At 43.4% G+C, this 72,089-nt stretch overlaps 1 protein-coding gene and 1 pseudogene across 3 annotated transcripts; one reads left to right on the forward strand and one right to left on the reverse strand.

Moving 5' to 3' along the window:
• Positions 1-31,301: 31,301 nt before the first annotated feature.
• AZIN1 (antizyme inhibitor 1) lies at positions 31,302-43,245 on the forward strand (the record flags this gene model as incomplete). Of its 2 annotated transcripts, none has more annotated exons than XM_080694564.1 (10): positions 31,302-31,403; positions 32,461-32,634; positions 33,424-33,596; positions 35,624-35,758; positions 37,781-37,862; positions 38,434-38,508; positions 39,200-39,362; positions 41,957-42,072; positions 42,748-42,962; positions 43,137-43,245. In XM_080694564.1, the coding sequence occupies 10 exons, from the start codon at positions 31,302-31,304 to the stop codon at positions 43,243-43,245; spliced, it is 1,344 nt and encodes a 447-aa protein (XP_080550690.1). The 2 variants fall into 2 exon arrangements, with proteins under 2 accessions (XP_080550690.1, XP_080550691.1); XM_080694565.1 differs by having other exon boundaries at positions 41,960-42,072.
• An 8,598-nt stretch (positions 43,246-51,843) lies between these two features.
• On the reverse strand, positions 51,844-52,261 carry LOC308261869 (mitochondrial intermembrane space import and assembly protein 40-like; annotated as a pseudogene). The gene has a single exon. The product of its transcript is annotated as a mitochondrial intermembrane space import and assembly protein 40-like (transcript).
• Positions 52,262-72,089: the final 19,828 nt, after the last annotated feature.

Here is a 72,089-nt window from a genome sequence, read left to right on the forward strand (position 1 = left end):
ATCTTTTGACTCGGCTAGATCCGCCCCTTCTCCAGGGTAAGTTTTTTGATGTGGGGATTCACTGTCTTACATCCTGTCTAACCAAAGGTCTTCTTCCTATAGGTGTAAGCTGAAATCTTTAAGACCCCAAAAGGTTTTATTTAATTATCAGAGTCAGGGCTTGTGGCATCCTCCCACATCCTTGGGGGATTTTTGCTTGTCTGCTAGAAGTTCCTTGCTTTTAAAATGCAAAGGCCCAAGCTGGGTGTGGTTGCCCACACTTGTAATACCAGCAGCCAGCCTCAGCTACTGAGTGAGGCTCTCAGCAACTTGTGAGACCCTGTTTCCAAATAAAATATAAAATAGGTCTGGGATTATAGCCAGGAGGTAGAAAAGCCCCTGGTTTCCACTCCCAGTACCACACACACACACACACCAAAGGCCCCTGGGCTCCCTCTATTTTCTTGGTAATCACCGTTGGTGCTGGGAACTCTGCAGGGTCCCTTCCCTGTCTGAGGGCCTGCCCCCACTCAAGCTCTGTTTTCCAATACCAAAGCTATTTTCAAATACATTTTGAAACCACTCCCCAATCCTGGCACATTAATACCAAAGCTATTTTTAAATACATTTTGAAGCCCTTTCCCAATACCGGCACATTACTATGCAAACATATTTAAATTTAAAATAATGCTAAATTCTTTTAAAATAAATACATTATGAATGGCAATGAATAAGCTTCACCTCTATGTCATGGCTAAGGAAGGAACTAAGGGTCCCTCTGGTCTGACATGCTCCCAACGCAAGTCTTCCCTCTGGATCTCTGAACAAATCCAGTGCCAAGACAAGACTTCTGCAGCAGGAGCCATCCTGCGGCACTGCCAGTAACCCCACTGGTAGGAGGTCATCAGAGGTCCTGCCCAAGGCACTGTACTGAGTGTCCTGTGAGATTTAAAAAGTCCTTGCCTTAAAGAAGCTTAATATCCTGTTCGCAAAGTTCAGACAATGATTATTACATCAGACAAGAAACTCAGAGTGAGGAATGGGATCCTGTCTGTCTGGCTGAGGAAACCCACTGATTTTACCTCTGACTGTAATCTCTCTCATTCACCTGCTAGTTTGACATCCTCTGTGTGTGTGGTGGTGGTGGGGTCCTGAAGCTTGTCTTGCGCGATTGAGATATTTGAGTATGAATCTGGACGCTCTGTTTACCCTGGTGGCTGACCTTTAGCAAGTTACATAATCTCCCGGACTTCTGTTTCCTCATTTGCTTAAATGGGAATATAATAAGACCTACCTGACAAGCTTATTGAAAGGTTAATTAACGACATACCCACTTTAGCATAGTGCCTGGTACTGGGTGTTTAGAGATGGTATCTTTTGTTTTTCCAGTTTGCCCTCTGTGTTTTTCCTCCACTCACTATCAGTTTTATCATTCCTAATAAGACATTGTTTTCTAGATTTCCTCATCTTTATGGCTAATCCTCAAACTATTTAGTTTCCATTCTTCTGTACCATGTGTTATCTAGAACTTTACAACAAAATTTCCTCCCAAACAGAAAAGCTACAGTTGGGGTCTGATCAAATGTAGAAAACCAGAGCTGGACATGGTAGCGCACAGCTGTAATCACAGTACTTGGGAGGCTGAGACAGGAGGATCACAGGTTTGAGGCCAACCTCAGCTACTTAGGAAGGGCAACGGCGAGTTAATAAGACTCTGTTTCAGAATAAAAGAATAAAGCTGGGAGTGATAGTGCACGCTTGGACTTGGAAGGCTGAGACAAAGAGAATCTGGGTTCCCTAATAGTCTCAGCAACTTAGTGCGGTTCTCTGCAACTTAGTGAGACCCTGCTTCAAAATAAGGAATAAAAAAATTCAGGCTGGGGGGTGTATCTCAGAGGTAGAATGCCCCTGGGGTCAACCTCAGCATAAATAAATAAAGTAAATAAATAAGTAAATAAATAAATAAAATAGGGCTGGAGGTGTTAAGCTTAAAGGTAGAATTCTCCTGGGCTCCATCCCCAGTACCACAAACAACAGTAACAAAAATGGCAAACCAATATGCTATCTTCTTTTAAAGCAATCCAGATTGTATTCAAGTTCTGTCCTTCTTTCCCTCCTTTTTCTTCTTTCCTTCCTTCCTGGTACTGGGAATTGAATCCAGGGGTATTCTACCTCTGATCTATACCCTCATCCCTATTTTATTTTTTACTTGGAAACAGGGTCTCACTAAATTGCTGAGATCTTTGCTAAATTGTTGAGGCTGGCTCTGAACCCTCGATTCTCCCATCTGAGCCTCCCAAGTGAAACGGGGTTTCTTGGGAGAAAACCCCGGCGAGTTCTTGTCTACGGTGAGTGAAGAATGACACCCGCAGACCTCAGGAAGGGGAGTAAAAGGTTTATTGGAAGCAGCAGGGAATGGGTCAAGGGTGGCTGAACACCCCCAAAGGGGCTGGAACTCTGGGTCCAGCAGCTGCCTTCAGGACAATACTTGAGAGTAGCCCAAGCCGAATTGCCTTCAGGTGCAGGCTGCTTTCTTCCAGAGTCCCTGCGATCTGCCAGAAGGGAATAGAGAAAAGTGGCCGAACACCCCATAGGGGCTGTCGGAACTCCGGGGTCCAGTAGCTGCCTTCAGGTCACTACTCGAGAGTCGCCCGAGCCATGTGCCCTCAGATGCACTCTGCCTTCTCTCAGAGCCAACACGACCTGACCTGCAAGAGAGAGAACAGCTCCCCAAAGGGAAGGGGGTCCCGAGCGGGAAAGTGCCCCCTCTTTTGCCATCTGACTGGCCGATGCCTGACCGCTTGCAAGTCCGTTTGTGGTTAGGGTGACTTTGAGATTCCAAGGAGAATTTGCATAGGATATTTGCAAGTTCTTTGAAGGGTCTCCTTTCAGGAATGCCAGACTTGCTTGGTGGGTTTGTTGATTAGGAAACTCAGGATGGCTTTGTGAAGCTCTGGCCTTCTTATCTCCTGAGCCTTTGGAATTTCAGGCATTTGTCGCCCCTCAGGAAACTCAGGAAATTAGCTTTTTTCTACCAAGGCCTTTTCCCTATCTGCCTATTTCCTTTCTATCTCCTCACAAGTACTGGGGCTAAAGATGTGCACCACCACTCCTGGAAAGTTCACTCTCCTTTCCTCCCCCACTCTACTCCTCCCCCCCCACCCCCAGCACTTCTATGCTTTTATTAGTTCATGGCAAGCTTGTGGCCAACTGAGATCTGTAAGCAGCAGTTATTTATTTACTTTCTGTGGTACTTGGGGAATCCACAGAGGGCATTCTACCTCTGAGCTGCACTCCTATTCCTAACTTTTTTTTTTTTTTTTTGCGGGTCTGGAGATGGAACCCAGGGACATTCAACCTCCAAGCCACAGCCCCTGCCCTATTTTTTATTCTTTATTTTGATATAGAGTCTTATTAACTTGCAGTTGGCCTCCATAAGTAGCTGAGGCTAGCTGTGACCTGAGATCCTCCTGTCTCTGCCTCCCAAGTACTGAGATTACAAACCAGCACACCATCCCTGGCTACCCTACCCCCTCTATTTTATTTTGAAACAAAGTCTCACTAAATTGCAGAAGGCTTTACTAAACCTGCAATCCTATCTCAGCCTTCCAAGTACTAGGATGACAAACATGTGCCACCACACCCCAGCTTCTAGGAAATACTTAAATAGTAAACAATCGGGCCTCTCTTGTACTGTACAACTTTCTTGAGCCTAAATGAATTCATTCTCTCTCTCTCTCTCTCTCTCTCTCTCTCTCTCTCTCTCTCTCCTCCCTCCCTCCCTCCCTCCCTCCCTCCCTCCCTCTCTCATAGAGGTAAACTCTTGGTTACAAGTGACAGAAAGCTAGCTGGAATTACCTTTGATGAGTTTCTTTGCTGGTCTAACTGAAGAGCGAGAAGAGTGGGACAGCTGGAATGGTGACTCACTCCACACCATGATAAACATTGTCTCATTCAGGTTTCTTCTAGGATCCTGGCTACTGGTAGTGTCTGGCTTAGATTGTCTTAACTTGAGACATAGATGGAATAATTCCCTTTGCAAAGCTTTTTTTCCTACAATCTTTTTTATTTTCCCCTAGTACTAATGATTGAACTCAAAGTCTTGCACATGCTCGGCAAGAGCTTTACCACTGAGCTACATCTCCGGTTCTTTTTATTTTGTGGGTCTCATTAATTTGCACAGGCTGGACTTGAACGTGGGGTCCTCCTGCCTCAGCCTCCTGAGGAGCTGAGATTCTAGGTGTATACCATCATTTCTCTTTTTCTTTTTTTGGTATTGAAGATTGAACCCAGGGACACTCTACCACCAATACCTGTGGCTGTGAAAGCTGCAGCTAAGAAGATGGTAGCTCTCAACAGACCTCAGGGTATAGCTGGGGGAAAAGTTCCTCCAAAAAAAAAATAAAGAATATGCTCTCTGAAAGAAAAGAAGGTAGTTAAGAGTGAAGTTACTTAGCCAAGTAGAGTCAGGACTATTTGCAGTACTGGGAATTAAAACCAGGTCCTGCCAGGCGTGGTGGCGCACGCTTGTAATCCCCGCGCTTGGGAGGCGGAGACAGGAGGATCGCGCAGGTTCGAAGCCAGCCGTGCTGGCGTAAGAGACCCTGTTTCAAAAATATAAAATAGGTCTGGGAGTGTAGCCCGGAGGAAGAAGGGCTTCCAGGAACCCCAGTACCACACACACACAAAAAATAAAATAAAAAAAAATAAAATAAAACCAGGTCCTTGTACATGATAGGGAAGTGTTCTTCCACTGAACTATCTTCCAGCTCTGACTGAAGGTCTTTTTAAACCAATATACTGACCAGGCATGGTACATGCTTGTAATCCCAGTACTTGGAAGGCTGAGACAGCAGGATTGTAAGTTTTAGGACAGCCTCAGTAAGTAGTGAGACTCTCAACAATCTAGTAAGACCCTGTTTCAAAAATAAAAATAATATAGGGCTAGGTTGGAGCCCTTCAAACTAGACAAAAATAGATTTCAGAGCTCCGGTTTCCTAAGCCCTTACTCCCAAATTTATTTTGGGTTACCCTCCATGCAGCTGTTTTGAGATAGAGAGATACAAACCTATCTTGCTATATATTGTATTACCCAATAGATGATAAACTTGTTATCAGATAATGCTGGGCAGGAAAGTACAAATAAAATTAATTTCCTAACTTCCAAGGAATATAGAAAGATATGAGGACAAATTTATAGGTTATGCTCACTGGTGATTTCAGATTCTAACATAGGTTTTTAAATTAGTTCTTGTACGTTAATAATGAGCAATCTTGAAATAATGACAGACACATCAGTGTTTTGCTTTTTTTTTTTTTTGGTGGTACTGGGGTGGAAGGCAGGGGCTTTCTACCTCCGGTCTATACTCCCAGACCTATTTTCTATTTTATTTGGAAACAGGGTCTCACTAAGTTGCTGAGAGGCTCACTCAGTAGCTGAGGCTGGCTTCGAACCCGTGCGATCCTTCTGTCTCAGCCTCCCAAGTGCAGGGATTACAAGCGTGCGCCACCACGCCCGGCCAGTGCATTGCTTTTAACTGATCACAGAAACATCCAAGTCATCAGGAAAGTTAAAATGCTGACCCATATCTAATGACATACGCAGCCACTTAAATAAATAGGACAGCTTTTTCCCCTTATATTTGGATTTGAACCTGGTATCTAACCTCCTTCACTTGCTATGCATACTGTTCTATAGATTAAATTATCCTATGAACAAGTATATGCTTGCAGTACCAGTACTTGGGAGGCTAGGACAGGATTGCATTTGAGGCCAGTTTGCACTAACTTAGCAAAACCCTGTTTCAAAATCAAAACAGGCTGGGGGTATAGCTCAGAGGAAGAGGGCCCTGGGATCAAACCCCAGTAAACACACAAACACACACACACACACACACACACACACACAGCCGACTGATACAGGCCAGTGCTAGGATAAAGGGCACCTTTCAACTAGAATACCAGACCTCACCCTATATTTTATGGGGGAAAAATTAAACATGACAATAAAATTAAGTGATTTCTTACCTGAGGTGAAAACCAACACAGGTAAAGAAATTATGACTGTAAATGTGTGTGTGTGTGTGTGTGTGTGTGTGTGTGTGTGTGTGTGTGTGTGACGTGTGCTGGGGAGTGAATCCAGGGCACTCTACCTCTGAGCTATACCCCAGCCCATTTTATTATTTTTCCCCCATTTTATTTAATTAGGAGGAAGCAGGGTCTATCTAAATTGCCGAGGCTGGCTTCAAACCTGCAATTTTCTTGTCTCCGCCTCCCAAGTACTGGGATTACAAGCATGTGCCACCATGCCCCAGCTTTCCAAATGATTTTTTTTTTAACAAAATACACTCAGAAAATAAAGGACTATTTATTATAGTCTTTACATCTATTCAGTTCAGACACAATAGTAATCTAAAGTTTGTACTGGGCAAAATAACTTAGAAACATTTTACCTACTTTTATAGGCCACAAATACCATAGCATCAGATACTTTGTGTGTGTGTGTGTGTGTGTGTGTGTGTGTGTGTGTGTGTGTATGGTGTATGTGTTGGGGGGATACTGGGGGTTAAAAACAAGGGTATTCTGTCTCTGATCTACACTCCTATCTTTTTTTATTTTTTTATTTTGAAACAGGTCTCACCAAGTTGCTGAGGGTCTCACTAAATTGTTTAGTTTATCCTGCAATCTGCAATCCTCCTGTCTTACCCTCCCAAGTACTGGGATTACACATGTGTGCCACCAAGCCCCGCAGGCAACAGATTCTTAATAAGTGATTCATCTTTTTTTTCCATCCCTACTGGGGACTGAAACCAGGGCCTCACCCATGCTAGGCAAGTCCTCTCCCAGGGAGCTATATCACCATCCTTGTGAGTCATCTTTTTAGAAGGGTTATCAGAGCCAGGAGTGGTGGCACACACCTATAATTTCAGTATTTGGGAGGCTTGAGACAGGAGGATCATCTTTAAAGCCAGCCTCAGCAATTTAGCAGGACCCTGTTTCAATTAAAAAATAAAAATAAAAAAGGGTCAGGGGTATAGCTTGAAGGTAGGATGATTCTTAATTTAATCGATTTAATCCTTGATACAGGTACAGAAACAAAAAAGGAAAAAGAAAAAGAGGTTATCACTGCATAGAGCATATGATAGATATCTGGAAATAATGTTAAGTCTTTTTTTTTTTTTTTTTTTTGTATCATTTTACCACTGGGCTATACCTCCAGCCCTCTTAAAGTTTTTTTTTTTTTTTTTTTTTTTTTTTTTTTTCCAGTACTGGGGATTGAACCCAGGGGCATTCTACCTCCAACCTATACTCCCAGCCCATGTTTTTTAATTATTTATTTTGAAACAGGGTCTTGCTAAGTTGTGGAGGGCTTAACTAGCTAAGGCTGGTCTTGAACCTGTGATCTTCCTGTCTCAGCCTCCCGAGTACTGGGATTACAAGCATGCACCAACACACCTGGCTCCTACTAATGTTTTAAAATGTGAATGTTTTAAAAGGTGCTTTAACTATTTAAAACCTATACATTTTATTTTTTACATAATAAGGAATATTCTAAGAGTTTACCTTACCCCCCAAAAATTGTGTTAATATTGATTTTTGTGTGTGTGGTAGTAGGAATTGCTGAGCTATATCCCCAGCCTTTATTTATTTATTTTTGTGGTATTGGAGCTTAAACCCAGAGGCATTCTACCTCTGAGGTATACCCCCAGCACTATTTTATTTGGAAACAAGGTTTTATTCACTAAGTTGCAGAGGGCCTCTTGTGGCTTTGATCCTCCTGTGTCAGCCTCCCAAGCACTGGAATTAGAGACCTGTGCCACCATGCCTGGCTCACCTTCTTAATTTGAAACAGGGTCTCTCTCTCTCTTTTTTTTTTTTTTTTTGGTACTGGAGATTGAACCCAGGAGCATTCTACCTCTGAGCTATACTTTCAGCCCTACTTTTTTTTTTTTTTTGGGAAACAGGGTCTCCTAAGCCAGCGAGGCTGGCTCCGAACCAGCGCGATCCTCCTGTCTCCGCCTCCCAAGCGCGGGGATTACAAGCCTGCGCCACCACGCCTGCGTTCAGCCCTACTTTTTATTCTTTATTTTGAAACAAAGTCTCACTAAGTTGTAGAGGACTTAAGTAGCTAGGCTGACTGCCAACCCCCGGTCTCAGCCTCCCAAGTACTGGGATTACAAGCATGCGCTACCAGCTGTGAAATAGGGTCTCATTAAGTTTCTGAGGCTGGCCTCAGGCCTGAGATTCTCCAGTCTCAGCTTCCTAAGTACTGGGATTATAGGCATTAAACCCAGGTGCCACCAACACCTAGTTTGTATTAAGCTTCTTCAAACTTTCCCATTATCTTAGTCTATTCTGTGTTGCTATAACAGAATGCCACCAACTGAGAAGTATATAATGAACAGGAATTATTGTGTCACAGTTCTTGAGCCTAGAAAGTCCCAGATTGAAGGGCTGGTATCTGAGGACATTCTTGCTGTTATTCTTAGGTGGAAAGGCAAGTAGAGGGCTAGAAAACACAAGAAGGAGAGGGCAAGAGAAGGGGACTGAACTTCCCTGTCATTTAAGTCATTTGCTCCATCTGGACATGAATCCACCTCTCCTTGGGTACCACCTCCTAAACAATGACCCAGTGGGGACTGGCTTTTCAGGGGATACATTCAAACCACAGCACCCATTAAAACTGGGATTCTTCCTCTCAATTACCATTGGACTCTTCATTAGTCACCATTTATATGTTACTACATGAAATGTCTTTTATAGCTTAATAATTTTAGGTTTACCTATTAATTTTCAGTGACCTACCTTTATCAACAATAGTTCAGCAAATAGGTTTGAATTGATGGACTAAGATGGTTTAAGTGTCAATGTTATTACATTATTTTATCAGGACTCTCTATTTAATGTTAATATTTTTGTCGGCACTACCTGTGTATTTATGCATGAGTAACCTGACTTGGCAAAATAACAAAAACCTCAAACCCCAAATATAATTAAATATGCTGTTCTCATTAGGTAGCTATCAGTCTGTTAAAAGTTACATACTATGTTGTCTATTGCAATTTAGTAGTTTTCAAGGTTCTACTGTATCCATTATAAACTAGTATTGTTCTTTAAATTTGAATACACTGCTCATTATCTGAATAGTAGTTTTAACTATAAAGTTGTTGAGCTGCTTCGTGCTGTCAATTTTGGACCAGGGCTCAAATGAAGAACAGTCAACATTCGTGACTTCAGCTGCCCCTCACTTGGGCCTCTACAACCTTCTCTTCCTCCTACTCCACTCATTCTTCTCAGGCCCTTATCATTCTCCACGAATGACTAAAATTGTTTCTTGAAGGTTTTTGCTGCCAAAATCACAGTCCTTTTTCTTCCTACTTCTATATTCTTCCCTTTTCTAAAATGCAAATCACTAGTATGACTGCAACCTTTCCCAATGCCTTGAGCCGAAAATCCAAACTTAACATGAGATTGGACTTACCAATGATTTTCCATTTGCCAAAATTAGATCTTTTCATCCTGTCTGAGGGATTCGACAAGCCTTGAACATACATACATTCCATCTTAGAACAAACACTTGCTCCTGAACATCTTGACATTGTGCTGTTGTAATTCATTCTCCCCTTCTAGGGCATCCTACTTCCAAGCTACACTCCCACGCCATTTTATTTTTTAAACTTTGAAACAGGTTTCCACTAAAATGCTAAGGGTCTCAGTAAGTTAGCTGAAGTTGGCCTTGAATCTGCATTCCTCCTGAATCAGCCTCCCACACCTCTAATTCCTTCGGGATCTCACCCTAACCTACTTTTTCAATCTCCTTTGCAACTATGCCCCTATGATGGAGTCAGAAGGCCCACTCGAGTTCTCTAAACCCTCCCATTTCTGTGCTTTCTCCATGTTTCCCTTTCTGGAACATCTGCTCTCAAAATCACCTTTCCAGCCGGGCGTGGTGGCGCACGCTTATAATCCCCGCGTTTGGGAGGCTAAGACAGGAGGATCGCACAGGTTCGAAGCCAGCCTCAGCTACTTAGTGAGGCTCTCGGCAACTTAGTGACCGTTTCCAAATAAAATATAAAATAGGTCTGGGAGTCTAGCCCAGAGGTAGAAAGCCCCTGGGTTCCACCCCGAGTACCACCAAAAAAAAAAAAAAGAGTAAAAAAATTAAAATACTTGGGGGATTAAAGTCACATGCTTTTGTGAATAACATTAGTAAGCCCCCTCCCAGCTCCTGCATTAACAGGGCTGGATCTGACTGCACCAACCAATTTTAAAACGGAAACATAAAAGCCGCACTCCCTTTTTTCTTAATTCCTACTGTACCACACTGCAACATACGAGCTCTGAGGACACTCTCACGCGGTCACAGGACTCTATTACCACCTCAAACCCAGACCGATCCTTCTTGGCCACGAGGAACGCGCTTTCTCAAAGAAGCGCTGCCGCTGGCTAAGGGAGGACCTCTCCCTGGGAGGGAGTCCCGGGTCCTCACGGAGCCCAGCGACCCGCACTGGAGAAGCCCCTGTGAGGGCGCCCGGAGGGCCCCCTCACCTGCAAAACAGAGGTCCCCCAGCCCGAGACCCGGGACAGACCCCAGGGCTGCGGCTAGCGCGGAGCTCCGCCCAGCTTACAAAACGCCGGAGCCCGCCGGGGCGCCAGCGCAGGCGCTGGAAGGGCTGGGGCGGGGGCGGGGGCCGCGCCCAGGCCTAGCCGCCCGCCCTCTCCCCGCCCACCTCCGCGCCGGGGGCCCTCGGCGGGCGGGAAGCGGCCGGTGGGTCTGCACCTGCCCTGCCGGGCGCCCCTCCCTCGCTCGCACCCCGCCCGGCGCCGGCCTCCTTCCTCTTCCGCCCTCGGGTCTCCGGGGTCTCCAGCCGGCCCCGCCCCGCTCGCGCGGCGGCCGGCTGTGACGTCACCAGCCCCCGCCCCCTGACTATAAATAGTGGCGTCGCCGGCGCCGCCTTCCCACACTCTGGCTCGTCTCTTGGCCGTAGCGTTTCCTCTTTTATCCTGTCGTCGCCTTCTCTGCCTCTCCTCATCCTTTCTCGCTGTGCTGCTCCGCAGTGTGACGAGGCTGAATCCTCTTCCCCACTCAGCCCGCGCCTTTCTCTTTTTACTCGCGCTGCTCCATTTCTCCCCGGCCGCCGCCGCCACTGCTGCTCAGCTGGTGTCGGTGCCGCGCTTTTCTCCCCACGTCGTCCCTGCAGCCTATGGCCCAGGCCGCCTTGGGTATTTCTGCTCAAGGTAACCACATCCCTCTTTAAAAATTCCGCCGAAAAAGAGAAGACGCTTTACCCGACTCTTTGGGCCGTTATCTCACGTGAGTACCGGGCTGAGGGGCGCGGGAGGGCCGGGCGCGGGCCGGCCTCGGAGGCAGCCGGTGCCTCCGCTGGGCCGCGCCGCCCTCGGCGTCCCCGAAGCGCCCCGCGGCCGTCCGCCTCGAACATGGCGGACGGCGGCGTGTGTGGCGGCGGCCGGTGCCTCCGGCGGCGGCCGGGCCACGGAGCCAGCGGCCGGGCGCTGGGCGCCGCCGCGGTGGGGGCGAGGGGGCGTGTGCGTGCGGGGGCTCGCGGGGGTCTCGCCGCCGGGGGTCGCCGTCTGTTCCCGGCGGCGTGCGGCCCCCACCCCTCTCCCGTGGTGCATTGCTGTTTCCGGGGAGGGGGCCCGGCTGCTGCCCGGAGGGGCCGGGGTCCCGCAGCCTTGGGTTCAGGAGCCGGGTGGGCGGCGCGCTGGGCTGCAGCGGCCCGGGCGCTGGGTTATGAATGGAGCCGGGCGGGCCCGGCGCCCGCCTCTAGTGACAGCTGCGGAGGAGGCCGTATTCTTGGGGGTGCCGGAGCGCGGTCCCCCTCTGGCGGAGGAAAGTTGACCCCACACGGGGCCCGGCGGCGGGGAAGCCCGGTGTCAAGTAGCGAGCGGGAGGCCTTTGGCCCCTTCTGGAAGCCTCAGGGCTGCCGCTCCGCCCCTGCGGCGCTCCTGATTGGGCCAGTTTGCCTTCACTCACCTCCCAGAGCCTGAGGATTAGTCACCATGGCTTCGTTTTCTCCTCCGCGCGGCGATTCCTGGGCAGAAAGAGGGAGAAGGGTAGGCTGGGGTGGCTTATCAAGTAGTATCTTGACTGCCAGCAGGTAATTGTGGTGACGTGTTTAAAACCTTAGTGTATATGCCCTGAGTGCTTATTTCTTAGTTTAAATCTCCGGTTGGGAAATCTCAAAAGGTCGGGAACACAGCTCACAGCCCGATGATATTTCAGCAGATTTGACTGGATTTTCTGGTGGTAAAAACAAGTGTTGGATACGTTAAGTTCTGTGTTCTGTCGCGTTACTACCACTGAATCCCCAGTTTAGGTGAGAATTTGACTCTTAGGGAGTTCTCCCTTATTGTGTGATCAGGAAGAATGGTGTGGACTAACCTGGCCGAAATGGCTAATGGTTGTATAACGTGGCCCTAATAATCCTTTAATTTTTTTTTTTTTTTTTGTGTGGTACAGGGAATTGAACCCAGGGGCATTCAACCTTCCAGTCCTTTGCTTTTTTTTTTTTTTTTTTTAAACGGTCTCACTAAGTTGCTGAGGTTGGCCTGGAACCTATTCTCCTGTCTCAGACTCCCAAGTACTGGGATTACAGATGTGTCACTGCACCTGCTATAATCCTTTAATTTTTTTCAAACGTGCAAGATCCTACCAATGCATGTCTTGAAGACAAGCCTGAAGGAGTTTACATTGAGTAGGAAATGACCATAGGTACCCGGACATGGTGGCGCATGCTTGTAATCCCGATATTTGGGAGGCTGAGACAGGAGATTTGAGAGTTCCCTGCCAGCCTCAGCTACTTAGGTCCTCTACAACTTAGTGAGACCTTGTTTCAAAATGAAGAATAAAAAAATTGGGCTGGGGGTGTAGTTCAGAGGTAGAATGCCCCTGGGTTCAATCCCCAGTACTGCAAAAAAAAAAATATATATATATATATATATATATATATATATATATATATATATATATAATGATAAATGAAATAATCAGTATTTTTCTATCTCAATGTATAAGATTTCAAACATAGGTGAAATAGTGGTAACTTGCCTTATTGTCTTACCTAATTACCCCATGAATTTCACAGTAAGTTAGAGACACCAGAACATTTCACCCATCTCTTTTTAGTATGTACATAAAATTAGATAGCACTCCACATGGTTTGCAATGATGAGAAAATTACAGTAAAATCCACAGATGTGTTCAAAGAAAAATATACATACATATTTGGTGGCACTGGGGACTGAACCCAGGGGCATTCTACCTCCGAGCTACACCCCAATCCCTATTTTATTTTTATTTGGAAACAAGGTCTCACTAGGTTGAGAGTCCCAGTACTCACTGAAGCTGTCCCCACTGCCATTTTCCTGTCTTAGGCTGCCAAGTACTAGTATTAACTAGCATGGGCACTATGCCTTGGCCCAGAAAAAAAGTGATTTTGCTACTAAGTTTCAAGTACTGTCCAGTGGTGAGGATTTTTTTGTGTCTGACCAGTAGTCTACAGGCTGACTCAGTCTGATATTCCATGTGCTCTTCAAATGATTGCTAAAGAATTTTGTTGCAGTATTGTATCTGATCTAGGTGACTTCAAACAAACCGTTCTAAATGAAAATAAATTCTCTGTACTTTTTAAAAATCTTACTTTCCATTTTATTCTTAATATTGTCTAACTTTCTAGGTGAACATTCCATCTGTCCTATATATAAATGACCATCTTACCAATGTACTTTTGTAGTGTATCTATTAAAATGTGTCTTTCAAATTTGGGGGACTTTGATTCCCTACCCTCATACATTGTTGAGTGTTTTAAAGGTCTCACTGAAGAACATTCTTGAATGTCTGAACTTTGATGACCTTTATATTTTATATCATAGCTTTTGGGTTTCCTTAAGCAACAAAATAGCTATGGATGATATAGCAGGGAAAAGATAATAATGTCTTACTCAGGGTAATTATCCTGTTTTCTAAGATAATGAAAAATGAACTGTCCCTAGCATGAATAAGTTGTTTATTTTCAAAATTATCTAGATGTGGGAAGAATTAGAATGTTTATGGAGTAATACTTTATTTGGAATGTAATATAAAGGTTATAATTATTTTAAGTTGGCATGGGTTGTTATTCCTGTGGGGGGGGTACTGGGAATTGACCTCAGGAAGTCTACCTCTGAACTACACCCCTAGCCCTATTTTAGCCTAAGGTCTTACTAAGTTGATGAGAATCTCACTCACTGCTTGCTGAGGCTGTCCTCAAACCTGCAATCCTGTCTCAGTTTCCCAAGTACTGGGATTATAGGCATGCACCACCACCATACTCGGCTTGTTATTATTTCTTTACCAGCCATGAATAAGTGGCCAATTTCCCCGACTAAGCAGAACATTTTACCTCCTTCAATGATGCCTTGAATGCTGAGTGAGGTGAAAAAGGGTTTAGGTATTCTTACCGTGCTTCTGAAATTGTTCAAGTTTTTAGTTTCATATTTCTGGTTTCCTTTAAACCCCTTTTCTAGCAAATACTGTCAGGTTCTACTTAAAGCAGGTAACCACTGAATTAACAAATAGAAATGTAGGTATGACAGGGATTTTCAGGAATTTCAAATATACAAAGTCATAACCCTTTTTCTTTCTTGTATTTATAGTAGGAACTTTAAGATTTTTTTGGGGGGGTGGTACTGGGGATGGAATCCAGGGCCTTTCTACATCTGGGCTACATCTTCAGCCCTATTCTCTTTTTTATTTGGAAACAGAATCTCTAAGTTGAGGAGGGCCTCATAAGTTACCATCCTGCTCTCTCAGTCTCCCAAGTACTGAGATTACAGCATTTGCCACCAGGCACAGTTAAAAAAAAAAAAAAAAAGAATTTAAATTTGATAAGTAAAAGAGTGCTCTAGGCAGGACCAGAATACAAGATCATGTCAGATAATTATATATTAAGGGCTGGGGGTGTAGTTCAGTGGTAGAAGGCTTGCTTAGCATAGGCCAGGCTCTCTCTGGTCAAACCTTTGTACTGTCAAAGAAAAAAATGTTTATTTGAAATCTTGTATAAATATTGTTTTGGTAAGGGTACCTGGAAATTTAAGCTTTAGGGCAGCTTAGAAATTTGGATTTCAGCCAGGTGTAGTGGCGCACACTTGTAATTCCAGCATTCTGGAGGCTGAGACAGGAGGATCGCAGTTCCTGGCCAGGCTTAGCTACTTAGTGAGGGCCTCTGCAACTTAGACCTGTTTCAAAATAAAGAATAAAAAATAGGACTGGGGTATAGCTTGGAGGTAGAATGCCTTTTGGGTTCCATCCCTAGTACTGCAAAAATAAAAAATAAATTTGGATTTCAAAGGACACACACGAGGAAGAAATAAAGCCAGATATAGTGATGTGCACATGCCTATAGTCTCGGCTTCTTGGAGGAGACTGAAGCAAGAGGATCTAAGTTGAGGCCTGGGCAACTTTGGGAGACTTTCAAGTAAAGAGGGCTGAGCGTGTAGCTCTCGGAGGTAGAGCACTTATCTAGAATGTGCAGGTCTTGGGATCAACCCCAACTACTGTGCTAGTTTAGATGAAGGCTGGAAATTCATGAGTAGGTAGATAAAGCAACATGTCAAGATGACCATGATGTCAGGTTCTATGAATTTTGTAGTTCAGCAGCTTGGAAATGGCATAAAATAAAATAAAAACTTGGTACCAAGCAAATGCTTTGATGTGTAATGTGTAATGTGACTTTAATGGAACACACTATTAATAATAAACTATAATTTATTTTATAGTTTATCTTTTTTTTTGGCGAGTCTGGGGATGGAACCCAGGGGCATTCGACCTCTGAGCTACACCCCCTGCCCTATTTTTTATTCTTTATTTTGAAACCGGGTCTCACTGAGTTGCAAAGGGCCTCACTAAGTAGCTGAAGCTGTCTGTGAACCACGAACCACGATCCTCCAGTCTCAGACCCCCAAATTACAAGCGTGTACCACCACGCCTGGCTTATAGTTTATTCTTTTGAGTGAATCGGCTTGAAGTATGATCTAATTTTGTTAAACATAGGACTGTCTGCTATTTTCTATCCTTCAGGGCGAACTTTCTGACCAAGTATACAACTACCCAGAGGGCCTAGGAGAAGTGCTGTACAGAGAGCAGTTCGACTTCAACGCTGAGCCACCTTGGGAACCTAGCTGATGATAGGGGGGTTCCATCTCCTAACTCCTCCATGTAAGTATTTTCACATTGGAGGGGGTCCTGATAAAAGAAGGCAAGTGAGAGTGCTGTGTTGTTTAGTGTTCAAAACTTGAAGTTGTATTTACTTCTTTAAGTGCAGTGACCCTTTTAATTTCTAAAGTGAAAAGTTGATAGAAGATACAGATGTGACTTATTTATAGTTGTATGCATTGATTACCAATGACTAGATCACTTACTGTTTGCTTTATCTTGAATACCTAACATTTCTGTATTTAGTGTATTTTGCAGTTTTAGAGAATTGTACTAGTCTCTCTCTCTCTCTCTTTTTTTTTTTTTTTTTTTTTTTTTAATGTGGGACTGGGTGAATTAAACCCAGCAGCATTCTACCTCTAAGCTACACCCTCAGTCATATTTTATTTTTAGAAACGGTCTCACTAAGTCGCTGAGGCTTGTCTTTTTTTAATTTTTTATCTTTTCAGGTTTGGGGATGGAACCCGGGGCATTTGACCTCCGAGCTACACCTTCTGCCCTATTTTCTATTCTTTATGTTTGAGACAGGGTCTCACTAAATTGCAGAGGGCCTCACTAAGCAGCTGAGGCTGTCCATGAACTGTGATCCTCCGGCCTCAGCCTCCCGAATGCTGGGATTACAAGCATGCACTATACCACACCTGGCTATGAGGCTTGTCTTGAACCTGCAGCCCTCCCTTCTCAGCCTTCAAAGTACTGAGATTACAGGTGTACAACATTATGCCCAGCTACTAGTTGAGGTTTTAATATGTGTTGGGAAGTGTTTTTAAATTTGAGATGGAGATAATTATATCCAAACATTTAACTTAGTCTAAGTATTTGGGCTTCATCAGAAAAAGTCATTTTTATTTGTTTTGGGTGTTGTAGATTGAACCTAGGGCCTCTCACATGCTGAACACATGCAACCACTGGGCTACTCTCCCCAGCCTCAGACATTTTGAAATAAAGCAAAGCCAAATGTGGTTCCTGCCTGTTGGCCCAGTACTTTGAAGGCTGAGGCAGGGAGAATCATGGGATCTTGGCCAGACTCAGAATCAGTGAGGCTCTCTGCAACTTATTGACCCTGTTTCATAATAAAAAATAAAATAGGGCTGGGAGTGTAGCTAAGATGTAGACTGCTACTGGGTTCAATCCTCAGCACCCAAATGATAATTAGTAAATAAAGCGAAAGATTCTGCCATTTTACTCAGTGATAATATAAATCAGCATACAATGTGGAAGATGATCTTAGTCTGGAATGTGATATTTATAGAGGTTTTTATATTCTTTATCATGAAATGACTTTCTTAGTCAACTAGTGGGCACAATTGGTTGCTTTTTGAAAGATGTCAGTATGTCTCTCAGCATGCCACCTTCCAAACATTTTCAAGGATAGTGTATGACTATTCATTTTGAACTATGGTACTGGGGATTGAATCCCATGGTGCTCTACCGCTGAGCTATAACCCCAGCCCTTTCATTTTGAGACAGAGTCTCACTAAGTTGCTGAGGCTGGCCTAGAATTTGCAAGCCTCATGTCTCTGCCTCCCAAGTACTGGGATCACTAGAGTGTGCTTAACTTTGATTTTCAACTTATAGATTGGCTTTAAAATTGAGCCTTTGTGCAAAATGTCATTCTGTTGTAAATCATTGTTTGAATTTTAACTGCTAGATTTATGTGGCTGATTTATCTAAAATTTTTACTGTGTTGTGAACTTCTTGTTATTGAAACTTAGTTTTTCAGTTGACCAGAGACTTGGAAAGAATAGCATTAGAAGTTTTCAGAACAGCTGAAGATATAACAGTTTAGTGTTTTCTCACTAAATAGATTCTAGATAATAGAATCTAATAATAGATTCTAGAAAATAAATATTCTTATCCAAGTATTTTATTTTATTTTATTTATTTTTTGGTGGCACTGGGGTTTCTGGAAGCCCTTCTACATCCGGGCTACACTCCCAGACCTATTTTTTTTTTTTTTTTTTTTTTTTTGGTACTGGGGGTAGAACCCAAAGGCTTTCTACCTCCGGGCTATGCTCCCAGACCTATTTTATATTTTATTTGGAAACAGGGTCTCACTAAGTTGCTGAAAGCCTCACTAAGTAGCTGAGGCTGGCTTCAAACCTGCGTGATCCTCCTGTCTCAGCCTCCCAAGCGCAGGGATTACAAGCTCGCGCCACCACGCCCGGCTATCCAAGTATTTTAAAGCAAACATTTAAAATGTCTTTTAAATATATTTGTTGTTAACTCAAATAAGAACTTTAAACACAGGGTTTTTTTTTTTGTTGTTGTTTGTTTCTGTTTTCTCTGGTGGTACTGGGGTTCCTGGAAACCCTTCTACCTCCAGGCTATACTCCCAGACCTATTTTTATACTTTTTTATTTGGAAACAGGGTCTCTTAAGCCAGTGCGCGCACAGCTGGCTTCAAACCTGCGCGGTCCTCCTGTTTCTGCCTCCCAAGTGTGGGGATTACAAGCGTGCGCCACCACACCCGACTTTAGACACAGGTTTTTAAGGCTAAAAAGAAGAAAATGCAATTCAGGAGTTTGTGGAAGTTCTAAGTCTTAAAACCTGATTGAAAGTTGTTCCATTTTGGCTCCTTTCTACCTGTGTAAATTTGAGCAAATTATATATTATTTAAAACACAGCTATAACATTAAGTTGGACTAGAATAGTTCTTTAATCCTAAACAGGCACAATGATTTCTTTTTTCTGAGTTTACTGCTCTTCTTGGTTATGAGTATTGTTAGATGAATAGAAATAGTGTCATCCAGGACATGAATGCATTTTAACCAGGTAGTTTGTTTGCATATTAAATAGAAGCACAGTTGCTATCACCTCAGTACTGTGTTACTTACCTAATTTTTGCTGTCTTATCTATATATCTAATGTATCTTGGAGATTTAAAATATTTCTTGGGGGCCAGGCATGGTGACGCATACTTGTAACCCAGCATTTGGGAACCTGAGACAAGAGGATCACGGTTCTCAGACAGCCTTAGCTACTTAATGAGGCCCTTTGCACCTCAGTGAGACCCTGTTTCAAAATAAAGAATAAGAAATAAGGGCAGGCGGTGTAGTTCTGAAGTAGAATGCCCCTGGCTTCTATCACACGTACTGCAAAAAAAAAAAAAATATATATATATATATATATATATATATATATATATATATATAAATATATTCTTGGGGTGGGATTTGGTTGACATAGTCATGAATAGATATTAGGTAGAAACTTAACAAGCATCATTTCTTGTAAGGAAAATCATAATAAAGGATAAGCCTTCTTTTCCTTTATTTTAATTGGAAACTGAATCTTGCATTTTATTTAACATTTTTAGTGGTGTTTCCTCTTAAACATTTGAGAAACTGATATGTGAGCTGATAAAACTGAGTGTTTTTTGCCAGATAAGGAAAAAAGTTGTCTTCAGAATAATGAATTATATTGTAAACTTCAAAAAGTCTGTAGAGTCTTCTTTTCTTTTGGGGAAGGGGGTTGGGAACAGCTAGACCATGCTAAAGATATTTATTAATCTAATGCAGCTAGAGTGACTGACTTAGATTTTTAACCTTTAGTTACAACAAGTGAAAAGAAATTCTAGCCCCAGGCATATAGTGGTGCACACTTGTAATCTTAGTACTTGAGAGACTGAAACTAGGATCACTGATTCAAGACCAGCCTCAGCAATTTAGTGAGACTCTTTCAGGGTTTTTTTTTTTTTTTTTTGGCGGGTCTGGGGATGATTTGACCTCCGAGCTACACCCCCTGTCCTATTTTTTATTCTTTACTTTGAAACAGGGTTTCACTAAGTTGCAGAGGGCCTCACTAAGTAGCTGAGGCTGCCTGCGAACCACGATCCTCCGGTTTCAGCCTCCTGAATGCTGGGATTACAAGCGTGCGCCACCACGCCTGGCCTGTTTCAAAATTAAAAAAAAAAAAATTTTTTTTTAAGGGTTGGGGTATGTGTAGCTCATAGGTAAAATGCCTCTGGATTCAATCCCTAGTGCTACCAGAAAAAAAAAGCCAGGTGTGGTGGCGGCTGTAATCCCAGCATTCGGGAGGCTGAAACAAGAGGATACAGGTTTGCAGCCAGCCTCAGCTACTTAGGGAGGCCCTTTGCTACTCAGTGAGACCTGTTTCAAAATTAAGAATAAGAAATAGGGCTGGAGGTATAGCTCGGAGGTCGAATGCCCCTGGGTTCCATCCCCAGTACCCCCCCCCCCACACACACACACAAAAAGAGAAACTAGTACTTGATATTGATGCCTTGCTTTAAAAGCTGTAGGTTCAGTTTCTTATTTGTATAATTTTGAAGTCCAAAATGCTCTTTTAAAAAGTTGTGTTGATGGGCGTGGTGGCGCACGCTTGTAATCCCCGCGCTTGGGAGGCAGAGACAGGAGGATCACGCAGGTTCGAAGCTAGCACCGCGCGCTGGCTTAGGAGACCCTGTTTCCAAATAAAAATGCAAAAATAGGTCTGGGAGTGTAGCCCGGAGGTAGAAGGGCTTCCAGGAACCCCAGTACCACAAAAAAAAAAAAAAAAGTTGTGTTAAAGCTTTCTTTCTTGATGTGACCTAAACTAGTTTGGGAGAAAAACTTGACCTGAATCTGCTGATTTGAGGTTATTTTTATCCTATCTCCATTAGTGTTAATATTTCTAAATTTTACTGTAGATATTTTATGATTATAGGATGCTGACTCATTCTCATGGAAAGTGTTACATAATGCATATGCTTGTCAGTATATATGTACCACATCGCTACTCTAAAATTGATAAATAATGGATTCAGATAGATACCTTGTCTCACAGGTTTCACTCGAATTAGTAAAAATGATAAGGAAAAATTCCTGTCCCAGAAATATAATATCCTATAGGATATTATATAAAAATATTTTTTGTGGGGCAACAATACTATTCAAGCCATTAAAACAAGCTTAAAACATTGCCCTTCATGGAAATTACTTATGTATTTAAAAGCATGTAGTTATATGAACTCTATTTTTTTTCCTTTCAGTACTGGAGATGGAACCAAGGGGTATTTTAAAAACTCTTAGACACCCCCAGCCCTATTTTTTTTAATTTATTTTAGAAGCAGAGTCTCACTGAGTTGCAAAGGGTCTCACTAAGTAGCTGAGGCTGTCCATGAACCATGATCCTCCTGTCTCATCCTCCCAAATGCTGGGATTACAAGCATGCACCACCATGCCCGGCCTATGAACTCTATTTGAAATGTGTAATATTCTAATATCCCAGGGCGGTTTCTTGTTTTGTTTTATTTTTTGTTTTTTGTGTTTTTGGTGGTACTGGGGTTCCTGGAAGCCCTTCTACCTCCAGGCTATACTCCCAGACCTATTTTATTTTTTTATTTGGAAACAGGGTCTCTGAAGCCAGCGTGGCTGGCTTCAAACCTGAGCGATCCTCCTGCCTCCACCTCCCAAGCGCGGGGATTACAAACATGCGCCACCATGCCCAGCTTCCAGGGTGGTTTCTGTGCAAGTGATTTGAGCTCCAGGTGTTGTTAAGATTTTTTAAAAGTTGGATAACCATCTGACTTTCACATGCCAGGCAATTAATTTCTCTGCCACTGAGCACTTTTTACTTTTGAGACAGGGTCTTGCTAAAGTACCCAGGATGGTCTTCAATTTGTGATCCTCCTGCCTCAGCATACCAGGTTATCTGGAATTACATGTGTGTGCCATCACACCTGGCCTTGAAGTATATTTTTAACATTTGTATATCCTTCTGGGTACAGTGACAAGTGGCTGTAATCTTAGTACTTGGGAGGCAGAGACAGGAGAATTGCAAGTTTAAGGGCAGTGCACTGTAACTTAGCAAGACCATTTTTCAAAAATTAAAAAAAAATACTGGGGAGAAGTGTGTTGCTCAAAGATAGGATGCTCCTGGGTTCAATTCCTAGTACCACAAAAATAATGTATGTGTATCCCTTTAGTATGCATAAGGTAATAATGGTGCCTTTCTACTTGTGTAAAGTAGGAGGAAAAGATTAGGCACAGTGTGAATAAATATACATTAGTAGGTAAATAAGGTTTTTGGGAATGTGGTATTGTTTTGATTAAAGTTAAAATTCTTTTTAGGAGGGCCAGAAAGATTAGAAGGCTGTGTAGACCAATTTTTACAAGTATGAAACTGGTTCTTGCATCTATTACAGATAGAGGGAAAATAGTGATAACAAGATTTATTTCATCAAGTCTTTACCCAATCTGGTTTTGTTTCAAACTTTCTCAGTTTGGGGTTTCCCTTACTCTCCCACTCCCACCCTTCAAAAAAAAAGTGGAACACTTTGTGTGATAAGAAAGGTTTGTAAACTAAATTCTAGATAAATTTGGTATGTTTTAGGTTTGCTACTGTTGAGATAAGCCTAAAGAGGCTCTTCAGTGAACTAGTCACATAATGGTTAGGCCAAGGAAACAGATATTTTGTCCTTCATTTCCATTCCAGGGTTATTCATGCTTAGTTAAATCAAACAGCTTGTTACATGCTAATTGAAGCAGATTTATCAATCCTTTTCCTGTATTCAGTATTCTTTTCTGTATACTGTGAGTAGGAAATATATGTATAGCAGGGATTAGGCTCATCAGGCTCAACTTTCCCATGCTGCACCCATCCACTAATGAGGTTTGAAATAGCTGTTAGCTGACTGTCTTGCAGTGGGAGTCAAAACAACAGACTCTTAGGAATTATTCTCTAAAATCTTTTTTGCCTTATTTAATGTAAGCTCATATTTCAAGTCTCTAGTACTTATTAGCTATGGGTGGGTTTTTTTGCCTTTTATTTATGTACTGTCGAGCTTTGTCAGTTTGTGAACTGATCTTTGCTATCTTGAATAAGATTACTTTTGGGGACATTAATGGTTTCTTTTTTGTTTTTAAATATGTGAAGCATGTGGACTTGATCTCTAGATGTCTAAAAATTTGTCCTCTAGAACAGATTGTTCTTGAGAATAGTATCTACTAGGAGGTATCTATTTTTTGTGGCACTGGGGATTAAACCCAGGGATATTCTACCTCTGAGCTACACCCCCAGCCCCATATTATTTCTTTCTTTTCTTTTTTTTTTTTTTTTTTTTAGTTTGAAACAGGGTCCCACTAAGTTGCAGAGCACCTCACTTAAGTTGCTGAGGCTGACTGTGTATGGTTGTGCACACCTGTGATCCCTGTACTTTGGAGGCTGAGACAGAAGAATCGTAGGTTTGAGGACTGCCTTATTAGCAAGTAGTGAGACTTATCAACCTAGTGAGACTATTTCCAAATAAGTAAAATGAGGGTGGGGGGTGTATCTCAGAGGTTGAATGCTTCTGGGTTCAATTCCTAGTACCACCAAAAAAAAAGTTGCTGAGTCTGGTCATGAACTGATGATCCTCCTGTCTCAGCCTTCCAAGTACTGGGATTATAGAGGTGAGCCACCACACCTGGCCTAAACATTTTTTTAAATCTACTTCTTGCTCTTTACTGAAAAGATTCTGATACCCAGTTTGCAAAGAGCTGTTTAAGAATCTACTCAGCTTTGCCGGGCATGGTGGCGCGCATGCTTGTAACCCCAGCGTTCAGGAGGCTGAGACAGGAGGATCACGGTTTGCAGACAGTCTCAGCTAACTAGCAAGACCCTCCCCAATTTAGTGAGATCCTTTTTCAAAATAAAGAATAAAAAATAGGGCAGGGAGTGTAGCATGGAAGTCGAATGCCGCTGGGTTCCATCCCCATACCCGCAAAAAAAAAAAAAAAAAGGAATATACTCAGCTTATCAGGTAGGTTTGGCATATCCTGCTGTGTTCAACATGGAAACTGTAACAATCCCCAAGAATCTTCAAAGTGAAATGTTTCTTCCTCTAAATTCATGAAGAACAACTACAGATGATAAGTAAAAGCAAAAGCACGAATAAGTGAATTAAAAGACATGAACACCAGGCACAGTGGTGCATGCCTGTAATTCCAATACTTGGGAGGCTGATTCAGGAGGATTGCAGGTTCAAGGCCAGCCTCAGCAACTTAGCAACAGCCTGTTTCAAAATAAAATTAAAAATAGGGTTAGGGGTTTAGCTCAGAGGTAGAATGCCCCTGGGTTCCATCTCCACTATAATACGAACACATACATGCATAAAAGCTAGGGTATATCTCAGATGTAGAATGCCCTTGGTCTCAGTTCACAGTGTACCCCACAAAAAAAGGCTTAAACCATTTGCCATTCACTATGTAGCAGTTCCACTCCTACATATATGTCCTAGACTCTAGTACCTATGCCTCTTTAAACCAGCAGTCAGTGGGAGAAGGTACCTTGCACTAGGATGTACAGTAGTATCTTAACACTGTTTAGAATCAGAAGAATAAAACTGTTAAATGAGTAATGATTAGGAAGTCTAAAACATAATGTAGAGGAGATGCACCCACCACCTGGGAGACAGATCTCTAAGGTACGAATCTTAGATCTTAATTCCCTGCTCATTTTGGTCTTTGCTGCAACAATTGTATTGCATATCTTTATGTTATCACATCTTAATTAACAAGAAATATATATTTATTTCTTTCTTTCTTTTTTTCTTTTCTTTTCTTTTTTTTTTTTTTGGTGGTACTGGGGATGGAACCCCAGGGGCCTTTTACCTCCGGGCTACACTCCCAGACCTATTTTATATTTTATTTGGAAACAGGGTCTCTTAAGCCAGCTGAGGCTAGCTTCGAGCCCACACGATCCTCCTGTCTCAGCCTCCCAAGCACGGGGATTATAAGCGTGTGCCACTATGCCTGGCTTGGAATGTATATTTCTTGAGTGCAGGTACACACACACTATCTCTAGAGGAAACATTGTCTTCCTGTCAAGATAGTCACATTTCTTTAAGGTAGTCTAATTCTGTCCATTTCATATGGAAGAGTAGTGTTGCTGTGAAACACTATATTTCATGTTCTCATTAAGATACATTTTAATACTGTAAAGTATTTCAAATTAACTTTGAAGTTAATCAGGCTCATTTTCTTTAAGATTTCCCCCTCTTTTATATCTCTTGTTCATTCTTGTCTTTTTGAAAGTATATTCAGCATTCGTTAGTGTTCTTCCTCTAGACATATTCAGTTTGTTTCAAACTCATCACCTAAAAAATAAAATTGCATTAATTGTAATTACTGACTTTTTAATTATTGGCAATTGAAGCAAGTCCCATCCTGGTTATACTCAGTACTCCTTGTAGACTATTGTTTTTATTCATCACTCTTTTTGTCTAGTATGGCACAAGTAGTTTATATGATCTTTTGGCCATCACTCAATTTTTAAGAACTTCTTGCCTGTCAGTTTCAGTATGTAGTTTTCTGGAACTGTTTTTAGTGAGTCATACTTGCATTAGGCCTCACATTTATTGTTCCGAAGTCATCTTTTAGAAGCTTCTTCTAGTGCTCCTTTGGTCATTTACTTTGAAAGATATTCTGTGTGGTAAGTAACATTTTTCTTTTCTGTTGTAGGTAGTGTCGAAGGTGCTTTGACATCATTATCTATTTTTAAAGCTGAGTGCTAAGTCATCAAATACTTATGTAAAAATAAAGGTAGAAATGCCCTTAGGCATCTTCAGAGTCACTGTAGTAGTGTAAATTTCAAAATATCTTAAGTTTTCATTTTTAATGAGTAAAAAGTCCTGTTAGAAAAGTGGTAGATGTAATAAGGTTGGGTTTCCTGCTTAGGTATCACTGAAACAGTACTCTCAACCTTTCAGCTCTCCCTGTTCTACTTCCAGGGAGGTCTTCACTTCAGAAATCCAAGACTCATATTCATCCAGCTTGGTGTCAAGTGGGCTGTTGCTGCCAGAATTATCTTGATTATTTGAGAGATGTATCAGTTTCTTCTGAAGTACAATCAACTGTAGAAGCCTTTGTAGCAGGTGTGTAACAAGGCAAGTGCCCAGCTGCTGCAGCCACTCCTCTTGGAGCTACCCTCACAGTGAACATGAGGACTGAGGCCTCATGGGAAGGCTCCAGGGAGCAGTGTGTGGTTCTTGGGAGCCTTTTGTTTCTTTTGGCAGCTCTTCATGGAAAAATGTATTATCAAAAAACACCACTATAAGGGTGTACATAAGAAATGTTTTATATATTTTTTCAGCTATGAGTCCAAGATGAAATTATTAACAAAATAATCTGAGCTCTCTCAACCATATATTAATAAGAGTGCTGTGAGGAGAGAACACTTTTAATTGTTGATACCAGTAAATATCAGCTTTTATTAAAAATTAATTTGCTATTAAGTTGAAAAGCATTTGTTAAAAGAGTAGATTTTCTAACATAAAACTAATTCAACATCTACTGGCATCAGACTAGTATATAGTGATCCATAATGTATTGGAACCAGAAAATCAGCCCTGTTTCTGATTTATAAATCAGAAAAAGTATTTGTATCTTTTAGAAGTTATTGGAACCTGGAATTGTTGGGAGGTTTGATCTAACACCTTGGTTTGAGTCTGCATTCTGAGTGGAAAGGATGGAAAAGGTCCTGGGAAAGATTCCCTGTGGAATCTGGCATACAGTATAAAACGCTGCTCACGTGTAACATGCACAGTTATTTTCATGCTGGTTCCCTAGAACATACTGTGTCTCAGAATTGAACATTATTTTTTCCAACTAACTTTAAAACTTCCCAAAACATTCTTGTAAAATATTACCTTACTTAGGGCTTTAAGACAAAAATGTCACATAACATAAACCTTTCTTTGTATGTGACAGTAGACCTATATAAAGTAGTTTTGTTCACATTAAGAAAATTGCAAGCAAAGATTCCTGGAGTTTTTAAAACTACTTTCTAGGATTCCTTCAGAGAGATGGGCGTATATAATATTGGAAGCAGGATTAAGATACCCTAATTAATCCTTTTTTTGTGGTTAGAAATACTAGGCTTTCCGCCAGGCATGGTGGCATACACCATGCTTGGGATGCTGAGAGACAGGAGGATCACACAGGTTCGAAGCCAGCCTCAGCTACTTAGGCTTTGAGCAACTTAGTGAGACCCTGTTTCCAAATAAATTATAAAAATAGGGCTGGGGATGTAGCCGGGAGGTAGAACGCCCCTGGGTTCCATCTCCAGTACTGCCAAAAAAGAAAAAAATATTGTGCTTTCAAGTGAGACATTCATTCACTTGAGTTTGTTAGCTCTCCTAAAGATATTTGTGTTTTGTAGGTTTACGGCGTTAGTTATGTCTGAGACTAGTTTTTAGTTGGTAATAGTAACTGACAGTTGAGCTTAACATTTACATGTAGGTTACTTGCTTGTATAGGCTCCTTTTAAGAATGTGACAGCCCTCCCCCAACCCCACCACTACCACTTACACTCTCAAGAGAGTTGTCCACCACTACTCCTTTTTTTCTTTTTTCTTTTTTGGGGGTCTGGAGATGGAACCCAGGGGCATTTGACCTCTGAGCTACACACCGCCTGCCCTATTTTTTATTCTTTATTTTGAAACAGGGTCTCACTAAGTAGCTGAGGCTGTCCGTGAACCACGATCCTCCAGTCTCAGTCTCCCAGTCTCCCAAATGCTGGGATTACAAGTAAGTGCCACCACGCCCGGCTTGTCCACCCCTTCTAAGTATGACAACTCTCCAGTTTGGCTAGAGATACAGCTCATTGGTAGAGCACATCAACACATACAGGTTTCTAGGTTTGATTCCATCAGCAACAAATAAAACATATAGAACACTCTGATATTATAGTTGTGAGATCCTTTGTTTCCAGGAACCTAATCTGGGCTAGAGAATTTATGGGCATCCCAGATCCAAAGATAACCCTATCAGAGCTTTATAAGTATGTTGTGATCAACTATTTTAATGTTCTCAGTATAATTAAGGGAATTCAGTAACATTGAATTTACTATGTTTTGTTTTGTTCGGGTCTGGGGATGGAACCCAGGGGCATTTGACCTCCGAACTATACCCCCTGCCCTATTTTTTATTCTTTATTTTGAAACCAGGTCTCACTGAGTTGCAGAGGGCCTCACTAAGTAGCTGAGGCTGTCTGCGAACCGCGATCCTCCATGTCTCAGCCTCCTGAATGCTGGGATTACAAGCGTGCGCCACCATGCCTGGCTGAATGTACTATGTTTTAATGGCTTCAGATGTGTGTTAATTCTTGTCAAGTACTGCCAATATAACAAAATTTATTTTCCTAACAGTTTTTTGTTTATGTTGATAATACCATCATTTATCAACTGTTTGGGTTTTGCTTCAGTTAATATTTATAGGTATTTCACATCTAAAAGCCTTATTAGATTTATGGTTTTCTGGAATGGTGTTGGGATCTTCTGTGGAAAGAACACAAGAGGAGGACTTAATTTCATGGTAGTGGTAGTAATAGTAATGGACATGTGTGAAAATATGAGCATATTGTATGTAAACTATTAAGATGGATGCAACTTAGAAAGATAATTTTAAATTTGGGGTCTATATATTTGAGAATCAAACAAGTTTCATGAAGAATAGCAAGATTAAAATAGAAAATAAAGAGTCATGGGCCTGGGGGTATAACTCAATGCTTAGCCTGTGTGAATTCCTGGGTTCAGTCCCCAGCACCAAAGAAAAGAAAAAGTCATATGAAGAAAGCTAAAAGTTGTGAGTAGGCACAATAGGATATTTTTATACCAAGGAGAATGAATTTAAGAGTTTGTCTGAAAAGGCTAGATTTAATTATGGGGATATGATAAAGTTGTATTAAAGAGACAGAGCTGTGTTGAATTTCAAAAAAAGGAATCTTACAGATTTTATAGGGGTGAATAATGGAGGCAGGCTTTGCATTTTGTTATAAGCATAGTTTGGTCGCCATCATTTTTTAACATAGCCTAACATGTTGTAGACTTGTTTGCTATTAAATTTAAGCTAAGCAGGCAGTGAGAGTTGGACTGACTAGATTCTGTAGTTCAAAGTACTTTGGGATCTCTCTGTACACTAGAAAAAGCCCTGAAGAATGTGGGCATTTCAGCATGTAAGACTGAGTCCAGTGGGCCTGTTTTCTAAGTGCCAACAATGTGAGTGTTACAGGAATTTGAGATTATCTCCTGCTGATTTAGAGTTAGACTTCTGGGTTGGGAATGTAGATCCTTGGTGGAGTGCTTACATAGAGTACATGAGATGCTAGGTTTGAGCCCCAGTACTACAAACCACAACCCAAAACAATCAAAAAGTACTTGACTCTTTGTATTTGGCCACAGGTGCCAGTATTGGTCCACAATCAATAACCCAAGATTCCCAAGTGTAAATTTGTATATCGTAGAATACATTTAAAGAAACTCATAAAATGAGGTACTTTATTCAGGCTAAAAATCTTTATATATACTTTTTTATTCAGTTAGTAGAATAAATGAAAGCTGGTGGTTACACACTTAGCGAAGCCAAACTTAACATAATGTTCCATCCTTACTCTTTATATTTACCATGGCATTTGTTGTTTTGAATGAGTAGTAGGCTTCTATCACTCTTGGTGTCTAGTTGAATATTCCCTAAAATTAATGGTCTAGCTGGGCTTACATTGTGTAAAATAAATATAGAGAATGTCTAGGCTGTGATTTGACTTTACTGCATAAGTACTAAGTCTCATTCAGATAAATTAACTTGGATCAAATGAAAATAACCTCAACTTTACAATCATTATAGCATGAAAGAGATTTGATGAACTAAATGTAGTTGTCGTCTTGGAAGTGAAGCTGTTTGTGTTTTAAAAGTTAAGACTTAAGAATTGTTTGTATTTCATGAAATTTAACTCATCTTGTTGAGCAGATTATTTTGCTGCAGCCCAAAAGCTAACGCTTTGTCATCACCCAAGGTGAACTCTAGCATGGGGATGGCAAGGGGAACCAAGGACAGAGCAGAGGGAGGGCTGTGTAGGTTTTAAAATAGATTGCCAGGGCAGCTGGTGTATGCTCATTACTAACGTACAACCAGGAGTCAGTACCACTGAGTATATTCTTCGATCTAAAGGACTTGTTTTATCTTGTTTTTGTTATAAGAAAGTTATTTCCTGAACTAACTTAAAGACCAGTAAGATTCAGCAAAGAAGATAAACCTATTATATCATAACATGGTGCTCCAAAGGAGAATGGTCTCTGATTGTGGGGTGGGGAGGATTTAATCTGAATCTGTGTCTAGGTGTGTCCATCTCACTTTGGGGACTGAAGGGGCAGTCTGCCTCTGAGATGCGCCCCCAGCCCTATTCTATGTTTACTGGGATTATGGGTGTGGGCCTAAGTCTTTGCTGGGTACTGTGGCACCTGTCTGTAATCCCAGTACTTAGGAGGCTGAGATAGGATCACAGGTTTGAGGACAGCCTCAGCAACTTCATGAGATTCTCATCAACCTAGCAAAACCATAATAAAATTTCACAATAAAAATTAATTTATATGCTTATTTTTTTTTAAAAAAAATCTTTAGAGGAAGTAAGATAATGGAGGTTTAGAAAGTTGATGTAAGATTTTTATGGTAGCTGGGCGTGGTGGCGCACGCTTGTAATCTCCGAGCTTGGGAGGCTGAGACAGGAGCAGGTTCGAGGCCAGCCTCAGCTACCTAGTGAGACCCAATAAAATATAAAATAGGGCTGGGAGTATAGGCCAGAGGTAGAAAGCCTCTGGGTTCCACCCCCAGTACCACCACAAAAAAAAAAAAAGGAGAGATTTTTATGGTACTAAGTGATAGTTCAGAACCAGGTCTTATGATTCCTGTTCCAATAATTTCACCAAATCACATAATGAACTTTCACCCCAACCCATTTTTATACCTATTCCAGAATTTTATTCACAAAACAGTTACCTGCAATTACCTGGCAATACTATTACTTAACATAAATATGGGTTAATTTTCAATCAATTATATTGAGGTTTATTTTTAAATGTATAAAATATGTATTTACTTTTTAGATTGAATACAAAAAGAATAGTAAGCCAGTGTTTCTCAAACTGATGAGTGATTGCAAATTTCTTACTAAGCACTTGGCATACTTTTCATTGACAACTCATATATATATGTTCAACTATTAAATAATAGAAATTCGGTGCATCTTTTATTTTGACAGTTTGTTGCATATTCTAAGGACCCAGACATAGGCTTGGCGCCCGTCTCTTGTTTTTCCTGGTTTATGACTTTCGGCTTTGTGGAATACGGCTGAGATGAAAGGATTCATTGACGATGCAAACTACTCCGTTGGCCTGTTGGATGAAGGAACAAACCTTGGAAATGTTATTGATAACTATGTGTATGAACACACCCTTGTAAGTGTGCCATCTCACATTCCTCAGTTATGGTGTTTACAATCTTCCAAGTTTTTTTGTGTGTGTGTGGTACTGGAGGTGGAACCCAGAGGCTTTCTACCGCTGGGCTATACTTCCAGACCTATTTTTATATTTTTTATTTGGAAACAGGGTCTCACTAAGTTGCTGAGAGCCTCACTAAGTAGCTGAGGCTGGCTTCGAACCTATACGATCCTCCTGTCTCCGCCTCCAAAGCGCTGGGATTATAAGTGTGCGCCACCACGCCCAGCTACTGCTTTGTTAATTTCTAAAATGCTAATTCAGTAAAAGTACTTGGTTCAATTGTTAATTCTCTTAAGTTTTAACTTGACACCAACACCCCACCTTTGTTTTTTTTAATACTGTGAATTGAACTCTGCCATTGAGCAGTTATATTCTTTTGGGAGACAGTCTCCATAAATTGCCTTGGCCTTGAATTCAGAATATTCCTGTCTAATTTTCCTGTAGCTGGGGGTTATAGGTCTACACCACCACCATTTCTAGACCCTGTGTTTCCTTTGACATATATATATATATATATATTTAGTCCACATTATAAGAGATGCTTCATAATCACTGTTTCTGGGCTGTGTTCCCCCCACCCACAATATTGGGAATTGACCTAGAGGCATTCTACCTCCAAGCTATACCCCCAGGCCTATTTTGTTGTTTATTTTGAAACACGGTCTCACTGAGTTGCAGAGGGCCTCACAGTGCTGAGGCTGGTGGCAAACCTGTGATCCTCCAGTCTCAACTTCCCAAGTACTGGAATTACAAATGCGTGCCCCATGCCCACCTTTTGTGCTATGCTTTTAACACCTGGCCCTTGTATGTTGGCAATTTGATAATTTATACTAAATGTTTATCTTCTACTGTCCCAGAAGCAACAACTACAGAATCATATTCACTGCTGCTTTAGGTCATTAACAAGCTTTAAATATACTGGTATATGTAAAGTATGATAGGAGTTCTTTTTCTACTCATGATAGTTTGTTTTCAGTGATTGTTTGGCCTTTGCCTTTTTTCACAACCATACCAGACAGGGAAAAATGCATTTTTTGTGGGGGATCTTGGAAAGATTGTGAAGAAACACAGTCAGTGGCAGAACGTCGTGGCTCAGATAAAGCCATTTTACACAGTGAAGTGCAACTCTACTCCAGCTGTACTTGAGATTTTGGCAGCTCTTGGAACTGGATTTGCTTGTTCCAGCAAAGTAAGTATTTTTCGTTACCAACATTTAAAGTATGTACCAGAGCTGGGCGTGGTGATGCACGCTTGTAATCCCAGCATTTGGGAGGCTGAGACCGGAGGATTGTGGTCTGCAGACAGCCTCAGCTACTTAGTGAGGCCCTCTGCAACTTAGTGAGACCCTATTTCAAAATTAAAACTAAAAAACGGCAGGGGGTGTAGCTCAGAGATCAAATGCCCCTGGGTTCCATCCCCAGACCTGCAAAAAAAAAAAAATAAAATATGTACTGGAACTTTTAGATGCCCCTACCCAAGAGAAGAAATATAAGGAAAATTAACTCTTCTATGGTTTTTTAAATATATAAATGTAGTCCAGTATGGGAAATAATGTATTAACTTTCAGACTGTATGAATGAAAAGGAAATGTCAATGTGATGACCTTTTCTCTATTAATCATAACTTTAGTTTGTTCTTTAATTAGAGCTTTCTCTAGATCAAACTACATTTGATCACTAACAAATATGTCTAAACTAAAATTAAGAGATTTCTTTTTTTTTTAAAAGATTTTAACGTTTTAAACAATAGTGTAGGGAAGCATTACCTGAGTATGAACTGATATGCAATGCAATTTTAGTCTAATTATAAAGTATGAGGTTGAGGGAAGTAGCTAAATGGTAAGAGTGCTTTCCCATTATGTACAAGGCACTGAGTTTAATCTCCAATACTGCCCCCCAAAAAAAGTATAAGATAGACTTGAGTATAAGGAATAGAATTCTCCCTGTGAAATGACTCTGTTAAAAATCTTTTTTCATAGAATGAAATGGCTTTAGTGCAAGAACTGGGTGTATCTCCAGAAAACATTATTTACATAAGTCCTTGCAAGCAAGTTTCTCAGATAAAGTATGCAGCAAAAGTTGGAGTAAATATTATGACATGCGACAGTGAAATTGAATTGAAGAAAATTGCACGTAATCACCCAAATGCCAAGTAAGTGTATAACAACTTGAGTATTACTACACAATTGATGAGGCTTGTGTTTAGGCTGGGAAGAAGGGGCATTTATGGGAGAACAGTGCTAATAGCACATTAATGACTACTATTTCTGGTTCTCTTCATGTGGACTTGGAATGGAGTAAGGGCACTTTGGGAAATGAACTTGTCATCTTTAATTCAAGGGGGGGGAAATGGGGTATGATAATCAAATTAAGATCATAGCTACATTACAAGTCATATATGTCATGTTGCGTTTTCTTTGTATACCTATACCTTTTTTTTAACTGACTTTAATGGTGTTCCTTTTTTTTTTTTTTTTTTTTCTTGGTGGTACTGGGGATTGAACCCCAGAGGCATTCTACCTCTGAGCTACATCCCCCAGCCCTATTTTTTTATTCTTTGTTTTGAAAAAGGGTCTCACTAAGTTTCAGAGGGCCTCATTAAACAGCTGCTCCCAGGTACTGGGATTACAAGCGTGTGCCACCACGCTTGGCACTTTAATGGTGTTCCTAAGGTATTGTGGCATCATTGATCACTTTTGAAGTCCTTTTGGGAAAATTATAGGAAATTGCTTTTGTTCCCTAAAAATTTGTCTACACTTTGTGCTTCAGAAGACAAGCTTTGTTTTGGTATTTACTGTGTTAGTAAACTGAAAGGCACATTTTTCCCTCTCCCATATAAGGGGTGAGACCCAGCACGTTGGCCAAGCATGGTGATACATGCCTATAATCTTAGTACTTGGGAGGCTGAAGCAGGAATATCACAGGTTCAAGAATAGTTTTGGTGAGACCCCCTTCTCAAAATAAATAATGCAAAGGGCCAAGGGTATAGCTTAGAAGCAGAATACTCCAGAATTCAATCCCCAGTACTCCTTCCCACATTAGGGGGGAAAGATCTCAGCACCTTAAAGCTATTACTAGGCAAAAACTACTATTGAGCTATATCCTCAGCCGCCCCTTTTTTTTCTGTACTGGGAATTGAACCAAGGGGCATTCTACCTCAGAGCTACACCCCCAGCTCTATTTTTCATTCTTTATTTTTGAAACAGGGTCTCACTAGGTTGATGAGTCTCAGTGTTTGCTGAGGCTGTCCTCGAACCTGCAATCCTCTTGTCTCAGCCTCCCAAGTACTGGGATTACAAACATGAGCCACCATGCCTGGCTTATAATTAACTCTTGATTACAGATTTTTTTCCCCCCTGTGGTACTGGGGGTGGAACCCAGGGTCTTTTCTACCTCCGGGCTATACTCCCAGACCCATTTATACTTTATTTGGAAACAGGGTCTCACTAAGTTGCTGAGAGCCTCACTAAGTAGCTGAGGTTGACTTTGAACCTGTGCGATCCGCCTGTGCAATCTCAGCCTTCCAAGCGCTGGGATTACAAGCGTGCGCCACTGCGCCCAGCTTGATTACAGAAATTTAATCTGCTACATTTTTGTCCTGGTTGTTGTGGCTTTAGAAGTAAATAACAAATAGATTGACTCAAGTAGGTCAAAAGGCTGATGTTAAACACATGAAGTAACAAATATGTCCCCAGGCCCCCCAAGCTAGAAACTTGCAATGTAAGAGATAAACAGAATGGTAAGAGTATGTGCTGAAGAGTTAGCTTGATGGAAGAATCTTGGGATTTGAAGACATTTAAAACCCTGGTATTTTTAGTGAAAGACATTGATGGCATTGCTATTCAATTTAGTCTTTCTAGGTGGATTTTATGGACTGGTGGACTTCATTTGAAAGTAATGTCTCTCATTACAGAGCCCAACTGACTCTTGCTGCTACAACAGAGTTTAAACTTGCTGCATTTTCCAAAATCCCATCCTTTGTAAGCTTCATGCCTTAGGCCCTAATTGCTAGTTTTTTCTCTATACAGGATTGTTTTTCATTAGGTTCACTTGATTCATCCAACGCTGGATTTGGGAGCACTGGCAACATAATCAACACACTTCTACAATCTTCAGGCTTCACATGTGCTGATGATGATGTAAACCAACTCTGCCCCAATCATCTTCCCCTTCTCTTAGGGTCTTACTACATATTGCAACAGAAGATAATATTGGAGGTGAAGAGAGTAACATGAAATTTGGCACTACACTGAAGAACTGTAGGCATCTCTTGGAATGTGCTAAGGAACTTGATGTCCAAATAATTGGGGTTAAGTGAGTATTTGCTTTAAATTGCATTTTAATGGTGGTAATCTGTTTCTCTGGTTATTGATTTAAGACTCCTTTTGCATGAAATGTAAGATCAGCTTCTTTCAGGTTTTTGTCGGGAGGGTGGGTCTGGGGATGAAACCCAGGGGCATTCGACATCCGAGCTACACCCCCTGCCCTATATGTTATTCTTTATTTTGAAATTGGGTCTTACTGAGTTGCAGAGGGCCTCACTATGTAGCTGAGGCTGGCCGCGAACTGTGATCCTCCGGTCTCAGCCTCCCGAATGCTGGGATTACAAGTGTGCGCCACCACGCCTGGCCTGCCTTCCTTTCAGTTTTAATGTACTTTTTTTGGTCTCTCCTAATACAGAGACAAAATAGTGAACTGCAGAGTAACTTGAATTACTTCTTTTGGGGGAGCAAACCCCAGGCTTTGCACATGTTAGACAAGTACACCATCACTCGGCGACATCTCAAGCCCCTAAGTGACCACCTTTTAAATTGAGTGGTGGGGATTTACTAGAATTTTAATGAATATTAAAATGACATTTAATTGCTAAGTTGCATGTGTCATTTTGTTTCTCATTTGATATTTCCTCTTTGTAATACCTCCATGCATTCACTTCAATAATCAGACTTTTTTTTAACCCTTTCATTTTTTTATGTGAGGAGACCCTGTACTTTGCAGTGTAATGATGTAGTCAAAGTTTCAGAACTAATAAAAGACACAGACACACTAAACCCTATGTTACTATTGCCAGTTCATTGCTAGTCTTACTCTTTATTTTTGTATCTTTATAATACTTTGTATACAGTTACTAGATTTATTTATTTATTTATTGGTGTATAGTACTGGGGATTAAACTCAAGGGCATTCCAATTGAATACTCCAAGCTACACCCACAACCCTGTTTTATGTGTGTTAGTGTGTGTGTGTTGTGCTGGAAATTGAACCAAGGAGCACTCTATCCCTGAGCTATACCCCCAGCCCTTTTTATTTTTTTATTTTGAAACAGGGCCTCACTAAGTTGTTGGGACTGGCCTCCCAAGTACTGGGATTATAAGCGTGTGCCACCACACCCAGCTAATTTTATTTTGAAACAGGGCCTCACTAGGTTGATCATAGTCTTACTACTTGCTGAGGCTGTGTTCAAACTGTGATCCTCCTGTCTCAGCCTCCCAAGTACTGGGATTACAGGTGTGTACCACCATGCCCAGATTGGTTGTAGTCTTTTAAATAGAAAATTGAACCTTACTGTATTCTACACAGTAGATGTTATTTAGGGGGTACCAGTCTATGAATTTTTTTGGTGGGGAGGGTGGTATTGGAGATTGAACTCCAGGACATTCTACCTCTGAGCTATATATACCCCAGCCCTTTTTATTTTTTGTTTTGAAATGGTCTCACTAGGTTGCTGAGAGTCTCACTATATTGCCCAGGCTGTCCTCAAGTCTGTGATCCTCCTGTCTGTCTCTCAAGTACAAGGATTATAGGCATGTGCCACCATACTTGGCCCTGCCTATAGATTTTGATATTTTTATAGCCACTGCTACAATCAGGATACAGTAGAACTATATTTTAGTTAAATTTATTCTGAAGCATCACTAAAAAGTAATACTAATAAGTGACTTACCCAGCTGAACTGAACTTCATTTGCATTTATTTTACAGTAGATTTTTTTTATTTGGTCAGATAAAATTGAATACTCAAAAGATTTTGAAATTCCATTTGATCATTTGTGCTTTTTACTTCACTCACGCACACACACACTCTCTCTTTCAAAATTAAGTATGACATGGCCAGTTTCATTAAATTTTTTTGATGCATGGTCCTATCTTTCAGAGATCACCATTTCTAAAAAGCTGGTATTGTGACTTGGATAATTATAGGTTACTCTTGTATTAAATATTTAATGAAGCAAATGATTGTATCTTAATGATATGTGTGATGAATGATTATTTAAAGGAATTAAAGTGCCTCAACAACTTGCTAGTGGTTAAAATTTATTACTCTTATTTCTTTCAGATTTCATGTTTCAAGTGCTTGCAAAGAATCTCAAGTATATGTGCATGCTCTGTCTGATGCTCGATGTGTGTTTGACATGGCTGTAAGTTCTTGTCTTAAATTATTTTGATATTTTAAGCCTAGATGTTATTAAAACTTAATATTGTTTTCTACATGTGTGAAATTACTCTTGTTACACCCAATATAATACCCCTCCCCTTTTTTTGTGGTACTTGGGATGGAACCAGGGGCATTCTACCTCCAAGCTACACCCCCATTCCTATTTTATTTTTATTTTGAAACAGGGACTCACTAGGTTGAGAGTGTCATTACTTGCTGAGGCTGTAGTGGGATTGCAAGCGTGGGCCAGCAACTATAGTATAATCATAATTCAGGGCTTCATACAGTTATACTTTGCAAGTAAGTGGGTAAAGGATTAAAGTAGTTTATTTACATACGTCTAAAGGAATATACATCCAATCAGTGAAATAGTAATAGATATAATATTGAGCTAATCTGTTAGTAAAGACCAAAAAATATGATGTATTTATTTAATGTCAGAATAGGCAATTACCTCCCCAGGAAATTTTTTTTTAGTAAGTTCTATTTTATCCATTGTATTTTGGAAAAGCATTTAAGATTTTTTGCCTCCTCCCCCCCTCCCCCCCCCCCAGGGAGAATTTGGCTTTACAATGAATATGTTAGACATTGGTGGAGGCTTCACAGGAACTGAATTCCAACTGGAAGAGGTAAAGTTTTTTTTTTTTTTAGCAGATGTATGTAATTTTTAGTGGGTGTGTGTATGTGTGTGTTTAATATATACTTAAGTGGTTGGTGGGTAGACTACGATTTTTACAAGGACCTGTAACATTTATTTTAAAATCTTTTTTTTTTCCCCCCTTCATTGCTGGAAATTGAACCCAGGGGCATTCTACCTCTGAGCTACCCCCAGCCTCCTTTTTATTCTTTATTTTTGAAACAGGGTCTCATTAAGTTGCAGAGGGCCCAGGGTTGTTTGGGTTTGTTTTTTGGCCACCCTAGACAGTTAAGTCCAGGGTCTTAGGAATGCTAGCAAGTATTCTACTCAGCCCCTCAAAATGTCGTGTTTCAATTGTTTTTATGTTTGGTGTCATATATGAACACAGAACTAAAGATGAAAATAGTGAATGCACATCATTCTTGCTCCTTAACCTTCCTGTTCAGCCCTCTTCTTTTCCTCATTCTCCAATATCTAAAAATTCTGATAGCTATGAAATAATTTTTGACTCAAGAGTCTGATTAGTTAATTGCTAGAAGAAATCTGCTAAATAGCTAAGCGTCATGGTCTGTAATTAGAACCACTTAATTTTCCTTAGGAAACTTAGTAGCTATAATCTCTTAATATTGAGAATTCTATAATCCTCCATTATTAAAACCATACTCTGGAATTTAACATTTTAGGTCAATCATGTTATCAGCCCTCTGCTGGATGTCTACTTTCCTGAAGGCTCTGGCATTAAGATAATTTCAGAACCTGGAAGCTATTATGTGTCTTCTGCATTTACACTTGCAGTTAATATCATTGCAAAGAAAGTTGTCGGGAATGATAAATTTTCCTCTGGAGGTAAGTTACTTTGTTTATAGTTTTATTTTTGTTAGTAGATAATTTTAGTCTGGGGATAAACAAATGGTCATAAAGTAATGGATAGTTTTCAACAAACTAGTCAGCTGGAGAACTTTTTTCAAAAGACTATAGCCAAGTTATTCCATAACATTAAATGAATCCAACTGTTTTGGTACTGATGTTTAGATATGTTGGTTTAAATAAACTTGCAGATGACTGATTCTCATCCCTTATAAAAACCTGACAAGTTGTGATCTTTTGTTATGTTCCTGTTGCCTTAGATAGAAGGAAAATCTACCTCATTCTTTATCTAACAAAAGGCCAGCAGAAAATCCTTTTGACCCATCTCAAGTCAGATCAACAAAAAAGGCCTTATTGATCTTAACTGTCTAGTGTCACTATAGGAAAAGTACTGTTCTACATCATTGTGACCTCCCCCCTACACACAAACACTGTGGACTAATACCTAGTTCATTAGAAGATTAACTTTTCCCAATACCGACCTTCATATTTTCCTTGGTTAGAATGCAGTTCAGAGCCAGGAGTGGTGGCGCATGCTCAGCCTCCGTCAGCTACTTAGACCCTCTGCAACTCAGGTCTTGTTTCAAAATAAAAAATCGGGCTGGGGGTATAGCTTAGAGGTAGAATGTCCATGAGGTCAATCGCTAGTACCACAAAAAAGAAAAAGAAGAAAAATGTAGTCTAGAACCACGTACTGCATTTGCCATCTCTCCTTTCTATTCTTTTCACTTAGACATTTTTTAAGAAAGACTTGTAAGTATCTCTGTCTGGATTTTTGACAAGTCCACCAAAATGATATTCTGTTATTCTCATTATATTAGGAGGTACACACAACAAATTGGTCTGTTCTAATATTGATGGTGTTCGAGTGTGGGTATATGGATGACACATTCTGCCTCTGAGCTATGTACCCCGGTCTTTTTTTGTGATACTAGGGATCGAACCCAAGGGAATTCTACCTCCGAGCTAAACCCCCAGCCCTATTTTATTTTTTAGTTTGAAACAGGTCTCACTAGGTCAGTGAGTCTACTTGCTGAGGCTGAGGCTTACTTTAAACCTGTTTCTGCCTCGCAAGTACTAGGATTACAAGGTGTGAGCCACCACGCACGGCTTCTTTTTTTTTTTTTTTTTGTGGGTTTTTTGTTTGTTTGTTTGTTTTGGTTTTTTGTTTTGTTTTAGGTCTTAGAGATTGAGCCAAGGGGCATTCTACCTTGAAGCTACACCCCCAACTTTATCTTTTACCTTGATTTTCGAAACCGGGTCTCATTAAGGTAGTTGAGGCTGGCCTTCAGTCCTCCTGTCTCAGCCTCCCAATTGTACTGCTTCTTTGCACAGTACTGGGGATGGAACCCAGGGGCATTCTACCTTCGAGCTATACCCCCAGTCCTATTTTTTTTATTCTTTATTTTGGAACAGGATCTCACCGAGTTCTAGAGGGCCTCACTAAGTAGCTAAGGTTGTACGTGAACCATGATCCTCCCGTCTCAGCCTCCTCAATGTTGGGATTACAAGTGTGTGCCACCATACCTGGCTTTGCATTGCTTTTTTAATACTAGTTTTAATTACTTGATTAATGTGATGAGTCAGACAGATTTCTGTATTTTGAAGTGGCCAGGTAATTTGGGATTATATAAAATCTTTTCATTAGACTTTCACTCCATTATCAGTTTTAGTATTTATTAATGAATTTTTTATTTGGTCTCTGTTACGTGGCTTTTACTTAAAGAATAGCGTTTTTCTTCCCTCTTATATTAGTTAGACTTGTTAGGTACTCAGTAGGTTTTAAATAATGTATTGCTTTCATTATTTTACTGATATGGATTTTTTTTGGTATGCAGGCCTCATTTTCTCTGAGCACTTTTGTACTTTGTGATACAAGATGTTCTAGGCTTATTTTATTCATTCCTTGCCTCAGTCCTGTTGTCAGTGGCTTCTCCTATCCTTTTTCTAGGTTCATTTTTATCCTTTCCCTGCCTTAGTCCGGTAACCAGTCACTTCAACAAACCCATGTTTCTTTTTGTGGAGGGGGCAATATTTTAAAATCCAGAAAGACTAGGCACAGTGGTGCACACCTGTAATCCCAGTTTGAAAGGCTGAAGCCAGGAGGATGCAGGTCAAGGCCAGCTTCAGCTACTTAGGGAGACCTTATTTCAAAATAAAAAGGGCTGGAGGTGTAGCTCAGAGGTTAGAACAACCCTGAGTTCAAATTGACCAGTAAGAATAAAAGTAAAAAATAAATTAAAACCCAGGAAATAAGTAATGGTTGTGCTAAGAGTAAAACTACTGGTCATAAGATGTGTATTTCTAATGGCTTTACAGTGGTTTTGCCTTTTTATACTCTCAGCCCCAATGTCATGTGAGTTCTAATGGCTCCTCACTTTCACTGATAGGTTTGTAGTGTAAGCTTTCTGTTTGTTCTTTAAGTAGGTGTGTGGTGGTAGTAGCAGCTCATGATTTTAATTTTATAGGTTTTGAGTGTCATGATGTAGAAACACTTCATGGTCATCATATCTTTTATACTAACTCTGTATTAAGCATTTTGCTATATATTCATCTTATTTGTTTTATTTCAGTAGAAAAAACCGGGAGTGATGAACCAGCCTTCATGTATTATATGAATGATGGTGTTTATGGTTCTTTTGCAAGTAAACTGTCTGAGGATTTAAATACCATTCCAGAGGTTCACAAGGCAAGTTTTATTACAAGTAATATTAGAATTTATGCTGGGCATGGTGGCTCATACTTATATTCTTAGTACTTGGGAAGTTGAGACAGGAGGATTGCAGGTTCATAGCCAGCCTCAACTATGTAGGTCCTCTGCAACCTAGTAAGACCCTCTTTCAAAGTAAAGAATAAAAGGGGGTGAGGGATGTAGCTTGGAGATAGAAAACCTCTGGCTTCAATCTCCAGTACTATGAATGAATGAATGAATGAATGAATGAATGAATGAATGAATGAATATAAAACTTATTTGACAGTTTAAAAACCTAGTGACATAGCCTATTCTTAACATGCCCAAGCCCCCAAATTCTATCCACTGTGCATGTGTGCATACTCCCACACACACAGAGCCCCTAGCCATTATTTTCATATGTACCCTAATTTTTGAGGTACTTTAGGATGGGAGAAATGTTTTTTTGGATGCACATCTTTCTGATTGAGTTCCTTTAATTTGTTAACCTTGGGTATGGAGTTGATTTTACTCTTGAAACTTACTGCCCCCGTTCTTCTTTGAGCCTGGCCTTAGGCTGCCTTCCCTAAACATTTGGGATTTGAACTAGTGAAAAATGTTTCCTTTCAGCCCACAAATTTTGTACCTGCATGAGTTTGAGTAAAAACTTAAGAAAAAATTTCTTTCCTATAGAAATACAAGGAAGATGAGCCTCTGTTTCCAAGCAGCCTTTGGGGTCCATCCTGTGATGAGCTTGATCAAATTGTGGAACGCTGTCTTCTTCCTGAGCTGAATGTTGGAGATTGGCTTATCTTTGATAACATGGGAGCAGATTCTTTTCATGAGTCATCTGCTTTTAGTGATTTTCAGAAGCCAGCTGTTTATTACATGATGTCATTCAGTGATTGGTAAGGTGATTTTATTTTAAAGCAGATATATAGGACATTTGAAGTGATAGAAAATATAAAATATTTGAAAGGCTTACTGGAAGGACTAGTTCTCAAGCCCTGTTTCATCATTTGTTATTATGTGGTCTTTGCAAAGGCTTAAATTGAGGGTTTTGCTTATTTCTTTATGTGTAGGTATGAGATGCAAGATGCTGGAATTACTTCAGACACAATGATGAAGAACTTCTTTGTGCCTTCTTGCATTCAGCTGAGCCAAGGAGACAGCTATTCCACTGAAGCTTAAGCAGGCATTAACGCTTCTTTAGATCTGAAGTTACAGGTGAAACTCGTCTGGTCTACATTCCAGTGCAAAAAAGTTCAATCTTATTCTGTTAATTCTCTTGAAAACAAAATTAATAGTAGTAGCTATTTGGGACCAGACGAAATCAGCTTTCATTTATAATTCATTGGGGGTAATGGGAGACTTAGATATTGTATCCAGATTTAAACTCACCAGTTTTTCCTGCCCCTTAAGCGTTTAAAATAAAATATGCAACAAAATGGATGACTTAGTGGAGATGGAAGCCCATTAATTGGGTTCCCCGTTAAACCGTTTACATACAAGTACACAGTTTTTATACTAAGGATTCGTGTTAAAAAGTCTTGTAAAGTTATTGTCTTTCACCCAGATATATCAGATGTCAGTGGAAGACCAGTGTGACTTCATTAGGGATGTTTAGTGTATTTAGAATGTGTAAATTTGTGCTTTGAACTGTAGTTTAATAAATGTAAAATTGCATCATAGTACTTGTTGTATTTGACCTAATGTAACCCTTGTATGATTGCAATAAATCTTTGTGTAGATTTTACTGTTTTTTCAGGCTAAAACTTTGGGAAAGGGGCTAGATATAGCAAAGGTAGTTTTGAAATAGATGTGTATATGGTCTGTTTTGAGGGTTATTTTTCTTTATAGCCCATTTGAGTTTAGTTTGGCTTAGTACATTTTTTCAGTTATTTAATTAGTAATTTAAGTAAAGTGTGTGGTAAATCATTGTGAAGTTTAGATTCATTAATGGAAACTTGATGTGCAGTAAGCATGATGTTTAACAATTTTAACACCAAAAACTGTTAATCCTGCATAAACCAATTGTAATAATTAATAGGTGTTTCTGTATAGATAGAATGCATAGAGTACCTTAGTAAATCTTTGAATCACAAATCTTTGGCTGACATGGAAGATTCTATTAAATACTTGGAAAAACTTTGGGGGAGGGGAGAAAATTGCAGAAAACTGCAGAGCACTAAAACTTAAAGAAGGGCTACATCTATATCCAGAAATCTGATGCTCTTTTGCACGGAATATTTAAATTCAGAGTGGGGAGGGGGGTGAAGCACACTTATTTTCTTCGATATCTCAATTGCAGTGATTTCAAATTTAGAATTCTTTTGTTAGTGTTTGAACTATTCCCTTAGTGTCTTGTTATTTTCCTATTTGTTCAGCTTATTAATTTTAATTCTTTTCATACTAAAATTTTATGGTGGTTGGGAAAGGAAGTTTTAGCATCACTAACCTGACATTTGTTGCCAGGAGTTTGCTTTGTTCACTGCTAGTATATTAGTTAGTACTCCTAGATCTCAGAATCACAATTGTAATAAAACAAACAACAGGGGTCAGTTTTTTCCTAACTTATTCTATGTTCAGATGTGGAATTTCTGTCTCCCAAGAGGAAATGTGACTTCACTTTGGTGCCAATGGACAGAAAATTCTACATCTGCTACATAGGAGAAGTTTGGAATGCACTTAAATAGCTGGTTTTTAACACCTTGATTTCAAGGTGAAAAGAAATTGATCATGAATCTCTAATTGCAATCTCAAACCAGTAGGTGCTTAATATTTTTAATTTAATTAATGCCCATTTGAATTTCATGGGTTCTATTACAAAATATTAGGGCCCCAGTCCATTGTCATCTAATTGCCCTTGGGCTTTCCCAAGGTATAATATGGGGTTTTATGCAAAATTCCAAGCTACCATGCAACATTTTTTTTAACCGTATTGAGGAGGAAGAACAATACACCCTGCCTTCTCCACATGTTGTGCATTGTTGTGTTCCAGAAATGCCAAATCTTTTTAAAGATGGTACAACTTGAGTCCCTGGCTTGACTATACAGGCTTGAGCTTTGTGGCAGATGGGTTTTGCCATCTCCATAGGAGAGCTGTTGTATGTGAAACAGCTCAGATTTGCAAATACCACATGTGAATGATTCGGTAACTTTAAGAAATGTCTGTATTGTATTTAAAGACTGTTTGCCATAAATCTAAAGTTCAAACCTCTGTATTTCAATTTGGTATGCTAAAAATTAATGTAAAATCTTTTATATAATATTGTAATCTCAGTTCAAAATTTAACTGAAAATATAAAACCCAAATGATTTCTATATAGTAAATTGAACTGTAAAGGTAACTTGTGTGTGATTCTGAATACACAGATAAAATGTTTTTATTCCTCCTGTTTTACTTTGAATGGATTCTATCACAAAATAGAGGTGAAATTTTACCTATCAGCTTTGTGTATATTGATTGCAAACATTTTTTTCAAAATCTTTTTTTTTACAAAGTACAAAGAATCTGGTAAAATGATACTGGGTGTTACATAAAGAACAGTATGATGGTTTTGATGAAGTCAGTATGTGTGAGCAAAGATGTTTCTGGGGCCACCTTTCTAGACATTAATTTGCCGGCTTCCAAGGGATTTTAAACTCTAAATGAAATAGTTCTATAAATTAAGCTATTCATATAATGTGAGTACTGATAACAGTGAATGCAAATTTGGGTTATCTAGTTGCTAGGCTGCTGTGGCTTTCAGAAATCTATAAACTGCTAAAATGAAAACCAACATCTGTTCTTGGAACACTTTTTAACTGGGTAACTAGATAAGTTTATTGTTACTCAGTATTTTCCTAGAAGGAATGTTAAGTGTAAAGGCTTGTTACTTAGGCAGTGATAGTTAAAGAAGACTTATGATTCCAGTCAGCCAGGTTCAGATCTTCTTTGGCCATTAATGCATCAATGTGGATGTATCCTAGTCACTTAAACTTTCTGTGCTTCGGAGCTTCCTAGTATTAGAACAATTAGACTATCTCCTTTCAGACAGGTTGCACTGGGACTTAATTTTTCTTGCCTTTGTGATGGAGACAAAACCTAACCTTGCTAGATCATTGGGGATTAAAAGAATTTCACTGTATTAAAAGCTTCTCACTGCTAGCCGAGCGTGGGTGTACACACTTGTGATCCCGTACTTGGGAGGCTGAGACAGGAGGATTGCTGGTTCAAGACTAGCCTCAGCTATTTAGGCCTTCTGCAACTTAATGAGACCCTGTTTTGAAATAAGGAATAAAAAATAGGGCTGGGGGTATAGCTCGGAGGTAGAATGCCCCTGGGTTCAACCCCCAGTACAACGCACGCGCGCGCGCGCGCGCGCACGCGCGCACACACACACACACACAGTGCCTTACTGCAGTGCTTGACAATTGGATAATGGTCTCTGGGGATGTTGCTTGGTCTAAAGAAGGCTTTAACATACACTCTGGCATTTGGGTTTTGGCCTTTTACATTAGACTCAGGGTGAAAGTTGGGAGAAAGACATCCCTGCCTGCTGCTTTTATTAGGTGCTCTAATTTTAATATTATCTTGCATAATTATCTAGAAGGTACAGTATAGGCAGTTAAATTACCTAGTAGAAATCAATTACAATATGAAACAAATTTAGTCTTCCAACCATTCAAGTGAGGGAAATTATTTTATCCATCCTGAAGGTCAAAGTGCAGATATTTGCAGATGCTGACTTTCATAGGAGTGATAAACTTGACCTGGGAATAAAGGGCTCCAGCCTTTTCAGGAGCACAACCACTTTAGTGTGAGCTAACTAGCCTTAAGGGTGACTGTATTTTATTTTTTGACTAAACATTTAGTTATTTGGAGGGGGAGGTGGTTGGGATTGAGCCAAGGGCATTCTGCCTCCGAGCTGCACCTCCTAGCCCTGTTTTATTATTTATTTGGAAACAGGATCTAAGTTGAAGCCTAAGTTGCTGCAGCTGGCTTCAAACCTTCAATCCTATCTCAGGCTCCCAACATTTAGTTGTTCTTGAAATTACCAAACAACTCTGGAAGAGCAAGACCTACATGTTGCATAACAAAACCAACCCTTTAAAAGTTAGTAATAACGTTCATATGGCAATGACGTGAAATGCCCTGAGTACAGTTTAATAATTTGAAGAGTAAAATCGTGCTATGTATTTGTGAGGTCACTTGAGAATGGAATGGTGGGTCCTGCAGCAGCTAAAGTGCAGAAGATTTCATCACCCAGATAGGATTTAGCTCTCTCTGTGCTCATTCTTGATGGATGTATTTTCATAATAAAAGTAAGGTAAAGATTATATGGCTCCTGGGGCCCTTTTCTGCTAGGACCGGAATCAATTTTGAGTCAGATTTGGGCTTTTCCCCTGGCCCATGTGTTGCTAATTTGCAGCAGGAGAGTTTGAAGAAATTCTGGTAATGTATAAACATCTGATTGGAAAAAGATTTTTTAAAATGAAAAGTCACAGTTCATACTCATACATAGAGGAATTGGGTTAGGATGTTGCAGCTCAGTGCTTGCCATGCCTGTGTGACACCCTGGGTTCGGTTCTCTGGTACTAAAAAAGACCTAAAGATAATTTGAAAAATCAAGCTGTTTATAAAGAGGAATTGTTCTTCCCTTATTAATAACATGGTGGGCGCTCCACTCTCCCCTGACCCCAAATCATTGTGCATGCATTTACCCAGAAAAGAATACAGGTATAGGAACATTGAAGCTAGGCTTGGAAGGTACTCTACCTTCAGTGTAATACAGGTGAAAGGTTTCTCTCAAATTGAGACTGGTCCAACTAAGTGGATATCTGCCCAATATCTTGAGCTTTTGCCTTGGCATACTAAATGAATCGGGTAAGAACCAGCTTTCTTCTGAATTCTTTGACCTGTGTATTTAACTTAGCTTCAAGAGCAGTTTGTTAAATGGTCTTCCAAAGTCCGGTTCTGCAGCAGTACTGCTAACGCCATTTGCAGATGGCCTGCTAAAAATTACCACCCAATCAGCCTAATGGGTGTGGCAGTAGAACAATGGTTTGTGTCAAGAGCACAAAATATCAAGGATTTTATATGAAATAAGTTTCCCCGTCAAGTCAAATCTTATCGTAAATTATGATGCCTGTCTGGTGTTTGCCTGTCTCTACAACTGTGTCACCACTCAGTTTTTAGCCTGTGCATGCAGAGGAGGGGACCCTTGGCTGAAGTTTAGGGATTTTTAACTATCTACATCTCACTGATCTATTTTCTACCTTTTGCTTCTCTAATTGTTTCATCTGGGGAGGTTTCTCAGCTCTAACTGCTAAGCCTTCTATTTTTACTTCTGCGATTTTAAATTTCCAAGCTAAGGTTGCTGTGCTATTGCTTGTCTGAGAATTTTGGAAATGCCCCACTTCATCTTCAGCCCTGGATAGTCTGGTTAACCTTAAATTATCTTTTAAATTAATCCTTCATGATTAGAGGCAGCCCTCAAATGACTGTTGACTCTTGTATCTGCAGAGGCAGGGGTAGGGGAGTCAAAGCAACCAACTGTGAAGGCAGTTTGTCCACAGAAAATGCGCTATCTTAGCCGGGCGTGGTGGTGCATGCTCATAATTCCCACCCTTGGGAGGCTGAGACAAGAGGATCACACAGGTTCGAAGCCAGCCTCTCTGGCTGTTTCCAAATAAAACCCTGTTTTGGAGACCCTGTTTCCAAATAAAAATATAAAAATAGGTCTGGGAGTGTAGCCCGGAGTAGAAGGCCCCTGGGTTCCATCCCCAGTACCTCACACACACACACACACCAAAAAAAGCGCCATCATGGTAAGTTAGTTGGAACTAATGTCATCATTTTGGGGTCTTTGCTGATTCTTCATGTCACCTACCTAAAGGGTGATGAGCTGTTTGTTGGAAGCCCAGCAGGGGAAGAGGGTTGGGCTCCTTTAGTGTCACTCAGGTGCCCCTGCCATCCCAAAACTTGATGTGGGAGTCTGCATTCTTGAAGAAAGAGGGCTTTTGCCCAGCTGCGTAGTGTAGGAAAAAGGATTTGGATGTTCGAGCACAAATATGGATACTTATTTTATGCCCATCTTTGGAGGGCAAGTTTACTGCCCACTCCTGTACTCCCTTTGAATTTGAGTCACTGTTTAACCTACTGCTGGTCGTGAGATTTTATTTCTTGATGCTGCTAAATTGTCTACTTCCCGCCTCCCATTTTTCATCTTGGATCTTCCTTTCCTTTCGGATTTTGCCCTTTTTAGTTCAAGAAGGAAGAGTAGGTCTATGTTTCCAATTCACCAATGATGTGTTATATATATCACATGTATAAACAATTGTCAAGGGAATTTAGGATTTGGGGAGACCAAACTGCCTCTTGGATCTAAATTTGGGAAGAATTTTAAAGGCACTCTGATTCAAAATACAAAAAAAGTGAAGATAGTGTGTGAAGTTTTTGTGTATTGTTGGTATGTAACAGTTTGCCAAAGTGATACAAGAAATGGCATTTTGATTTTTGCATTTGTCTAAAGTTGCTTTCAAATTCAATGAATAAAAAGTTGTTTTTTTAATCAGTGAATAATGGCATGGTGCACGCTTGCAATCCTAGCACTTGGGAAGCTGAGACAGAAAGGTTGTAGGTTCCTGGCCAGCCTCAGCCATGTAGTGAGGCCCTATACAACCCAATGAGACCTAGTTTCAAAATTAAGGGGAAAAAAATAGGGATGGGGGCTAGGCTCAGAGGTGGAATGCCTCTGGGTTCAATCCCCAGTACTGCAAAAAAAAAAAAAAAAAAAAAAACCCACAAATGAGTGGGGTAGTTTAAATGGTAACTTAAAAATTAGAAGCACACACCTTGTGCTGCTACAAACTAGTATTTTTTGGGCACGGGAAAACCCAGGACCCTGCACACACCAGGCAAGGGCTGAGTAGCATCCCCAGCCCCTTTTGTTATTTTGAGAAGGCTTCCCTGAGTGGTTCGGGTTGGGCCACAGCTTGTGATCCTCCTTTGTCCTCCTCAGTAGCTGAGGTTACTTTCAGGTAAGCACCATTCTCGGCTGCTACAAGTCACTCTTAATGCACCTGAGGCGTTTCCTCCATGTTTAATGCTCAGTAATGCCCCTCTGCTTTACTTACTTTGTCTTAAACCTGCCCTCTCACAATATAGTTCTTATTTTGAATTTCTTAACAGAAAGGAAATGAGAGGATCTTTCAAAGTTTAGGCTTTTTTCCTTCCTAATACTATATTTCTGTTGGAGGCAAGAATACAAACAACACAGAAGTTTCTGGACTAAGAAGGGAACTTTAGTGGTCCTCAAAGGCAGCATTTTAAAATAACTGCAGAGTAATCTGGGCTGGTGCAGAGGGTGCCAGGGAAGGGAGGTGGGCGCGGGGCTGAACTGAGGAGCTCAGTCTAGGCAGACACCCCTCCCCCTTCCTCCGAGAGGCTTGTCACTACCACACCTTGTGAACCTGCCCAGAGGTCAGCATGCGAACTTCTGTGATGGAATAAAAAGGGGTTCAGAGCACAACATTTAGACTTATCAGTACAGTGTTACAAAAAGGAACAAAATGATAGTACAGAAAACTGGGCGTGGTGGCGCACACTTGTAATCCCAGCATTCAGGAGGCTGGGACCAGAGGATCGCAGTTCGCGGGCAGCCTCAGCTGCTTAGGCCTTCCGCAACTTAGTGAGACCCTGTTTCAAGATAAAGAATAAAAGATAGGGCAGGGGGTGTAGCTCAGAGGTCTAATGCCTCTGGGTTCCATCCCCAGACCCACAAAAAAGAAAAAAATGATAGTACAGAGTTGGGTGTGGTAGCGCACACTTGTTTTTTTTTTTTTTTTTTTTTTTTTAGAAATCATGCTTTTTTATTGAGAACTTAATTCACACCATTTCCTCTCTTGGCTGCTGCTCTGGCAACTCAGGTTGCAACCTCTCAAGAACATGACATTGGACCAGGCATGAGAGCCCGAGTGAACGCGGCCCCAAACCCGGGTTTTGAGAACAGCGACAACTGGGACAGTCCATGTCTCCACCTTCTAAATGTAGACGACCTGAAGCTCAGTGCAGGCATGGAGACAAGATGCACCAGGAACGAGCTCCGGTGCCCCTCTCTGTGCAGGGCAAGATGGTCTGGGGAAACCCAGATCTGACCACCAGCCGCATCTGTTAGGAATGGCCCTTTGTTTCTGTTTTGCCAAAGAGGAATCCAGTCTACTAAAAGGGATACAATGGATCAGAATAAATCAACTCACAAGAAACATTGCTAGATGACTTCTGGTTGCTGAGACTATACAGCATATTGTGTCAAAGTGGCAAAATTTGCCAGGCATGGTGGTGGAGCACGCTTGTAATCCCAGCATTTGGGAGGCTGAGACAGGATCGTGGTTCACAGACAGCCTCAGCTACTTAGTGAAGCCTTTTGAAACTCAGTGAGACCCAGTTTCAAACTAAAGAATAAAAAATAGGGCTGGGGGTATAGCTTGGAGGTAGAATGCCCCTGGGTTCCGTCCCCAGTACCGCAAAAAAAAAAAAAAAAAAAAGGCAAAATTCCAGACATTCTAAGAAAACGAAATCCAAAGGCGGCAGCTACATTCACTGGTAGGCTCATGTAGGCCACAATACCTACAAACCTTCATTTTTTTTCGGTGTATATGGAAAGGGCCAAGACCCCAATTATCAAAATAACTTATTTGGGTACATTACAGTGCACAGAATGTTGGAAAGACGCTCTCTCGAAGGCTTTCTATCAAGGGCCCACGTCACTGTGGAAGGACTGCAGCCCAGGGCGCAGGCCCTCATCAGCTCCACCTCTCCTCCTCTTTGGTGGCGGTAGCCTCAGCGGGCATGGCTTCCTCTAAGTGTTGTGCGGGCTGCTTCTCCTTGTCGTCCTCCTCGTCTTGGGGATAGAGGTCAGGGTATTTCTACATGCATTCCTGCATGGCCCAGAACTGGTCGGCACAGCCTGAGCCCTTGATTTCCTCTGTGCTATAGTGGAAGCAGGAAAAGGCCGACTTGAATTGCTCCCCACAGGGGCCGTTGGCCATTCCCCCAAGGCACGGGCAGTTCCGGTTTATGTCTCCATTTAGCAGTTATCGACCCATGTTCTTCATAAGGAACATTGGGGTCGTCAGCCACCAGCTCTGCACTGCTGGGACTTTCGTGATCTTTGGTCACTAATATGATTCGATCCTTCCCTTCCTGCCAGCAGGAGGCCATGGCTGCAGATGGGCACTCTGACCTCGGGGCAGCAGCAGTTGCGCCCATTACCCCCACGTGGTGACCTCGCTCTCCTTGGGCTGCAGGCAGCACACACTTGTAATCTCAGTACTTGGGAGGCTGAAATAGAGAAGCACAATTTTTCCACCAGCCCCAGCAACTTTGTGAGACTCTCCACAACTTAATGAGACCTTGTTTCAAAATAAAAATTAAAGTAGGGCTGGGCTGGGGGTGTAGCTCAGAGGCAGAATGCTCCTGGGTTCAATCTCCAGTGCCAATAAATGAATGAATGAATGAATGAATGAATGAATGAATGAATAGGATAGTGTAGGCTTTGGCTTTTGTACTCAGTTCATACATGTTACGAGCTACATCAGCCCACGCCTGGTGTTAGGACTTTACATCACATGCCAGGTCACTTACCTTCCTTCACCTAACAAACCACAGCCCCTCCTCTTCCTTTTTCAAACATATGCAAAACTACTCTCTCAAGCCTGGTGTGATGGTGCGTGCTTGTAGAGGCAGCCAGTAGCTGATCTGAAATTAAGTGTTCTTTAAAATACCTTTCCGCCAGATGTAGTGGTGCATGCCTGTAATCTCAGTGCTTGGGAGGCTGAGACGAGAATCATAGGTTCAAGACCAGCATCAGCAATTTAGTAAAAACCTCTTTCAATATAAAAATAGGGCTGGAGGTGTAATTTGGAGATAGAATTCTCCTGAGTATCATCTCCAGTCACACACACACACACACACACACACACACACCCACACATACATATCTTTCATAGGACTGGGTATGTAGTTTAGCACGTGGGAGGCCCTGGGTTTAATCCCCAGTACTGCAACAAACAAACTCAAGGAGAATGACTTAGTAAAGGGGGCCTTAAGCCGGGCGTGGTGGCACACACTTGTAATCCCCACGCTTGGGAGGTGAAGACAGGAGGATCACAGGTTCGAAGCCAGCCTCTCTGGCTTAAGAGACCCTGCTTAAAAAAAAAAGTCTGGGAGGGTAGCCCGAAGGTAGAAGGGTTCCATCCATCCCCAGTACCACCACCAAAGGGGGCTTAAAAATTAGATGATTTTATTTATTTATTTATTTATTTATTTATTTATTTATTTGCAGGTCTGGGGATGGAACCCAGGGACATTCTACCTCTGAGCTACAGCCCCTGCCCTATTTTTTTTTTTAATTCTTTATTTTGAAACCGGGCCTCACTAAGTAACTGAGGCTGTCTGCGAACCTTGATCCTCCAGTCTCAGCCTCCCGAATGCTGGGATTACAAGTGTGCACCACCATGCCAGGCTTGATGGTTTTAGATATTTACAGAGATCATTCTAAGGTTCTACCAAAGGTGACCACATTTTTGGCTCTGAGGCTTCTAGAAGACCCAGTTTAAAAGGGGAACGAGCCGGGCGTGGTGGCGCACACTTGTACCTGTTTCAAAATAAAGAATTAAAAATAGGGCTGGGAGTGTAGCCCGGAGGTAGAATGCTTCTGGGTTTCATCCCCAGTACCACAAAAAGGGGGGGGTGGGGGTGGGGAATGAATACATTTTATTTAAATGTCAAAAAAATGTTTAACAGAATTCAAATTGGCATAGGATTCCAGTAAGACTTTTTTTTTTTTTTTTTCTCCATGCAGTTTATCAGGGCAACTAAGTTCTAGCTGCAATCTGACAGTTGAGTAGGCCCCCTGGGTTCCTGGTGAGCAAGCCCTTGCTCAGGCTGGCGGCCTCAGCCACTCACAACTCAGGTTTGGGCAGCAGTGGTGGCCCATCCCACTAGAGGGCGCTCGTGGATCACCATTGCTCATCGTGGCTGGGAAGATGCTGCAAACAATGGTTTGTCTACGTGTAGTTTATTCCACATTGTATTCAACTATTCCAGACACACCTCTGAAGTCACAAAGGCTCTATTTTCCTGTCTTTTGCATGACTAGGGGACATATTTTGAGGTGGGGAGGTTCCAGGAGGAAGAAGAGATGTCTGCCTCACTTTCCCATCCCTTCCCAAATATGGCCCAATAGCAAAAGCCTTTGCCCCGGCATATCCCAAATAAATAATAGGTTTTCAGTTACCAAGACAACTGCAGGAAGCCAGGTGTGGTGGTGCACACCTGTAATCCCAGTACTTGGGAGGCTGAGACCGAAGGATCACTGGTTCAAGGACAGCCTCCCCAAGTAGCGAGATTCTCATCAACCCTGACTCTTTCAAAATAAAATAAGAAGAGGGCTGGGGATGCAGCGCGAAGGTAGAATGCCCCTGGGTTCAATCCCCAGTGCCCTCTCCCCATCTACACACAAGGAGCCCCAAGCAGAATGTGGGGAGGACGTTTCCTGGGTGTGGAACAGGTAAGGGAAGGATCTTAGAAGATACGCCTCAAAGGATGTGGTGGTTAAATGTTAGAGTCCTGGTTTTTGAGGTGCCGCAGGGATTTGGAGCCACCTGATGAGAGGGTTTGGAAGGGCTCTTTGTGGAGTGGGTGAAGTGGTTACGGTGAGGCTCGCAATGCAGGGAAAAGTTGGGATCGGTCGGTTGGGAGAAAGGGGGCTTTGACTGATTGAGACATGAAACAGGCCATTTTATCTGTGGGGGACGTATCTCTGGTTTTGCTAGGTCAATGGATCTGTTTTTGTGGTTCAGAATCCATGTTCTTGATGGCAGCCAGTCAACAGGTTTCCCAGAGATTAACTGACTAACTGTGCGTGTGTATGTGTGTGTGTGTGTGTGTGTGTGTGTGTGTGTGTGTGTGTGTGTGTGTGTTACTGGTATTGAACCTAGGGGCATTCTACCTTTGAGCTGCACCCCCAGGCAGTTTTTATTTTTTATTTTGAAATAGGGCCTCACTAAATCGCAGAGGGTCTCACTACATTGCTGAGGCTGAACTCAAACCTGCTGTCCTGTCTCAGGCGCTAGGATTACAAGCGTGCACCACTGCGCCGGGAGACCAACCCTTGAACATCTTTGTAACCCACACTGTCCAGCTCGGTGTTTCACAAGCAGGCTTCGGAGGATGTGGTTTGTTGTTGGCTTTTGTCCTCAAGCAGCTTCCTGAGTCACACCTAAGATGTGGATTCACCAAGGAGAGACTTTGCCACTTCGTCTTCACCTCGTCAGTGCTTTGCTTTTGATCCACATTGGCCTTCCATTTTTCCAAGTGAATTTTGCCATTAGGCATTACCCCTCAATATAGTCCTCCATTTTCTTTCTTTCTTTTTTTTTTTTTTTTTTTTTTTTTTGGTGGTACTGGGGGTGGAACCCAGAGGCTTTCTACCTCTGGGCTATACTCCCAGACCTTTTTTATATTTTATTTGGAAACAGGGTTTCACTAAGTTGCTGAAAGCCTCACTAAGTAGCTGAGGCTGGCTTCAAACCCATGCCATCCTCCTGTCTCAGCCTCCCAAGCGCGGGGATTACAAGCAAGCGCCACCACACCCGGCTTCTTCTTCTTTTTAAGCCAGGATCTCTCATAGCCAGGCTGGCCTCAAACTCCCAGGCTCCAGCAGCACTCTTGCGCCTGGGCCTGGCATTCTGACTCATCTGGCTGGCTGGCAGCCCCACCCTGCTCTGCCCCGGAGGCAGCCTAGGCCTGTGGCCAGGCCTTTTCCTGGCCTGTGGTCCAAAGGGCATGGGAGGCCTGGGGAAGAGAGTGAGGCTCCGCCGGCAGTCATTCCTGGGCTCACTCCCTGAAGTTGCACCTGAGTGAGTGGTTCTCAGCAAAGTCCCCAGCTCCTGGGGGCCCCACTCTCTCTCTGTCTCTTGTGTGGTCCATCTTTCCCTCCTCTTGCCCTGTCGCTACAGCCCCAGGTTGTCCTATATCCTGCCCCTGCTCTTGTGAATTGTCCCCACAGGAAAAGCTAGCTGGGTGTGGTGATGCATGTCTGTAATCCCAGTACCTGGGAAGCTGAGACAGGAGAATCGCAAGTTCGAAGCCAACCTCAGCAACTTAGAGAGACCCTGTTTTTATATAAAAAATAAAAAGAGCTTGAGGTGTAGCTTAGAGGTAGAATGTTCCTTGATTCAATCTCCAGTACCAAAAAAGAAAAAGAAAAATTTCCCGAATCGTTTGGTCTGAGTATATCACCCACCCGCTCCCTACGTAGTCTCTAATAGATCTTTCTGGCCCGCCATCATTCAGTGATTCTTGAGGACACGGCTGCATGTTGTTTATGTCCCCAGAACCTGGCAAACCTAGCAGCTGTTCTTTGTTGGATGGTGACCAAACTCATAAACACTCTCTTGTTTCTGATTCTGCTTCTCCTGGGCTCGTCCTGGGATGAAGTGACCAGAACGCGCATTGCCACAGGGACAAGCAAACAGGAGAGAATGTTCATCATTCATTCATTCATTCATTCATTCATTCACACGCTTATCCAAGGCCGACTCGTTGAGCGCGTACTCCACTGCAGGCACTAGGAACACCAGCGTGGGCAAAGGGGACACGGACACAGACGGATCAGACCAATACGCACATGACAAGAGATGGGCATTTGGCTGGTCAGGAAGCCTTCCTGGGGAAATGCCAGCTGCGCTGAGATATGAATGAAGAGCAGAAGCTAATTAGGTGAAGAGGTAGAAGGAGAATGATCTGTGCAAGGATTACAGTACGTGCAAGGGCCGTGGGGTAGAAACTCAAGAGCCTGAGAAAGTGCCATTGGAGTGTAGAGACTTGGGCATTGTGTGGGACAGAGCCAGACCAGACGGGCCTCTGCGGGCCTTCTCAGGAACTTCCCTTTTCCCAACTCCATAGTACTAGGGATTGAACCCACAGGTGCTCTACCAATAAGCTGTACGCCTAACCCCTTGTATTTATTTTTTAAAATTTGAAACAGGGTCTTGCTAAGTTGCTTAGGCTGGCTTCAAATATGTGATTCTCCTGCCTCAGCCTCCCCAGGAGCTGGGATTACAAGCATGTGCTTGAATGTCCATTTTATCTTAAAAGAAGTAGGGCAGCCCATGTCTTTATAGTTGGGGAGGCGTTTCAAAGCTGCCAAATTATTCTGCAGTCATGATCCTGGGCATTGGCTGGGGTGGCCCGGGGTGGGTGTGGCTTGATATAAATGAATGGGTTTCAAAGGGACCCACCCGGCTTCCTTGGCGGGAGGTGGATGGAGTGGGGCTTAAGGGGGCCGGGGGCAGCCAGGTTAGGCTCTTGCATGGGGACCAGATAGGGCTGGTAGGAGAGAAAGGAAGGACCTGAGCACTGCTTTGGGGGCAAATGAGGAAGGAGAAGGAGGAGGAGGAAGATGGCTGAGACTCCAGTCTGCCTGTCATGTCACAGTAGGAGGTATAAATGGGACAGGCTTCCTGGGGCAGTTTGTGGTCTTGGACGTGCTGCCTTTGAGGTGAAGCAGGGGTGGGAACCAAGTGGGGAGGTCAGTAGGAGATGGATGTCCAGTCGGGGGACAGGGAGAGGCCCCTGGAGGCTGCCTGTGGGAAGAGCCCTGGTGCTATTACTTGACTAAATGACTTGGTTCCCGTGCCCTCCTTGAGAAGTTACTGCCCTTCAGTCACAGAAGCGCCCAGGTGGGGTGGGGGATGCTTTTTTTTTTTTTGCCATATTGAGATTAAACCTAGGGGCATTCAACCTCTGAGTGACACCCCTAGCTCTATTTTTTGTTCTTTATTTTATTTTTGGTGGTACTGGGGGTGGAACCCAGAGGGCTACACTCCCAGACCTATTTTATACTTTATTTATACTTATATCTCACTAAGTTGAAGTTGCTGAGAGCCTCACTAAGTAGCTGAGGCTGGCTTCAAACCTGTGTGATCCTCCCGTCTCAGCCTCCTGAGCACGGGAATTACAGGCATGTGCCTCCATGCCTGACTTTATTCTTTATCTTGAAACAGGGTCTCATTGAGTTGCAAAGGGCCTCGTTAAGTAACTGAGGCTGTCAAGAACCACAATCCTCCTGTCTCAGCCTCCCGAATGCTGGGATTACAAACGTGCACCACCATGCCCGGCTGGGGATGCTTTGGAAGAGACCTCCTGCTCTTCTTCAAAGTCCCTACGTGGAGTTGGCTGGGACAGGTGTAACCCTGGGAGCGACTCAGGATGAAGGGTAGTACTGAAGTCTGTTGTTTGAAGGTGCAGGTCAAAAGCACAGAAGGCAATATGGCCACATCCAAACATATAACCTAATCCTGCCCCATCCTGCCCCATCCTATCTAAGCTGTGGGGAGGGTTGTGTGTATGAGAAAGGCCAGTTGAAAAGAGCCAGCCTAGCCAGGTGTAGTGGCACATGCTTGTAATCCCTGCACTTGGGAGGCTGAGACAGGAGGATCACACAGGTTCGAAGCCAGCCTCAGCTACTTAGTGAGGCATTCAACAACTTAGTGAGACCTTGTTTCCAAATAAAATATAAAATACGTCTGGGAGTGCAGCCTGGAAGTAGAAGGCCCCTGGGTTTCACTCCCAGTACCACACACACACACTATTAAAAAAAATAAAAGCCAGCTTGCTGGGTGTGGTGGCATATGTTTGTAATCCCAGTGCTTGAGAGGCTGAGACAGAAGGATCACAGGTTCGCAGCCAGCCTCAGCTACTTAGTGAAGTAAGACCCTCTGCAACTTAGTGAGACCCTGTTTAAAAAAAAAAAATTCCGGGCATGGTGGCACATTTATAATCCCAGTATTTGGGAGGCTGAGACAGGAGGATTGTGGTTTGTGGACAGCCTCAGATACTTAGTGAGGCCTTCTGCAACTTAGTGAGACCTTGTTTCAAAATAAAGAATAAAAAAATAGGGCTGGGGGTTTAGCTCAGTAGTAGAATGCCCCTGGGTTCCATCCCCAGCACCACAAAAATAAATAAATAAATAAATAAATAAATAAATAAATAAATAAATAAATAATTAAAAAAATAGGGCTGGAAGTATCCTGTTTCAAGATCAAAAAGTAGAAAACTGGAAGTATTCAATTTCAAAATTAAAAATATATCAAAGTCTGGAGGTGTAGCTCAAAGGTAGAATGCCCCTGGGTTCAATCTCTAGTACCAAAAAGAAAAAAAAGAAAAAAGAGCCAGCCCCATCCAGCAGTGGAGACTTGCGACAACTTATGCAACTTGCAACAGTGTCATCAACCCCTCTGGGGTCCTGGAAGTAAGTTAGTATAGGGCCCCTGTTCCCTCAAATGCAAATATCAAAATGCTTCAAAACCCCAAAGACTTTTTTGTGTGTGGCAGGGCCATTCTGCCTCCCCACCCCTATTTTATTTATGAAGCAGGATCTCACTAAGTTATGGAGGGCCTCCCTAAGTTTCTCAGGCTGGCCTCGAACCTGGGATCTTCTTGTTTCAGCCTTTCAAGTATTAGGATTACAGGTGTGGGCCACCAGGTCCAGCTCCAAAGCTGTGTGTGTGTGTGTGTGTGTGTGTGTGTGTGTGTGTGTGTGTGTTACTGAGGTTTGAATACAGGAGCATTCTGCCCCTGAGCTATACCCCCACCCCATTTTACCTTTTATTTTGAAACAGGATCTCACTAAGCTGTAGGTGTCCTCACAAAGTTGCTGAGGCTGGCTGTGAACCTGTGATCCTCCTGTCTCAGCCTCCCAAGTACTGGGATTACAGGCCTGCACCACTACTTCTGGCTTCAAAGTCTTTTTTACTTAGAAAATTCATTTGGACTTGAAAGCTGACTGGCCTGACATGAAGCTGTTTATAGCATGTATTTATCCCACTTACTGCGAATAGCTATGCACTTTGCTGCAGGAATGCTGTGTTTTGATTGCAGGGTGTTATCCCAGACCCGTGCAGGAGGTGTGTCTCCGTGAATAATTCTCTAGTCCATCTGCCCTCTAGTGAAGAGGGCTAGTGGTATAGCTCGAAGGTAGAATGCCACTGGGTTCCATCGCCAGACAGGAAAAAAAAAAAAAAAAAAAAAAAGTGGACGATGATCCTGATTCTTGACTCAGTCCCTTCTGCTGACCAGCCCGCGGGTCCTCTGGGCCCGGTGCCGCGCCGGGCGGGGTCTCCGTGCAGCGCCGAGCTCGCTCCAGCAGGGGGCGCTGCGCCCGCGGGCTCGGGGCGGCCGCCCCGCCTCTCCTCCCGGGCAGCCGCGGGCAGGGGCGCGGCTGGCGGCTCCTCGGGCCCCTCCCGCCCGCCCCGCGCCTGGCTGGGCGGCGGCTGCAGCGCAGCGGCCTCGCCCTCCCGCCTCCCTCTCTCTCTGCGGGCCGCACTTTGGAGCCGGATGGGAGACGTGACCAGCGCGAGCCTCGAACCCCCAGCCCGGGCCCGGCCGCCGCGGCCCGCGGGGCCCTTTCCCGAGTGGAAAAGAATTTTGGTTTGGAGCAGATCCACTCATTTGAACCCTGGTGGAGTCTGTCCAGCCTGTTTTCTGAAAATGGGAAAACGAATACCGCTCCCCCAAAAGGTCTGCAGGCCCGCAGACCAAGAAGCTATGCACCCCAGGAAAGGGACAGGGGACAATTCCAGGGCCCAGTCTGCCAGGATGTGTGTCTGCCACAGGTGCCCACGCAGAGCCATCCCTAAACCCAACAACGGGCCATCTGGTGAGGACTCTTTCTGCATCTCCCAAGGTCTTCATAATCACCCTCATTTTTATTAGTAGTATTTTTTTAACCAGGAAAGGCCCTCCACTAAACACTGGTTGTTCTTTTATTTTTATTTATTTATTTATTTATTTGTTTGTTTGTTTGTTTTTTGGTGGTACTGGGAGTGGAACCCAGAGGCTTTCTACCTCCGGGCTATACTCCCAGACCTAGTTTATATTTTATTTGGAAACAGGGTCTCACTAAGTTGCTGAGAGCCTCACTAAGTAGCTGAGTCTGGCTTTGAACCTGTGCAACCCTCCTGTCTCAGCCTCCCAAGCACGGGAATTACAAGCATGCGCCACCACGCCCGGCTCACCGGTTGCTCTTTTAGAGCTCTTTCCATGAGGAGAATTTCAACAACATGCTTTCTTCTTTGGATTAAAACCAAAACTCTAGTATTAGGGGTGGCTTTTCTAGGCTTGAACAGGAAAACAGAATTCTGGGATCTTAGAGCCAAGGGCAGGGGAAGCTCACCCGGCTACTTGGAACTGCTGTTCTCTGATACTAGTTCCTGCCCTGCGGCCCCCTGGTTATTACTGAATGTCTCCAGGCCTGTTTTCTCAGTTTATCAAATAGGATCGACACTGCTTGGGGTGACCGGGTCTGATGCTCAGGAGTCCCCTACTTTTGCAGATCCTCATGAGTCCTTTCGGCAATATTGTCACATGTCAGGAAATTCCTCGTGTGGTTTTCTAGGTCCTCCAAGACAAACCAAATTTCCCCTTTTCAGCCCTGGGCAAGGACCACTGGTGACCCACTTGGTAACCGAGGCCATTTCATTTGCCACAGGGAGGTCACCACCAAGTTCCTCAGCGTTATCTTCCTCACAGGGAGCCTCAGGCTCCTCATACTTTGTCACGTGGAGCATAGGAGCAGACAGATTCAGAAGGAGAGGTCTCTGGAGGCCCAGACTGGCAGATTTTCACTTGTGTGAAACCAGGCACTAGCAAAACAGGATCCAGGGAATAAATCGTTCCTGAAAATTTCACTGTGCTCAAGACACACACACACACACACACACACACACACACACACACACACACAGAGTAAGGACCTTTGGGGTGGGGAGAATCATCAGCTCCACTTTTTCAGTAAGTGAGGACCTGTTGTCCAGGCCCCCAGCATGTCCTCTGCTGGGTCCTCTGCCACCTCAGACGGCTGGTGGCGCAGGAGATGGCAAGGCCTCTAGCCTGGCCCCCTGCCAGGAGTTGGTGGGAATGGCTGCTGCTTCCCGACTTGCCCCTGCCCTCCCGAGGTTGGTGGTAGTTATCACTGGCTGGAAAGGTCTGTTGGCTCCTGGGAGCAAACAGAAGCCTCGCCCGCCCTTCCCGGTGGACCTTTGGCCTCAGCAGCAGAGTCCAGGCCTGGGAAAGACTTCCCGACTCCCAGGAGGCCAGCTGCCCTGGCGGCCTCCCAAGGCCATCTGTCCAAGTTAAGGAATCTGAAGGCCTGGAGCCCCACTCTGGCCCAGAGGTCTCGGGGTGACTTTTCCTCAGGCTCTCCTCGGGCAGCCTGGGCCCTGCCCACACCTGTGGAATCACATTTCTGGGAGGTCCATAAACCAAAGAGATTTGTTTCCTAAAGTACCCCGAGGGAATTCCAAAGAGCTGTCTTGATTGCAAAGCCCTGATATTGATCAATACCAACTGACAGTGACCAAAGGACAGACTAGGAAAAGTATTTGAGAAGGGATCTGCACCAAGTAATACAAACCTCCCAAGGCCACGGCTCCTGCAGCGGTGACTGCGCAGGACTGTGGAATTCTTGGAAGGAATCCATCAGTCTGGGAACTGGCTTGACTCCCCGCCCGGGGCAGTGGGCGGGACCGCCACTCCCGCAGTCCTGAGCCACTGGGCTGCTTCTGAGACACATAGCAGTCCAGCTGGGCCGGCAGCTGATCTGCGGAGTCTCAGTTCATCAGGTCAAACAGGGCTGCTAGTCATTCCCAGAACTCGCCCGCTGCCGGCAGGTTTTGGCTTCGGGCGCGTTTGTTTCTGTCTAGAATGGCCTTTCCCCATCTGTCCAGATCATTCCTCTTCAAGGTCCCTACCCTTATGCCAGGTCCACCAGGACTTTGGTATGTGACCCTCCCCGGCCCAGGTGCGCCCAGGGCTGTCTGGCTGGCCGGGCTGTAAATGCAGGCCAGCGAGGCCCCATGGCATCCCGCCTGTCCCTGAGAGCCCGGTGGGTAGGGGCACCTTGCACCCAGCAGCCCCACAGCCCTCTCCGTCGCCACGGAATTTGTCCCTGTTCCAGGACAGGGCATCACAGAGAACTCCCATGGGCCCACACCCCTTCCTGAGAGCTCTGCATTTCCGCAGTGCCCCGGGGCCTGTGGTTAGCCATCAGTGACAGGAAAGACCTGGGGCCAGGCCAAGCACGTGGTGTCTGCAGCTGCAGTGCTGCTTCCCCTGGAGAGGGTCTGGGGGAGAGGTCCAGGCCCGGGGGCTGGCGCAGACAGACTCTGGGGTCGTAAGGCCAGGGGGCAAAGGTGGATGGATGACCTGGGGGCGGCCCGCACGGCCGCCACCCTTAGGGGACGTGCGCGCTGGAGGAGGGGAGGCCGGGGCGGAGTCCATGGCCGCCTTGGGCCCCGCGCGCCAGGTGCCCCGCGCAGCCGGGCGCCCCCGCCCCGGTGTTTTGGGGGTTTCCGGCTCCTCAAACGACCCGGGCGGCGCACGGCTCGGTGGCGATGAGTCAGCGGGAGCCCGGGCCGCCGCGGGCATCTGCTGCGTGACTCACGGCTCCGGGCGCCGCGCTGCCAGCAGACGCCCGCCGCCCTCTGAGTCAACAGTTTCCGCGGCGCAGGGGCGGCGGGGGCGGCTTACCAGAAGCCAGCGTGGGGCGCGGGGACCCCCACCCCCGCCGCGGGCCGAGGACCGCACCCCCCGGCCGGGAGGGGCCAGGCCAGTTTGCTGGGGCAGGAAACCCTCCGCCCTGGACGGCTCGGAGGCTGAGCCCGGACCCTGTGCGGACGCCTGGGCCACTGCGCTGGAGGGAGCTGCTCTGCCCAGCCCCGCCCGGCCTTGGCTGCTCGGGGTTGGCTCTGAAGAACCCCTCTGGCCTCCTGGGACTCCTCTTGGGACCCCAGACCCCTTCGCAGCCACGGTGGGATGGGGATGGAGAAGAGGCCTATCTTCTTCGGTAAAGAGGATGTATGTCCAAGGGTGTAGGAGTGCCAGAGCACTGTAGACTGTGTGTGTGTGTGTGTGTGTGTGTGTGTGTGTGTGTGTGTGTGTGTGTGTTACTGGGGACGGAACACAGGGGCATTCTACCTCTGAGCTTTACTGCAGCCCTTATTTATTTATTTATTTATTTATTTATTTATGGTACTGGGGGCAGAACCCAGGGGCCTTTCTACCTCCGGGCTATACTCCCAGCCCTATTTTATACTTTATTTGGAAACAGGGTCTCACTAAGTTGCTGAGAGCCTCACTAAGTAGCTGAGGCTGGCTTTGAACCTGCGCGCTCCTCCTGTCTCAGCCTCCCAAGCACGGGGATTACAAGCGTGTGTCACCACTCCTGGCTCATCTTTTATTTTGAAACAAGGTCTTGCTAAATTGCAGAGGGCCTCACAAGCTGAGGTTGGCAGCAAATCTGAGATCCTCCTGTCTCAGCCTCTGAGTACTAGGATTTAAAGTGTGTGCCAGCCGGGCATGGTGTGATGTACCTTTGAGCTACGTCCCCAGCCCCATATTTTAGTGTTGTGGGTTTTTTTTAATTTTTTTTTTTTTTTTTTTTTTTTTTTTTGGTGGTACTGGGGTTCCTGGAAGCCCTTCTACCTCCGGGCTACACTCCCAGACCTATTTTTACATTTTTTTTTTTTTTTTTTTTATATTTGGAAACAGGGTCTCCTAAGCCAACGCGCGCGGCTGGCTTCGAACCTGTGCGATCCTCCTGTCTCTGCCTCCCAAGCGCGGGGATTAAAAGCGTGCGCCACCACGCCCGGCTTTTTTAAAATTTTGAAACAGGGTCTCACTGACTTGCAAAGGGCCTCACTAAGTAGCTGAGGCTGGCTGCAAACCGCGATCTTCCCAAATGCTGGGATTACAAGTGTGCACCACCATGCCTGGCCCCAGCCCATTTTTATTGTTTTGAAACAGGGTCTAGCTAAGGGAGTGCTCTGGCCAGAACCCGCAATCCTCCTGTCTCAGCCTCCATAACTGGAGGACATAACTCAACTTTGGAAAGGGAGTTTCCGGGGGCTGAGGATGTAGCCGAGAGGGGCTTGTCTAGCATGCACCAGGCCCTGGGTCCAGTCTTCCCTCAGCCCTGCAAAAAATAAATGAGAGAAAAGAAAAAAGTGAGTTGCCTGCTAAAGCCCCAGGAGGAAAGAAAATGGACTGGCTGTAGGCAGAACAGTGTGTTGCAGGCAGAGGCTGGCCCTCTTCTGTAACAAGGCCAGGCATCTCTGGGCAGGATGGGCTGCCTCTGAGAGGCTGCATCTGTGTTTCTTCCATGTTCAAGGGAGACCCTTCAGAAAGTGTCTACCTTCTGTGGACTACATGCCCTCTGGAGGCCTCTTTAACCCCAGCAAGCTTCCTTGGCCAGGTCAGACAGGAAGGAAGGGCGTGAGGAGGAGCCAGGAGGACAGGAAAGGCAGCCGGGTCTTCCGGGGCTTGGGCTCTTCCCCTCACTCCATGGTACCTCACCCACCCATCCGTGACCAGGATGAGCAAGACAGCGTGGCTGGTGGGCCTCCAGCTGGAACTCATTCCGGGCCTCTTTCTGGCATTCTTTCCAAAGCCTCGCTCAACAGATGATGCCAGCCTGGGAGGGGAGGTGTTTCCATCTCATCCTGCAGGCAGAAGTAGCACAACAGCTGGTTTACGAACCCGTCTGGATCTGCCGAGCTGTCTGTCCATCCCGCTTTGGCAGGGGCCACGTGAGCTTCTGCTTGTCTGTGTGACCCTCATCCAGGCTGGCAGGCAAGAGCTCCTGGCCCGCTTCTTCTGGGGCAGCCTTTCTTCAGATGTGCGCGTTTCCGGTGGGCGGCCTGTTTCTACCAGTCCAATCCAGCTCATAATGGCGCAGATGAACCAGGCTTCTAGGAAGCCCTGTGCTCTTTTCTGAAGTAGAGAGTTGGAATGACAGCTCTCGGGACACCAAGGGGGCTAACTTGCTAAGATGTGACAAGATGCAGATCCCCGTGACACCAGAGGGATGAAACAGTGGCCAGGGGTAATATGGAGTGTCCATGTGAAGGCCTGGCCCCCTGCGGTTGCCCTTCAAGGGGAGTTTGCAGGCCAGGCCAGTGTGGGGTTATCCTGGGGGCTCTGGTACAGGAGGGGCCTGTGGCCAGAAACCTAAGCCACAGACACCATAACCTCCACCTTCCACATTTTCCTTGTGCTGAGAGCACAGACTCTCTTGCAGGGGGGTGGGGTGCCTCCTCCTCTGTTTCTGATTTGTTCGGCTTCTGACTTGGGCCCAGCTCAGCGGCCACCTTCTCTGTGAAGCAGTTCTCTCCCATGCGTCCTGAATCCGCTTGGCCCGTGGCACCTCCGCTGTGACCCTCACGGTGTCTGTCTTGGCCTGCGAGGCTCTGCAGTATTCACTGTCCCTCTCTACCCAGAGGCCTCTGGGGGCCGAGCGCTTCACTGTTGAGTCCCTCTGACTGGGACTCAAGGGCAGTGAACTGGCCATCAGCTCTGCCCCTCTGCCTCCACAGTCGGCTTTGGAGGATTCCTTGTGTTTGACTGAGCTTCCTGTTTGCAGTGCCTGCTTCCAAGACTGCCTTATCTTGAGTTTTGACCCTGCCTGTCCTGGCCCCAGGGTCAGCGGAGCCTTCTGAGCCCTGGCCCAACATCCTGACTGGCCCCAACAGCAGATCTTCAGGAATAGCCTCAGCGCCTTCCCTTAGCTAGTTAGAACCAGGGCAGGAGGCCGATTGGATCTAAGTGTCCCTCATTAAAGCCAAGCCACTCAGGGACAAGGGCGAACCTCGCTCACACGTCAGGTGTGAGTGTATATACACAGGTAGAAAAAAAATTAGGGCTGCTTCCTGTCATAAAATTTTCCCCAAAGAAGATCATAAAATTTAAGATTCCTGGGGCTGGGCATGCAGCTCAGTGGTAAAAAATGTGCTTCGCATGTACAAGGCTCTGGTTTTTGACCCCAGCACCACATTAAAAAAATAAATAAATAAAGCTGAGCGAGGTGGTTCACGCTTGTAATCCCAGCGCTTGGGAGGCTGAGACAGGAGGATCGCGCAGTTACAAAGCCAGCCTCAGCTACTGAGTGAGGCTCTCAGCAACTTAGTGAGACCCTGTTTCCAAATAAAGTATAAAATAGGTCTGGGAGTATAGCCCAGAGGTAGAAAGCCTCTGGGTTCTACCCCCAGTACTACAATAAATAAATAAATAAATAAAGATGAGATTCTGTTTTTATTGCAGTACTGGGGATAGAAGCCAGGGGCATTCTACCTCCAAGCTATGCCCCCAGCCCCCCCTTTTAAAATCTTTATTTTGAAATAGGGTCTCACTAAGTTGCAGAGGGCCTCACTAAGTAGCTGAGGCTGGCCATGAACCTGTGAACCTCCAGGTCTCAGCCTTTCACATGCTGAGATTACAAACGTGCACCACCATGCACGTTTTTAAATATGTTTTTAAAGGGCCCACTTTCCTCACAACTTTTTAGAAGCAGATGTGTTGAAAGGGATAGATAAGCTGGGCATGATGGGGCACGCCTGTAACCCCAGTACTTGGGAAGCTGAGACAGGAGGACCGCAGGTTAGATGACAACCTTAGCCACATAGACTCTCAGCAACTTAGATTTCAAAACAGAAAAATAATAAAGGGCTGGGGGTATATCTCAGGGGTGGAATACTCTTAGGTTCAGTCCCCAGCACCACACAGAAAGAAAGAAAGAAAGAAAGAAAGAAAGAAAGAAAGAAAGAAAGAAAGAAAGAAAGAGAGAAGGAAGGAAGCTATAAGATGAGATGAATTAGCAGGGATTACTGTGAATTTTCAGGGGTCATGTGGTAACAAAATTCTGCATTATTGCAGATGCTAGAAAGTTGGAGATGAAATTGAGCTGAACTAGGAACATCTGTTTCAGAAAATTTGGCCTAAATTATCAAAACATCTGGCACTCCTGGTTAGTCTCGTCACCCACTGGGAGGCTGCTCTTCCCGGTCTTCTAACCAACCAAACAGAGCCGAGGGCCCGGCCTCTGTTCTGCAAAGCACAGCTCCACTGCGGCTCTGCCACAAACAAGCGGTGCCCCTTTGGGCCAGCTGCTGACCTTCCTGGGCCTTGGTTTCTTTATCTGTAAAATAGAGACCACTGTATCTATATAAAGGAGAAAAACAAATGTTTTCTCCCACACTCAGCAGGATATTTCTGTGACCAAACATCAGGGTGAAGCCCCCACCCCCCACATATACCACCAATTCTTTAACACCAGCTGGGAGCCTTACATGTTTAACTCAGTCCTAGCACTATCTACGTGGAGTCAAACTCACAGGCTCGGGGCTCAGTGCCAAAGATTGACCCCACTTCAGAGGCCAATTTGAAATCAGAACTTTTTGTGTGTGTGTGGTACTGGGGGTAGAACCCAGGGGCTTTCTACCTCCGGGTCACACTCCCAGACCAATTTTCTATTTTATTTGGAAACAGGGTCTCACTAAGTTGTTGAGAGCCTCACTCAGTAGCTGAGGCTGGCTTCAAACCTGTGCAAGCATCCTGTCTCAGCCTCACAAGCACGGGGATTACAAGCGTGCGCCACCACGCCCAGCCCACCTCAGGAACTTCTGACTACCAGAAGGTTGGTGGTTTCCATTAACCTGACCTGGGGCTCGATCATTAGTTAGGACAGTTCACAGAACTCAAGGAAAGCGCTTTACTTCTACGTACTAGCTTATTAAAAAGGATATTTCAAGGGACACAGATAAAACTGAGTCAAAATAAACCTTTCCTCCCATTAAGTTGATTATCTCAGGTGTTTTGTCACAGCAATAGCTCACTAATAAACCAGCAATACTGGGAAAAGGGCCACTTGGTGACCCCCTTCTTGAGTATACCTGCAAAAACCTTGTTTTCAAGTAAAGTTGTAGGTACAAGTACTTTGGATTAGGATTTCACAATATCTTTTTTGGGGAAGCAATTCAACCTGTAACATATGGTAAAAGTAAAACCCTTGACTGAACTTTAAACAGGTCCTAGGCCAAGTGTAGTAAAGATGGACCATGCCACCTTTTGTTGGGTAGGAAGAATTGGAAAGAATAAAAATAGAGCTGGTGGTTGTAACATTGGAATTGGGTTGGGGGCGTGAAGGAGGCACGCACTAACCAAGTTATTAAAGGCCTCTTTAATCCAAAACTGGCACCTTTGGGCAGGTCTGCTGACCATGGGGAAAGGGACTAATGAGCCTTGCGGGCAGCAGTCATGTGGCAGAGAGGAAGTACTTATAGCAGGGGTCTTGGGGGTGGGGATAGGAGTATGGTAATGCTGATTCTCTTGCGATATCTGGAGTCTCGCGGTATCTGGAGTCTATCTTGTGATGTCTGGAGTCTCACGACATCTCCACTCTAGCTTTCAGGGTTCCGCTTCCTGTCCCTGCTGTGGGGTCCCATGGGGCAAGGGAGGGACCCGACCTATCATGGGTGTCGCTTGGAGGCAGAATGTCCCTGGGTTCAATCCCCAGCACCAAAACAAAAAACAAAAAAACAAACAAAAAACCCCAAAACTTTATGCCCAGAGAATTCATCTCCATATTGTCGACATAATTAATTATTGAAGACACTTTTAATGAACAGTTAGGGAAAGGTTATGATAGTAAAGCATGTCCACGTGATGGAAATGTTATACAGTCTTTAGAAAGGATAATTTAAAAAATAGTAACATAGAAAATGAAATAAAAGTCATATATTTAATATGTTGTTGAATTTATAAAAAACATGACAGAAAGAAAAAAATAATGGTAACAGTACTTCTACCCCCATGGAAGTATCATGAGTTATTTTATTATTTTCTTATTATGGCCTTATATAAGTTCTCTGCATTAGCTTTATTACCAAGGAGAAAGAAATTAATAAAATTAATATTAAAAATAGATACATGGGGGCTGAGAATATAGCTCAGTGTAACTCAGAGTACTTGCCTAGCATGTATGAGGCCCTGGGTCTGAACCCAACAACAACAAATATATATATATATTTTTTCCCCCTGGAATATACATTCCAGGAACATTCTAGCTTGGAGGAGGGTAGCAGCTGCTGTTTGTCCAGCTGATTCCTGGGTTTAGGAGCCAACCAAAACCCCATGTAGAGTTTCATGGAGCTGGGTGGCCACGTATCAGAATTACCCATGATGCTTGTTATAAAAATGCAGAATTTACAAATGTACTAAATTAGAATCTCTGGACCCAGGAATTTACTGTGTGTGTGTGTGTGTGTGTGTGTGTGTGTGTGTGTGTGTGTGTGTGTTGCTCAGGATAGAACCCAGGGGCACTCTACCCATATCTACACCCCTGCAGCCTATTTATTTATTTATTTATTTATTTATTTATTTATTTATTTTATGATCTCACTAAGTTGCTGAGGCTGACTTTGATCCTGCCATCCTCTTGTTTCAGCTCCTAAATTCTGGGATTACAGGTGCCAACACACTGGGTTTAAGAATTTACATTTTAATAGGCTCTGCACTTGAAGGACATCTGCTCACCAGGGGTCCAGTGTGGTTTGCTCTTTCAACCCTTTCATACACAACATTGTACTTGGAAGGATAAAACCAAATAAACAGCCATGTGTGGTGACGCACATTTGTAATCCCAGCGCTTGGGAGTCTGAGACAGGAGGATTGCACAGGTTCAAAGCCAGCCTCAGCTACTTAGTGAGGCTCTCGGCAACTTAGTGAGACCCTGTTTCCAAATAAAATATAAAAAAATAGGTCTGGGAGTATAGCTCGAAGGTAGAAAAGCCCCTGTTTTTCTACCCCCAGTACCACACACACACACACAAAAAAATACATACATACATACATACATACATACATACATACTAAAACCAAATAAACAGAGAAGTTACTGTTTTGCTAAGGCCAATTCTTGGTGGTGTTTAAGATGGAAAGTAGCAAAGCAAGTTACTCAAAATAATATAAAATTTGTACTTATACTTTGTTTTGGAATCCAGGGGCTGGGGATTACTCTCTTTAGTTTGTGCTAGGCTAGTAATTCAAATGAGCTGACACCCCAGCTTGATACTAGCTAGTTTAGGATGAATAAAGAGAGTTTCAACAGAACATCAGCTCACTACTAGATTTGCCCCATAAAAAAGTGCGCATCCCAGCTGGGCGTGGTGGCACACGCTTGTAATCCCCACGCTTGGGAGGCTGAGACAGGAGGATGGCACAGGTTCGAAGCCAGCCTCAGCTACTTAGGCTCTCAGCAACTTAGTGAGTCCCTGTTTCCAAATAAAGTTTAAAATAGGTCTGGGAGTATAGCCCGGTGGTAGAAAGCCCCTGGGTTTCACCCCCAGGACCACCAAAATAACAACAACAACAACAATAATAATAAATCAGACATAATTACTTTTAATTCATAACCTCAAGGTTTCCTTTTTTGGGGGAGGGGCGCTGGGGATTGAAGTTAGAGGCATTCTACCTCCGAGATACACTCTCAGCCCCATTTTATTTTTTATCTTGAAACAGGGTCTCGCTACGTTGCTGAGACTGGCCTTCAACTTGTCATCCTCCCATCTCAGCCTCCTAAGTAGTGGGATTACAGGCATGCACCATGCCTGTCTGAGGTTACCATTATTGATTGGCAGAGGAGAACCATGTCCCAAGACAGAAAATGCTCCACTTTCAGGTATGCCGTGGCTCAGGGCAGGGGTGACTGCGATGGCCCCTCCAGCTCTGAGATGCTAGGACTTGTCAGGACCTAGGGCGGTTGTAACATGCTCTGAGAGGTCTCCACAGCACGCAATTAGCCATCTCCTAAGTAGGTGAAATTTAACTTGGCAAAGAGGTATTAGTCCACACTTGTTACTTCCAGAGTTGCTCATAGCCTCTTACGAGAGAAGATGAGCCATCCTGAGGATGAAAATACCTGTCTACGTGCGGGAGCACTTGGAGAAAAAGAACCAGGAAGAACAGCGCTGTCAAGCTTTGTGTCAAACCTCCTGGGGGGCCGGGGGGCTTGGGGGTTGTAGACCCTTTCTGAGCTTCCACAGATGACTTCCAGAAGCCATCTCCGTCCGCTGAGGCTGAGTGACAGGCGCCAGGTAGGCTCAGAGGGCGCAGGTGCAGGGCGTGCCGACCCGTTCCTGGTGCTTTGTCAAGA

Source organism: Muscardinus avellanarius (assembly GCF_963383645.1).
Source record: "Muscardinus avellanarius genome assembly, chromosome: 4".
In the NCBI taxonomy this organism is placed as follows: domain Eukaryota; kingdom Metazoa; phylum Chordata; class Mammalia; order Rodentia; family Gliridae; genus Muscardinus; species Muscardinus avellanarius.